We start from the raw sequence: 56,770 nt of genomic DNA, 5'->3' as shown, positions 1-56,770 counted from the left end.
GAAATGTAAAGTTTCTTGGGGTCAATTTTTCCAATGGCTCGATTGTGCGTGTTATTATTATTTTTTTGAATCCAAAACAAATCAAAGCTTTCATTAATTTAAATTAAAGTCATTACAATCTTGAGCTAAAAATTACAAATAAAGAAAGGAGCATCATAGATATCACATGAACTAGCATAAGAATTGGTCACTGCAACCACATTCGCTTGTAGTCTAATGAAACGAAGTTTGTAGTTTATTTCTTTGGAGAGATCCAACCTATCCGAGTGAATGACATCAACAACAGATTTGGAATCTGTTTCGAATGCGCGTGTTCTTTTTTAAATGACATTCTCCTCTGCATTTCATGATTTCAATATACTAATGCACAGTTGGTCTATTTGGGATAATTTTCTCGTTTTTAGTGTATGTTACTGGGCGTATCACATTCACAAGAAATACTCCTTGAATAAATAATACGATATTTATGGAGTGTTTGCAATAGATTGTGCTTTTGTAGGAGTGATTAATTTATATATTATAAAAAAAGTTAAGAAAAGTTAAAAGTTGGTAGTGTTTGGAAATAAATGTGAAAATCTAGAAATCAAAGTTTGGTAGTGTTTGATAAATAAGTGATTAGAGTGATTTTAATAATAACTTTCTTATTAGAATCACTTTTGAAGAATTATAATCACCACATGACTAGCTTTTGGATTTCAATTAAGTTAAGCATAAGCTAACACATAATCTAGGTTTAAGAAACACACAAAAATGATTTTTTAAGTCAAAAGCTAACAATCACTTTTTTTAGTGATTGCAAACACTCCCTTAGATATATGTGAGTGTACCACGAACCAAAAACTCCATCATTGTCACCGTTTATAAGCTTCTAAACCAGCTTATAATTTATATTAGTTTATAAGTTATTTTTAATAAGTTTAGTCAAATAGCATCTATATAACATATATAATTATAGTATTAATTCATTTTTTTTACATCCTTTATGGTAACAAAAGACGAAGAGATTACAGTGGTGTACTTAGGATTTTAATTTCAATCGGTCGGATGAATCTTATGAATTTAAAAAATTAATATAACACAAAATATACAATAAAAGTCATATATTAATTTTATATGTTTTTACAATAACACCCTTCGAGATTTCATGCAGTAAAAATGATGATTAACAGCTTCATTGTCAACTGTATCAAACATATTTCGTTCAATATATCATATCAAACAATCATTTAACATATGATTAATATTTATTCGATTGCACCATCTTTTTATAGTTAGCTTGCCATCCCCGCAATCTTAGAGAGCTGATTGCTACTTAACATGTAAAAAATAAAAGTTATCAGGTATGTTCTCAAGCTTCATTAACTAGATCAATATAGAAAAATCGGATGGATAAAACTGAATAAATGAAATAATTTTAAAAAACCGAGTGACACAAAATGTAAATGTAAAAGTGATGCGGCCCTCGGAACTATGTACACTCGGCCAGTGAGAGATCATGTTTTATGGTTAACTATGTTTCAAGTAAATGTGTCATTATCAAATCCACAAAAATATAATAAAATGGATCTGTTTGTGAAAAGTTAAATACCTATGGGGGCAAATGTAAATATGAAATATTTAGGGGGCGAAAATGTAGTAATTCGCTCGAGTTTTCTGCCAAAGACGACGCCTTCGATACAAGCAAATATCGTGTCAAGGATTTAGGTGAATTCGAGTTTTAGATCTGCCGGCATTTGTTAGTGAGAAGGAGAAGAATTACTCGCAAGAATAAATTTTGGAGGCTTGAGATTCGCCAATTCGCCCAAAAATTTGTTAAAAAGTGTTGAAAATATGGAGAAGATGAACCAGGCATTTGAGAAGATGAAAATGCTAGTCGGTATGGATGTTGAAGATGAAGAACAGCAGCAACAGGACTCATCCTTCATTGATGATTTCAATCGCAACTGCACTTTATCCACCAAACAGGTAAGAGTGCATGTAGTAAATTTCGTCTGCTTTATTGCTTACATTAAGCATCGTCTTGCTCACGCAATTTGACGGCATTTGATTGAGCTATTCGTTTGCTATGTTAGGGCTTAAGATGCGATGAAAGATAGGTAGCTGACTGTAGCTAAGAATGATGTTATTTTCAGCGGGCTGGAGTTCCTGTTTTATTTTTCTTGACACCTGCTCTTTTTTCCACAGAGGCTGTATGGATTTGCAATTTGCTTGGCTGCTGGTATAACTTGCACGATCTTGGTACATTTTTGTCATATACCTTAAAATTTGACAATATTCTGTTGATTTTTTTCCTAATCTGGAAAGAACTTGTTATCTTGTAAGCGATTCATATTTAAGATCTTCACCTGGGTAATGGTGCTTATTCAAGAATTAGGTTTACTGATAATATGTGCGTCTACTTTCCGTTTTACAGTCCATGCTTGTTTTTTTCAAGCCCATCAAGTTTGGAATAACATTCTCCTTTGGCAATTTGCTTGCTCTTGGAAGGTTCGTAACTGAATTATATGTGCTATTATTATTGTTCTCACAATTTTATAATATAGTGTAGGAAAATAACAGTGTACAAGGATTCATGTGTTGAATGTGAGCCTACAATGCATTGAGTTTGGTTGTATTTATTAAAGCATGCTTCACTTATTCAAGTAAACATCCCTTGCACTTTGCAGAATACTTTTATCTTCCTCAGTTCCTCTATTGAATGATGGACTTCAATTTTGTTTCTGTATTTGATGGTGGAATTATTGAAGTTCTAGTTTTGTCTAGAAATAAATGGTCTTCAGTTATGAAGTTTTATGTTTTTTTATGTTTGTTGTATGCTGTCTATCGGTCACAATGCCTTGAGAATATTTCATGTTAATGACTTAATAGTGCTTTTTCTATCTCTGCTTTGGTTTCTTTCGTATGATCCGATTCATCCTCGTTTGTCAATCACTTCATGGCCTTTTGAATTATTGTTAAACCAGTGACTGCATCGATGTAATAACTTCATTTGGCATTTGCAAAACTTTTTAAGACGATCTACACTGAACTCACAATCTGAGCTTGCTTGATAAAGCTGTTGCATATGCCTTATTTTTTTAACTTTCGCTATCTGCTTCCATTTCTAATATTTTCCTATGATCTTTCTCTTTCTTCTCTTTCTTTTTTACCTGAAAATCCCATTAATCTAGAATATTTGAAATAGAAACGCATAAAGGGAAACTTCACATCTTCTAACTCGGGTGGTCTCTTTGTGGCAGCACAGCATTTCTTATTGGCCCCAAACGCCAAGTGACAATGATGCTTGACCCAGTCCGAATATATGCTACAGCAATATATATTGCCAGCATTATAATTGCTCTTTTCTGTGCTTTATATGTGAGTGATTTTTTTGATGCTTTGATATTTGATTTTCCTCGCTGTATGTTTTCTAGTATCAAAATTTCCTATCATGGGTTAGGTTCGGAACAAGCTGTTGACATTTCTTGGAATTGTGTTGGAGTTTGGAGCTCTTATCTGGTATGCGTTTCTTGATTATATACCAATTCAGCTAGAGAATTTTCATTGCATCATTTATGATGGCATCTTTCTTTTGAATTCCAGCTTTCATGAAATAATCAAATTGTGGTTGTATTTGTTTTATGTATACTATGTCACCACAACTTCTGTCATAAGAATTTGGATTACTTGATAGACTTGGAAAGCATCAATAATTTATATCTGTAAATATATGAACTATCTTACTGGAGGTTGAGGCAAATAAGTTGTCACAATGGGAAGTAAAACTGCTCAACATCCAGATTATCGTAGGGTAGAAGATAATAGACATAGATATCAATGTATTTAATAATTTCTCCCCTGCAGGATAGTATGGCAAAGTTCCTGTTTATGTTGCTTGAATTTGTTAATGTCTTCTTGTATAATTCTATTTGTTGCACTTTTTCTTTACTCTACACCTCTTAGTATTTTTGCTGGTTAACCTACCTGAACATTTAGTTCTGGCAAGTACTATCTAGACAACGTCTCTTCTGTCCTTCGCAGGTATAGCTTAAGTTACATCCCGTTTGCAAGATCTATGGTGTCAAAGATCATGGTCCAATGCTTAGACACAGAATTTTAGTGGTGTTCAATGCTCTGACAGAATGCTCTCACAGTTAGCAGCTATTTTATAGTTGGAGAGCCTGTGAATGAAAATGAATGTCTTGAGTTGCAATCTGGGTGAGACGAGTAATTCTGGTTACATTGAGGACTCTTGGCAAGAATGGTAAATATGATTCGTGACTACCGATCCTTTTCTGTTTTGAGCTGATTTTCTGCTTCTTAGCATTTTGCTTGAAATAGAATTTGTTGTCTTTTCCCTCCGTGAACTTGTGTAAGGACTTGCGAGGAATGCTGTTGTATTTTTGCTGGTCCCTGGATGGGATGAGGATGTTTGCTTAATCGTATGTGATTGTTCGCCTGCCTTTTGATTTTTTGAGCATATTTCTTTTTTGACAAAAATTTTGGGGCCTGACCACTTGTGGTATTATGTCAGTGTTTGTGATTGTTTCTAGGAAGATAAAACAATCCCAAACACTGCCTAAAAGTTGTAAAGATAAAACTCAAATCTTTTAATCCCGCGAAACAATCGTCCTATTGTCTGGTTTCATAGTTGCATACTTGCATAGTTGATTCAATTTTTGGGCCAAGTGTCTGTTTATGACCGCTGTTAATTAGCAGTTCAATTTTACACGAGTTAACTGTTTGAAACACCACTATACTACCGGGCATTTTCAGATACTAGATAATCGTAAACAAATACAAATGAGTTTGTTGTCAAAAATCAAATCAAATTTATCCACGTGAATAACTTTAGCTAAATCGATCAGGAGGGACTACTTTTTTACTCATTTATAGTGCTCTGATTTCACTAAGCAAAAAATGTAATAGAAACTTGTATCCGCGGACCCTCTCCATGTTTATGCAGGTGATACAGCATGTTACATTTCATGAAATAGACTCGGAATATAAATTTTGAGAGAACTACAATAGAGTCAATTTTGAGTTGGTACATAGTAGATTATTCAAGATTTGTACGTCTTGTAACCTTTTCTAGGAATTTGGATTCAATAAACTTAGCCCTCCCCGCCATTCGCTTCCAGCTTCCAATATTATTGGTTCAAGAAGAGCAGAATTGCCTACGCAGACATATGAATACTTGCTGTATAATTCGTGCCCTGAACCTGGGCTAAAAACATAAACTTCCTTAAACCCTTCTCTTTCCAACATCACTGAATTCCTTCTACCCTGTTCAAAACATACATACCGTGTCAAATATAGTATAATCATTAGTAAATCCGAGTATATTTTATGAAGTCTGCAGAAGGGTAAGCAATTTTCACTTACCCTATCGATAATGGTGAAATTTCGAGGTGCATTGGTGTAAATCCGGCTTATTTTCATGGCCAAATGCTTGTAGTCATCTTCTTCTTCTTGTACCGAGTCATCCAACTCGTCTTGCGAGTTCTTCATCAGGCTTTCGACATCACCAGCCTGATTCTTGGCAACCCAATTGGGGAATAGCCTACGTAATCCCGAGTAGTTGCTGGTATCTTTACTCCCGTCTCTTTTTATAAAATCTGGAGGGATTAGGCTGAAACCAGACAACACTGGAGGCCTAATGACAAAATCTGATCTTTGTAGTCCTATTGCATAAGTTGCTTCCGGGGTGCTCAGTGCTAGATGGCTCATGATCGAGCCCTTCAACCGGAGGGACGAAGAATTGCTCGAGTTCGAGACGAGGATTTCTGAGGTTAAAAATTCTTCTCCAAGAGTTATGAGAAGCTTTACTTCAACTTCACTGCCTTCTCCTGAAGTGTTTTTGCTTACTAATTCCACCTGCATTCACTTTTCAGTTAAATAATCAACCACTTGTTCCGAGAATTCGAGTTTTATTACCTCCATGAATGTTTTAACGCAAACCTGAATTGAATCTCTAGGAGTCCCTCTTACTTGACTCAAATTCCATGCATTTGGAGTCCAAGAAACGCCTGCATCATCCTCACAGCTGAAGTCCAATGATAATCCTCCTCGAACGGACACCCCGTCGTCGTCTCCGCCATCATCTGAGGCGGAGACGGAGGTGTGCAGCAACTCCAATGAACCGCCATGCCACATGGCAGCCTTGAATGAAGTGATTAAACCACTCGGCAGCATCAAGCTGGCGGAGCTTCCGTTCACAAGACCCATCTTCACCACGCAACCCTCGTCGTCGCCGATGCTCGAAAAGCTGATCCCTTCTTGCGAACCAAATTTAGTTTCCAAGTAGCCCACATCTGCCTGTTGGCAACCAGTACTGATTGCCACGGCTGGCAATGCAAAATCCCGTTTGTTGTCATTGTGAGAGACCAATGAAACGCTCTTGATTGCGGGTTTTGTGACGGGAATTGAAACGGAGTTTAGAGAGGGGAGGCAATTCCTGTAACTAATGGCCATGAATTTGGTGTTTTTTTGGTAAAGGGTGATTGATGTATTTGCAAGAATGAAGAAAATGAAAAGAATTTATGACTTCAGAGTAGCCATTTTATGAAGCCATGTTGGATCACTAGATGGATATTAGATAAGGTGGATACATTTTCTGGTCGATCCTGAATACAAACCAAGAGATATTTTTGCACTTTTTGTCATCTGTCTTGTTGCAAAGGCTTTCAAGAAATTTTATATGCCCATACCTTTTTTTTTCAACTCATTGAGTAGAATTAAATTTGTTTATATTTTTTTTATAGTCGTGAAATTGATTGATTTGACTCATATTTTTAATAAAAAATAAAAAATAATACAATTAACATAAAAAATAATATTTTTTCATGGATCGAATTATTTAGAAATTAACGCCATCCTTATGTATCGTCGAGCTAATGATCTGAAAAACAATCTTGACAACTTATTTTTTTTTCAAACTAAGAAATAATCTGCACGTGGCTGTTTTCCTGATGGAAAACCCACCCATTTTGATTTATTTGAAAAAGTAAAGAAAGAAAAATCCTAAATGCCCCTTTGTAAGAATAAAAATCATCACTATAATTGGAATGGTCATGACTCATGTCCATAGTGACCCACCACTTGTAAAATATTTCCAATATAATAAATATTTCACAACAAACATTTCAGACCGGAAACCAGACCCATTTTTTATTTTCTGATTTGTTTATTTTATTTTTTCTATTGTACGGTTCGTGTAAATTAAATAAAAATCAAGCTAAATAAATATCTGGCTCTTGTGATCTATACATAGGCAGGCACCAATATATAGTTGGTGGATCTCAAATCAATTTTCAAAATTTCTTGGCCCAAGTTCTGTTCCATTTCGGTAGGCCTAAACCTTTGTAAAATAGTGTATGTAAATCCATTCTATAATTTTTCAAACAAAAAAAACTTTAAAATCCAAAAATTAAGTTTTCTGTTACTAAAAGCCCCTTAAATTATCTCAAAAAAGCCCCTTAAATTACTAAGCAACCAACATGTTTTTTTTTAATTATAAAAAAATACAAAAAATTCTATAAACTCATCTCATAAGTCAATTTTGTGAGACATGTACTATCTAAAAAAAATTTGTTAAAATGTAAAGTAAATCTGTGCATTCTTTTTCACGACTTGTAAATCAAATTGACAAAGGACAATTGCGAAACCAAAATTGACCATTTACATATTGGGTCCTTGTGTTCAATTAATATCGTAATTGAATTCTGGAAACAAAATAAAAAAATATTTTTTTTTCTTTTTTTGAATAAATATCTATAAAATTTAATCTCAAAAGCAAATTCATATAGGGACACACACAAACATACTCAATGAATTATGAATCCATTCCCACCCACTTTGTTTGTTTGATTTATTAAATAATGATTATGAGTAGGCAGCTGTTGCCAGCCTGAGCCCACTCACTCCTCCTTCGTATTGGACCACTCCATCCACATATCACCAAATTCCCAGCCTACATTGATAGCCACTCCATAATTCCGGGCACAACCCCCTGCCCAGCCCCTTGACAAATCCAAATTACATTTTTCCAAAAAATAATAATAATTAGATTATTATTATATATATATATATATAGTTTGTAAAAAAAATTTAATTTTAGATTATGAAAACCTATATAAAAAATATGCATGACCCCTTTGTGATGATTTGTAAAAAATGATGATAACCCAAGCGAGGCCAAGCATGCTTTTGAGCCCACTCCTCCATTTTCCATTTAAATATGTTTGGTGCCCACAGGGGCATAGGCGAATTGGTAAGGCCTAAGGTGACGTGGGAAGAAATTTCTCAGCGTTGCGGGTTCGATCCTCGTGTGGAGCATATTTCTCATTGAAATATTTGGGGGTATGCTCTGGGGGTTGGATCATGTTGTTCCCTCCCTCAGGTCCCTGCCTGCTCGTGCACATTCCTCGATTTAACCCCGCATGAGCCAATGGGCCTCTAACTCATGTGGAATGAGGTCTCTTTCGAGGTCAACCCTTTTTTTAAAAAAAATTTAAATATGTTTGGTGGCATTTTTTAACAATTAAGCTTCCACTTCTTCTACACCTCACTCACAGTACAAAGTACACACGTGTATGCGATTCAATTTACCTATATATATTTAATTTGAGCTTTGATGCCTCACCACCGCTTGGGACCATCATTCTTGTTATTCATCTTAAATGTTTTTTTTATTTTAAATATATATGTATTTGGATATTTTGGATTAGGGATTGTTTGGAAACTTTTAAAGAAGTTAATAAATTTGTAGCTCATGACCTACCATCATGAAAGAAGTGAGAAAAACTTAGGTAGTATTTGAAAGAATTTCTACGAAATATTTTCCAATTTTTCTGCCACAAAATTTTCTATGTTAATTAGTATTTCGAAAACAAAAGCATAGTAATGTCTTGTAAATAATTTAGTGTAATATTAAATAATAATAATTCATGCTGAAGTATGATTTATTGGAGAATAATCATATACAAACCCCGAATCATCATGTCAGAATCGTCAATAATATAACTGTAAAGTGTAGCGGAAGTATATCTGAAGCCATAATTTTTATTCATTTGAGAACAAGACGTTGATTTTCCAGATCGACGTGTTCTTACATGCGAGGCCTATGGTTTTCTCTCTGGTTCTCTAATAATTAGGGGTGATCACGGTGCGGTTTGGCGGTTTTTCGTAAGAAATTCAAACCGAATTGTCAATTGCGGTTCGGTTATATTTTATTTTTTTAGTTGCGGTTTTGTATTTAAAATCGTTTTCGCGGTTTTAAGCGGTTGCGGTCGGTTTGCGGTTTATTTTAATGATAAGTAAAATGAAAAAATAAAACTATTCAAATTATTAGAATAGTGAATGAAAAATATAATAAACAAAATAAAAATAAATAAAATAACAATCAAGCAACAAAATAAAGTTAATCAACTATAATATGTTTAGACAAGGTTGAAGATTAACATTTGTATAGAAAAGTAGTAAATAGATTAACAAGAGAGAAAGATGGAAAAATTGTTTGAAGAAGAGTTGGGAGAGAAAAGATGTTTAGACGAGGTTGAAAATTAACATTTGTATAGAAAAGTAGTAAATAGATTAACTAGAGAGAAAGATGGGAAAATTGTTTGAAGAAGAGTTGGGAGAGAAAAGAGTGGAGACGACATAGGAATCTATTGTGTATAATGTATATACAATGTGCAATAAATATAACTCTAGCTAATACAACAATACACGGCGGTGCGGTTTGAGCAAAAAATTATAACCGAACAATGGCGGCGGGGCGGTTCCCTTCTTTTTTTAAACCCCTGTTATTTTAAAAAATGAGATACGGCGGTGCAGGGCGGTGCGGAGCGGTTGGTTCGGGCGGGTTTTTAAAAAATTGATCACCCCTACTAATAATAATGACATTTAGATATAGTTGAACGTGATACACGAGATTCAGGGACCATAACCACGATTATCACCGATATTTTCATTTCAGACCATCATAAATAACATAAATTACACTTTAATCTTTACACATCAAAAGTCCACATTCTATATGATACATTAAAGCCCGATGGCAGAAAACTTTGATAACTTTAATTTGGATAACCACAATACATAACTATTCACATATAAGCCTATGTAACTTTAATTGATATAACATGTTCAGCATCTCGCTAACTTTTGGAATTCAACTGAATTAAAACACAAGTTAAATCAAAATCTATATCTAAGGAACGTACAAGAACAATCGCAAGCATTGCCTAAATTTCAAAACTATGGATTATTGTTCTTGATTTAAAGAAGTTATTTTCATTAAAAAAAAATGGACTTATTTTTCAAAAATCACTCATATTCTCACTTTTTCATGAACTACAAATCTAATAACTTCTTTAAAAATTGTAGAAGCATGATCAGCATCTCTTTAACTTTTAAATTTTAATTAAATTAAACATAAGTTAAATCAAAATATAGATTTAAGAAACGCGCAACAACGCTAACAAGAATTGCCGAAATTTCAAAATTACGAATTATTGTTCTTGATTTATGTGAAAGATGGATCTTTCATTTGGTGTTCGTTATGTGAACATTATTCTTCTATCATATATTTTCCAAAACCTTTCACTTTTTACTCCGATGAATTTTACCAAAAACAACCCTTGTATCACATCTGGGACCCTACCAGGGCAAAAATATCTCTTTCAGAAAAAAGAAGAAAAAAAACATATGCAATATTTCAAATAAATAACTCAGAAAATATTGATAATTAATATTAATAATATATATTACTTTTTTAAGTGGTTGGATTTTCGTGGCAGCTCAATTTAGATACACAAAATGACAGCTCATTCATCTTTTGTCGTCTTTTCCCTTTTGTCTTCTATCATTTTAACTAACCATCAAGCTCAATGTTGCCTCTTCAATTTAACTATTCGTGTTCCACTTCATCTCATACCAAAACAAAATTTTGTGACATATTCCCAAAGCTTTTTTGGCGAATTGATGCTTACTATTATAATATCATCAAACCATCATTTTACACCCCCCAAAACTTTTAAAATCTCATGTGTTCACTCATAAATTATAGTTTTTAGTTTATTCATAATTTCGGTCATCTAAGTTATTTAATTTCAATCACAGTCTAAATCTTATCGAAAATGTTATTGTGACATTGCACACATAAGTATGATATAGACAAATTGGTAAGGCCTGAAGTGACGTGAAAAAAAATTTTCAGCGTTTCGGGTTCGATCATCGTGTGAAGTATATTTCTGCTGAAATATTGTGGGATATGTTTTGGGGGTTGGTTATGTTGCTCCCTCCCTCAAATTCTTACCGCTCGTGCATATTCTTCGATTTAACCTCGCATGAGTTAATATACCTTTAACTCATGTGACCTTCGGGTCAAATTTTTTTAAAAATTTGAAAAAAAATATATGATTTTTTGAATTGTGTATCTGACGTATTATGAGTGCTATTGGGCGAAAGCGAAGAGTAGCTAAAAGGCAAAGGCAAGAGCAGCTGTTTACAGCCCATTTCCCTCTTCGGCCCACACTCACTCTCACTCAGCTCCTCTCTTTATATTCAACCGCCCCATTTCCACACAAACCAAACTTCACTCCGCCACCACTTCCTCCGCCGCGCCATGGCCGCCGCACTTCAAACAACCGTCATTCTTGCATTCTTCGGTTTCTCTCTGTTCTTCTTCCCTTTAACAGTTCAATCGGCCCACCATAAGAAGCGAACCACTACTGACTACAAGGTGACTTTCAATCCTCAGCTTCCTCCCAGATCCTTCGCGGCGTCGAAGAGATACGAGGGCTCGTCGGATCTCGTCAATCTGCGCTACCACATGGGTCCGGTTCTGTCTTCTCCGATCAACATCTACCTCATTTGGTACGGGAAGTGGGCCGCGTCCCAGCAGCTCATTATCAAGGATTTTCTGCTCTCGATATCCACATTTAACCACCGCGCCGCCCCTTCCCCCTCCGTATCGGAGTGGTGGCGCACGGTGTCCCTTTACACGGACCAGACGGGGGCCAACATTTCGCGATCTGTTCTGATTGCGGGTGAGTATTCGGATACGAAATACTCTCTCGGGACCCATCTGACCCGTCTCTCCATCCAGCAAGTTATCGCCTCCGCCGTCAGGTCCAAACCCTTCCCCGTCGACCACAAGAACGGCATCTATCTGGTCCTCACCTCCGTGGATGTGACCGTGCAAGATTTCTGCCGTGCCGTCTGTGGGTTCCACTACTTCACATTCCCGTCGATGGTGGGTTACACGTTGCCGTACGCTTGGGTGGGTAACTCCGGGAAGCAATGCCCGGAGGTCTGTGCTTACCCTTTCGCTATCCCGTCGTACATGTCAGGTGGAGGTGCGACGCCATTGATTCCTCCGAACGGAGACGCGGGAGTTGATGGGATGATCAGTGTCATCGGACACGAGCTGGCGGAGCTTTCGTCGAACCCGCTGGTGAACGCGTGGTACGCGGGTGAGGATCCGACGGCTCCGACGGAAATTGGAGATCTATGCGAAGGGTTGTACGGAACCGGTGGCGGCGGTGGGTACATAGGGCAGGTGATGAGGGATGGAGGAGGGAGGAGCTACAATATGAATGGGCGGCGGAGGAGGAAATTCTTGGTGCAGTGGATTTGGAGTCCCATTCTCAAGGCTTGTGCTGGTCCCAATTCCCTCGATTGATTTGTTTCCTCGATTGCTTGGAGCATCGGCCGGAGCCGGAGGAGGAGGCGGAGGAGCGGCGGGGCTGTGGAAGATCCAATTTTTCGATTAGTGCGTCACACGGTGATAGATGCATGGTTTTTACTTGTTTTGGTATGCTATCATAAAATTTGTTGTACAATAATTAGATTATAAATTAGATTATAGAGTTGGTTACAATTATTTTATTTATAATATTTGTTGGACTACTATTATATTATATAATTATTTTTTTGCTTTGAAGAGGGTTTTTTTTTTAATATTCTTAAAATATTTTGTTCACATTCATAAATCGACATTATGGACCTATAAAGACCACCTAATCATGCAAGTAACACTAATGTTTTCAAGAATCTGGAAAACTATTACATGGTCAAAAGTCAAAACTCTGTTTAAGAAAAATCAGAAATTGATGATTGATGCCAATAGTCGATCCATCTTAAGGAAAAAAAAAACCCATCAATTATTATATAGATTCATATAAAAATTTAATAATTGATATTTATAAATTATATTAAATAAAGCGTGGGATACATCTACATCTACTTGTTAGCGTTGACTAGAGATTGATGCACAGTGTACCCGTACCATGCTTCAATTTTCAATTTCAAACAAAAAAATTATTACCTAATTTAATAATATAAAGAAATATGAAAAGCCCAAGGCCCGAGTCTAGTTGTGCACTTGCAGACTTTCGGTCTATGGCGGTGGTGACGGTGGTGGTGGGACCTTCTCTCCATCGGGTCAAAGCTCAACACCATCAAATTCAACTCGGTTCCCTCAAAGTCAAACATAATAAATGGGAGATAAGATTAAAATATATATATATAATATAAAGTTTTTTTTTAGGACGATGAAATCAAGGCTTCAGTTTATGCTACTCCATTCGACAGTGTCCAGATGGAAATCCAACAGATTTGGATCGTTGATGTTGGCAAATCGGACAGTGCTCGTTTGCCAGCATAGATTGAGCCGAAATCAAGAGTGTTTTTTGTGCACATAATAAATCAAACACAGACATTGTAACATAATAAATGGTAAATTCCCGGACGTTGTAGTTTGGGGACATGATAGTCGCATAAACCTCAATAACAAACTCTGTGTGATAAGTTCCGGCTAGGGGTTCAAACGAACCAAACCTGTTCGTGAGCTTTACGAGCCCGCTCGATAAATATTTGATTCGTATTCGAGCTTATCGAACTTGAGCCGAATTCGAACATGTTCGAACTTTTTTTCGAGCCGAACTCGAGCCAAAATTACTCTATTCGATAGTTCGCGAATAGTTCGCGAGCCTTAATATTTAATTAATATAATATAATTATATAATAAATATATATACATTTCGAATTTTTTCGAATATTTCGAGTTTTTCGAACCATAATATCCGAATAGTTCACGAATAGGTTCGAATATTTCAAACCGAACTCGAACTTCATTTCGAGCCGAGCCCGAGCCAAAATATTTGAAATTATCGAGCTTCGAATCGAGCTCGAACTCGAATATACTCTTATCGAACCGAATTCGAGCCTTAAAATTTTACCATTATTCGACTCGATTCGGTTCGTTTGCACCCCCAGTTCCGGCAAACAAGTATTGATAAAGGAAGATTAACAAGAAGAAACCAATTTTCGAGCTTTACAACAGCAATACGAAATCTCAAGCTCAATGATAAAAATGACTCATTTACAAATGGACTCGACTCATTTTACACGGCCATGTTATCCCAACAGAGAAATTAAATCCTAAAATAACACAGAGAAAGGAATCATGTCACTATTACTACTTATCTAACTATATTGTCATTTTGGCACAGAATCAGATTAGTCGAGGAGATTAATTAGCTCAAGCTTCACCAATGATAATTGATGGTTCACTCTTTCAATGGAAACAGCATCCTTCGTCACAGCTAGTATACTCCACTATTTCATACTACCAAATTAAATTTCAAGAGATCGATAATAAGCTCTTATTGATGACGGAAATTTTAATCGTGCGGATCTTAGAGGACCTATGTATATCCAAGCATTCATCAAGATCAGCATCGCATGTCAAAAGCACCCACTCTGCATCATCATCCAGGTACTTGATGTCAACTTTACTGATATTATCGACATCAAAACGCCTCAAAACTTCTTGTTTCAAGTCTTGGAAACTCGACAGATGATGCAGGCTGAATCGGATGTTTTCTTCTCCGAAAGAGGCTTTCACTTTGTAATTAACCACCTCATTTTCTTTGTTGAGGTTCTGCGGCATGAGTGGAGCCTCAGCAGTAGCATGATTGTTGATGAAAATGTTTTGGCTATTCGAACGAGCAAGAAGCTTGGTTTTCTCTTGGCCCAAGTCAAGTAATTTTGCATCACTGGTTGCTCTCTTTAGAAACAAAAGTTGACTTGAACTGGAGTTGTGACTGCCCGGAGAAGAAGCTGGCATTGAGTCGGTGGTTGCAGGGATTAAGAGGCAGCCTTCTGGTTGCGTGTTCACCTGTTGCAAATGAGAGCTCACATTTGGCATTGTAAGTGGCCTCTTTGCGGGTGTATTTGGAGAAGCAATGAATTCTGGGAAATTGTTGTAGAACGAAGTGAGTTTCATCGAACCCTCGGCCCCTTGTACAGAATCCATAACAAGCTGAAGCTTCCTCAATGAATGGCCTACTTTTTTTATCTTTCTTGAAGGCCACCGAGTGATCCCATGCTGTCTGCATATCCGTTTCAAAGTAGTTGGGCAAACTGCAATATGCAAATAAATGAAACACATAAAAAATTTCTTGTGAGCTGGAAAGAATCAGATATACAAGAAAAACAAAGAAATACAAATATGCACTTAAATTAGCAGGAAACGAGAAAAAAGAGTTTTTATCATACCCCCAATGTCTTTGGCAGCATCTTTTAGACTCCCAGCAAAATATTGCCTAAGTACTTCCAAACTAACAGTCTTCTCAGTCTTGATATGCCTTTTTTCAATTGTTTTAGCACTAATGGGGAGATTTCCACTAAAAGGGACCAAATTTTTGCTACCCCTGGAACTCTCATCGGGTACAGAAAGACCCTTCTGTAATCTACCTGCTGAAGCGCTACCTATTTCTTTACTCAAAGTTTCTTGGACCAAATCTTGATCCCAGAGAATCCGCAAGCTCTGGCATGTTTGTTGTACAACAGACAACACTGACTCAAGCATAACCTGCTGATCTTCCCCAGCTTTGCAATTTATAGGGAAGAAGAACTCCAGAACAAAATCAACAGTTCCCAAGTGTGTACTTCTAACTCGTATTGCAACAGCAGCAGATAAGTTAAACACCCTCGCATAATGTGAGAGAGGATAATCTGCCTTGCTGAAAGCTGTTACATCCTCAGAAAAACATGGCTCATTTGTCAAGAATGCTTTCCCAGAAACACCTTCACCTTTGAGTAAATGATGTTCAGAACACGCCTCATGGAATCCAGATACTTGCGGATCAGCAACATAGCAGGCAGAATCTATGGTTGAGACACAATGCGCATAATTCTCTTCAGAAAGGCAGCACCCTTGTCTACCTTGTTGAGTACAGTGCGCCCATGTCTGTGCCAAAGGCAGGTTATGCATTGTGCACACGTGCTTTAAAACATTACGGATTTCTATCAGTGTAGATTGATAAGATTCATTGCGACCCTGTGATGAATATTAGATTTCTAATTATTGAACTACATTACCAATTCAAATGATAAAAGGTTTGAAGAGTCGAGTCGAAAAAGTTTCATTCATACTGTAATATTTGGAGAAGGACTTGGAATATCGGAGCTCTTCAAGTCAACGGCCTGCCACAGAAAATTCAGTTCAAGAGGAGTTTCTGGTTCAAAATCGTTAAAATGGTCCACAAAAACTTGTTCTGAAAATAGGGAACCATATATTTGAGCAACACTAACATGGAAAACTTCAGAAAATGCAAGCACTGTAGTGAAGAACAAGATGAGACCTGTAGAGCTTTGCAGATGTTTTCAAGTTCAGGACGATAATTCACTTTCTGAGTCATTGTAACAATTTCAACCACCCCCAAGCAACGACCACTTCCTGGTTCAAAAACAGGAAGTGCAAGTGATCCTCTGACATCATGATGGTATGCATGATTAACACGTGGATACTCCTCCCGCTTGAAGAACCGAACATCTGGAGTCCATTCCGGTAACTTCTTCAAGAAAACCCGACCAGGCAACCCAAAAAATCCTCCTGATTCCATATCTGCTGAAAATTGATACTTTTCTGACACATCCCTGTATTCTGCAAGATTTTTGCAGCTTGGATCCAGTGAAAAGGGTTGATTATTAGTTATAAGCACTTGCTTCCCTTCTTTCTTTATGGGGATCCATATCTGAATTAACACAGCTCTCTCTCTTACACAGTCTTTCAGATGTTCAATAGCCTGGTCAAATCTCTTCTTCACAGAGTTATTTCTTTCTGGCCCAACCAAGAGATTAGAATGGTGATTTAAAGCAGTGGATACATGGTTTCGAGCTTGACCACTAGCAGAAATATCATCTACCATTTGAGTGGGATGATTAAAAGAAGACTCGCCCAAGAAGTTTGATTTTTTTCCCATACTTTCTTTCAAGAAATCTTTATCCTGATGTGGACTATTTGTATTCAAACCATCCAATGGAGGAGAAGTTAAGTGATGATTTGAAATAGGCTGCCAAAGGTTTGATCCATCACAAGTCTCAGTCTCTAACCAGAATCCATCGTACAAGATTTGATCCATCAGGTCGAAATCAACGGTGGAATCATCACCATCTTCCATGATTAGTATATAAAATAATGCGCACTCTGTCCTCCAAATTAACCTAGACCATCCAATTAAAATTCAAAAAAAATCTGATCCAATACACAGAAGCATCCGCAGATTCAACATCTACCTCCACCCAAAAGGATAAATTGTTGATTCAAAAAAAAAAAGAATAAACTGTAAATTCTTACTCTTAAAGCACTAAACATAAACGCAAAGCAAGACACCCAACAAGGACAGGAAAAACAGAAGGCGTCGTCCCTTGATAGTTATCAGAGCATGTAAAAAAGGAAAAATGTATAATTATTTGGATTCATATTGTTCTTATCTCTAATCAAAATCCAGAACCCAGTACTCAGACCCGACATTTTATCATACAACTGACAAGCAAGAAAAGAGATGCAACAATCCCCTCGATTATGTAAATGGGTTTGTGGATAACTAAGCCAGAAATCAAGAAAACAGAAACGGAATGCATTTATGAAAACCAAATTGAAAAACAAACTCACGTCAAGCAAGGAAACTTCTATGAAGCCGCCAATTCGTACGTATTATCGTCATCCAAAACAGTAAAAAGAATTCAGCTTCAATATATTCTTCTCCCTACGCCTTCTCCGTCTCCTCAAAGCATCTGTTCCAGGTCCGTTTCAGCAGAGCTACACAGTAAGAAGAATCTCCCACTTCTCTTCTGCAATTCTATGAATCTTTGTGTCGCGTTCGTACAAAAAGTTTCGGATAATTATTTAATTAGCAATGACATCAGTTGCTGAAGATTCTCAGCAAACTAAACCCCCCACATACATGCTGACTCCTTAACTCTGGTTGCTTTAATCTCAATCCAAGTTAAATGTCTTTTTTTATTATTATTTTTAAAATAAGATCCATCATTATTAGATAATTAGAAAAACATAATTGTCAGTAATTATAGATTTTGGGCTGAGATTACAATGCCACATAATTTAATTAGAAAACATGTGTGTGTGTGTGTATTTTTTTTTTTAAGAATAGTGTTTGGTTTTAGAATTTGAAATTTCCCAAAAATTGTCCAATAATTTGTTATCAGTAGTATTCTAGTCGTTTAATTAGTTAAAATTAAAATGTGATTTTCTCTCTAACTATGATCATTTTAAATTAAATAAAAAAACCACAAAATTATCAAATTGAAAAAAAAAATCCACATTAAAATCAAATTCATTAAAAATAAATATTATATTACATACACACAAAACATAATTTTTTATATATAACATTACACACGACGGCAATATATCGAAAATCAGCCTAGTATGTTTTTAAAAACAAACTAAACAAAACAAAAAAAACATTTTCATGATTACTTTTGAATTTTTTTTTTTTTGCTTTGTTATATGAAAAAAAATAATATTAAAATACTCTATTTGGAAGTTTTTTATGAATGGAACAAGCTAAAATTAGATATTTTATTCATTTTTTTTAAAAGAAGATATTTAATGATTATACGAGAAGACAAATTATTGATGCGACAGAAAAATGGCCCTCCGAGAAGCGGAGGGGGCATGGCAAATATTCAAAGTCATCTTCGAGACGCCGCATCCCATGTAAAAGCTGCCCCTCTGTCCGAACAAAACCTAAAATTCATTAAGTATTTTATTTAATTAACAATTGCTAAATTTTATTAACTCAGTGATCACGATTACTTCTGACAAATGATTCCCATTTTACTAATTAATAACCCGTGTTCCTGCAAAAGCAGCAGCCCCATGCTAGAGTTTCTTTTTAGGAAACATTAATTAATGCTCTTAATTTGTTTGATGATGCTAATCCAATCCTTGTTTGTTATTAATCTTTAGTTTGTTCGGGGTTTGGTTAAGATTTATGCTATTTAATTATTCAAAATTGTAGGATATATTTCGTTTTTTTTTAAGGAGCAAGAGGGTATCATTGATTTGATTGAGCATTTTGTTGATCAGGTGAAGGAACAAAATAATCATCTTAAAATTTCATGTGTATGTTGAAGTCTAAGAATTTTGCGATTTTAACGGGAGAACTGATGGTTTATTGATTATTCAAGTTCATTAGTCTTTTGTTATAATTTATTGAGGTTAATATCATCGCATCATGTTGAATATTAACTTAAGGCATCACAATTTTAAGTGTTTTTCCATTATTTTTTTTAAGAAAGATCGTAAATATTATTAAATTGAGAATTTACAAAGTAGTATCTTTCAACCAACAAAAAAAGTTACATGTTCCCACATAAACGTGTTAGGAACTTAGGGAGATAAGAAGCAAAATAAACTAAGACATAAGCAGTCAATGCGCAATTATTAGGATTTATGTAGATTCAATGTGACGTTATAATTACAAGTACTGAGGGTCACGAGCCAATGGGATATACCAAATAAGGAATCTGATCGATTTCGTATATACGTTGAGGATTCTGCTTCAATAAATTAGTCTTAAATATGCCAGATGTATTTTAATTTTTAACTAAATATGGACCAAGTTCAATAATAATAATAATAATAATAATAAATCAAATTTGGTTGATATACGCATAGAAGTTGCTAGATCTGAAAATAAGAGTATTGTAATATTTTTTTAAAAAAACTTCGATCACGCAAAGGTTTTTAAAAAATAATATTACTGACAACTGGCAAGTTTGGTGTGGTACTGGTAAAAATGGGGAAAGTTGGGCTTCTCTTTGTTTTTTTGACACGAAGTTGGGCTTCTCTTTGTTTGGGCTTCTGTGTGTTTTTTTAAGGCATTAATTGGGCTTTAGTACCCCATGAATGTGGATTTAATGACTATTAAAGCTTCAAATTCAGCATGTGAATTTCGATTCTATTTCAATAATTTATTTATACACTTGATATTTGGCGCAATTTTACTCACATTCTCTCTAAAATTTGTTGCCTATTTTCTCTGCTCCGATCCTGATTTGCTAGTCTTAGCCCAGATTTTTAGGCTGTGTCAATGCACCAAATTTTTTGGCTAAAGGTGTCCATAAATTAAGTAATAAATTTGAAATTTTCCCACCAAAATTGTATAAAAACTATATAAAAATTTATGTATAACTTCTTTTTTATTAAAAAAATAATATCCTACAAGAAGTTGTCGTGAAATAATTAGCTAAATACAGTCCATATTAAAAATTTTAATATATTTTAATCAAAGTCCTTGTTTCCACCGTATGATTTTCATCTTACGTACATGAAATTTAACAAAGAAGACATGGTTTTACTTAGTGTCACCATGCGAGCGGGTCAAAAGTAACATTTTGTTGTACAACAAGCATCTACGCTGCCGCCTCCTTCGCACCAAGACTTCGTTACGATTTTACCAATAAATAAATTATTAAAAGAATACCTTCCTAACATTTAATTCCCAATTTATTTATGATATTAATATATAATTAAATTTTAATTTACGCTTGATATTAGGGGAATCCATCACCACCCAGATTCTAACATGCCCAAAATATGCTTTCCCAACTCCTATTGATCGGCTTGTAAGTTGTTATATCTCATTGTTCTCATCAATTAACGTTGGTAGAAAAGGACACACAAATCATACTTATTTAAGCCCCCAATAACTCAAACACATTGTCATTACAAACTTGCCACTAAACTACATATTCAAACGCAGGCTGATATATTTTCTTTTTTTCATGGCTAATATTATACACAATATCCCTGCACTTGTTTGCCTATTCATCTCAATAATATCAGGCACTTATGCCACCTTCTATTCAACATCTCCTGTGGGGACGCCGCCACCGATTTTCATCCTAGGCGATTCAACGGCGGATGTCGGAACCAATTCTCACTTGCCTCTTAGTCTGGCCAGAGCAGACTTCCCACACAATGGTATCGACTTTCCACATTCAAGGCCAACCGGACGCTTCAGCAACGGTTACAACAGCGCTGATTTTATCGGTCAGTACATATATTATATAGTTTTTACATGCTAATTAATCACTACACCACACGCATATATGTATATATACATGAATTTCATGCAAAGTTTGGCCCATAAGTCAGGCAGGAAATTCGGGCTGAAGAGAAGCCCGCCGCCGTTTTTGTCTCTTCTCACACTGGGATCCCGTTTCAAGAAGCATATTTTAAAAGGCGCAAACTTTGCCTCAGGTGGTGCAGGCCTTCTTGATGTCACGGGCTCAAATTTTGTAAGAGCATTAATTAATTAATTCTTCACTAAATAACACAACCATGGACTATATATACATATTTATTCATTTTGCCTTAATTACTATCAATGTCAAACAGATAGTTGTTCCACTATCAGACCAGATATCTCAATTCTCCACAGTACGAGATAATCTCACAGCTCTAATAGGCTCCGACGCAACCGATACATTGCTCTCCAAATCCTTGTTCTTCATCAGCATAGGAAGCAACGACGTTTTCGGCTATTTCAAGACCAATTCAACTATGCCACCAGACCAGTTCATTAGCATCCTCGTCTCATCTTATTCAGATCACATAACAGTACTAATCACATGCATGATCATATTTACATATATATTTTTTTCTCTGTTCAAGTAGTACTTATAATAATTAATTATGACTTATATATATACCAGACATTATACAACCTGGGAGCACGAAAATTCGGGATCATAAGCATCCCACCAGTGGGTTGCTGTCCATCCATAAGAGTAATCCAGAAAGTAATCAACGGAGTCGACGGCTGTTTCGACCCCATGAACGACCTGGCCCTGGCTTTCCACTCTGCCCTGGACACCCTTCTGGCCGGAAACTTAAGCACGGGGCTTCCGGGATTCAAGTACTCGCTGGGAAACGCGTACAGAATGACCATTGATGTCATATCTAATCCACGAGCTTTTGGTATTAATTAATATATATATTAATCCATGGTTGCAACATCAACATGTACATGATGATTGTTATATTATATATATAATTTGCAGGATTTGACAATGTGGATTCGGCGTGCTGCGGATGGGGATATTTGAATGCGCAAGGCAACTGTAACCAGACGGCTTCGGTTTGCCCGGATCGGCGCAAGTACTTGTTCTGGGATATGTTCCACCCCACCAAGAAAGCTTCTAGTCTCGCGGCTGAAACGCTCTACAGCGGCCCTCCCTATTACGTGTCCCCCATTAATTTTGCTCAATTGGCTAACAACAATTAGAGTTAGAACCCCCCATTGTCGAGTCTCACATGGAAAAAATTACAAGCCCCATTTTTCATACCTTTAGCTAGCTAGCTAGCGATATCCCCTGCATGTCTCTTATTTACTGTATCCCTTTTGTAACAGCCCATGATCATAAAAAATAAGGACACGATCGATCACATGTTTTCATGTTTTTGTGATCATTTAATTGTCGGTAAGGTTTGGACAATCTGAAATCACAGAAATATCAGAAATAAATATTCGAGTTTGTGTTATCTTTCAGTGTTGTCAACACTTCATGATAATACTATGCAGCAAAATAATTAACTAACAGTAAAAGTAAATAACACAAAAATAATTATGCACAAATACTAAGTACTTGTACGATGCCTCATGGCGAAATAATCACTAGAAAATCAAATCAGTTTACAAAAAACCAATTAACGATTGTTTTATGAAAAACTACTTTTCTCAACAAATTGAGAAAATAAAAGACTTCCTAAAAACTAGTAAGAACTAGAATAATAACCCAATAGGAAGTTCTAAACCGAAAAACGAAAAACCAAAAAAACACTTTCTGAACAACATTTCACTCGTGTGTTCTTCAGTGTTTCCAACACTACTCGGCAACACAACGTAGCAGTAGTATCTCTTCAGAAATTCTTCAATGATCGAACTTCAATACTCTAGAATTTCTGGAGTACTTTTTTCTATGTATTTTGCTCTCTACGTTTCACTCTCTTCTCTCTTGATTGTCGTCTTATCAGATCGGTCCAAGCACTCTTATAAATAGATTTTCAATATGTTTTCATAAATAAGAACCTACAAAGCATGGAAACAATATATCATCAGAAATCACATATTTCGAATCAAGATATATCTGATATTACCAATTTTAAAACATGTTCTAAGAAAGGCAAAACTATAAATATGGAAATTGAATGCAATAAGGAAATAATTTAAAAGACATGTGCACAACATGTTCTTTCATTGTCATTCATAATGTTTTTTTTTTTTGCAAAATTTACACGTATAGTTGACTGTGTGATGTCATAGCTAGGGTTATTAAATCCAACCCATCCAACAAATATATTACGGATATTATTCTAATTATTAATTTAATGATTCAATTATTCGTGACGGCAGCTCTTTGATATTAATTATGTGTTAAAATATAGATCATTAGACCTATGATTTGGGCAATATTCTAAAACACCGCTTAATTTATAAATTGAACAATGATTGATAAATAATATAATAATTAATCAATTAATGTATTATTCTTCACAAGCGTGTTTTAAGGTAGGATTTCAATAACCCAAACCAAATATAACCTAACAGTTGGACTCAAAAATTGAATGTGTTATCTTCCACGAACAAAAAATTCATGTGACACGCTCTCAATCACTTACCTGACTCGATTAAAGAAAATATATTATTTTTTTATGTCAAAATGTTTTTTTTATTGTAGATATAGAGTCATTCGATGTGTCTCACGAATATAAAGGTGTAGGACTGTTTTTTTTAAATGATAAATGACTTTGTTTTGGAAATATAAGCGAGTATCGATATATATAATAAATTTTGTGCTACATTATCTTGAAATATGCTTCATTGTTGTCGTTTATAAAATATGATTCCTCAGTCCTTAAAATGCCTGTTTACAAGGTTTATATACTATATTCGTAAAAAGATTCAATTCTATCGGTTGCATTTGTCCTTCGGAGAAGAAACTGTTTTTCGCAATAGATTACTAAAAATAGTATTTGGTTGCCATGTTGTCTTCATATAAATATAAATTAAAGGGCTTCGTCCATTTGTCATCCTGTAGATAGTGAGACTCATCCGAGTCACACGTGTGTTCTTCTTCTTATTCTGTGGAAAAATCCAGACTCGAATAAAGTATTTAAAATATTAATAAAAAATATTATATCTTTTAGAAGGCACAAATGTGTTGTTCTGCCACCGCAAATGAAATTATAATATTTTTTTAACCATAGATCCACATCCGCAATCTTTTTTATTCGTATGAAGTAACTTTTTTTTTTTTGACAGCATCTTTAGTAAAGTTTTCGATTAACACAATAGTTTACAAGTAAAAAAAAATATAATATTTTATATCCAAGGAAATGAGCTTATTATTATTATTATTATTTTGATAAAAGGAAATGAGTTTATTAAAATGTAAAGATTATTACAAAATTAAAGATTTTGGCTGTCAAAAAAAATTTTAAAGATTTTGCAATATAATTTATTTTATTATTTTCCTCCACGGCTACGACGCGGCTCGTGTACTTCCCTGCAACCAGACAGCTTCATCCTTTATTCAGCCGACATGCACGCCGCAATCTTTTTATTCCTTACGCCTTAAGATTACTTGTACTTTGAACACGAAATCCCAATTCCTCCATCTGATTCTTCTGGTATATATATATATATCTTGAATTTTGTGTTTGTACCAATATATAAAGGCAAAATTTGTTCTTTGATTGATTAATTCAGTCGTCCAATATATCTGGATTTCAGCCAGCTGATCAAAGAATCGAAATTTCGTTACTCAAAAATCATCACCATGTCTTCAAAAAGTTCAAAAAAACAGAGTTCTTCTCTGTACCCGGAAGTGATCCAGAGCAATCCAGATTCAAATTCCCCATTCGGTTCAAAGGGCAAGAGCAAAAACAGTTCTTCATCGTTATACCCTTCTGTTCAGATGGAGGAAATGTCGGAAAATCTTTTTATCGAAGATGAAGGAGAAGAGACCAGATACGAAGAGGTGAAGAAAGCTTCGTCGGAGTCTTCTGAGGAGGTACTGATCAGAATCCCAGGTGCTATTGTTCATTTGATCGACAAAGAAAGGAGCGTGGAGCTTGCCAGTGGAGAATTCACCATCGTTCAGCTGAGACAGGGCGGTAACTATGTGGCCGCTTTAGCTCGCATGGGGGAGGATGTCCAGTGGCCGCTGGCCAAAGACGAGGCGGCGGTGAAGCTGGATGAATCCCACTACTTCTTCACTCTCAGGATCCCTAATGAAAACTACGAAACCGGTGGCGACAATATCTTGAATTATGGGCTGACGATAGCTGCCAAAGGGCAAGAGCCTTTGTTGAAGAAATTGGACTCCGTGCTCGAGAAATTCAGCGCGTTCAAGGTGGAGAAGGCCTCGGAAGCGGTGGAGAAAGGGTGGTTGGCGACGGCGAAAGATTTGTCCCCGGCGGAGGTGGAGGGGAAGAAGGATGAAATGGAGAGAAGCGCCTCCGCGTACTGGACGACTTTGGCTCCGAACGTGGAGGACTACGGTGGGAGCGTGGCCAGGATGATTGCGGCGGGCTCTGGGCAGGTTGTGCGTGGGATTTTGTGGTGTGGTGATGTGACTTCGGACAGGCTCACGTGGGGGAATGAGTTCTTGAAGAAGAGGGTGGCAAAGGGATCGGGTTCGGAAATTAGTCCTCAGGCATTGAGCAGGATGAAAAGGTATAATTTTTCTTCATAAAACTTATGTTTTTGGCATGTTTGAGTTGTCTACGTCGTTTAGATTAAGTTTTTGACAGTTGTATATATGAATTTGGTCAATTATCTCCCTCTTGAACGGGTATATCCAAGTCCATCATCTTATATCATAGTCTTGTAAACTTTAGGTTCACAATAGTTAAAACCATTTTTGTGTCCAATCTTTGAAAATTTGGAATTACCAGGGTTAAGCAGATGACAAGGATGTCTGAGAATGTTGCTCTCGGAATACTATCTGGGGTTGTGAAGGTGTCTGGATTCATCACAAGTCCAGTCGCTAATTCGAAAGTGGGGCAGAAATTCTTCAGCATTCTTCCTGGAGAGATCATTCTTGCTTCCTTGGATGGATTCAGTAAGTACACATGTTCTTGATCTAATTCTGGCTGATGTTATAAAAATTGTGGGACTTTTGTTGTTGGTTCGACTTTTTGATCTCGAATTGTTTGTGTATCGACAGACAAGGTTTGTGATGCCGTTGAAGTCGCTGGAAAAAATGTGATGTCGACTACTTCAGTCGTGACCACTGGCCTCGTCTCTCACAAGTAATTTCCGACCTCAAGTGAAATTTTCCTCTTGTACATTTTCGCTTGAAAATCTTGTTTTGTTTACGTTGTAATTGCTTGATGTTAGGTACGGAGAACAAGCAGCAGAAGTGACTCGTGACGGGATGGGCGCTGCTGCGCACGTTTTCGGGACAGCTTGGGCTGTGTTCAAGATTAGGAACGCTTTAAATCCCAAAAGTGTGCTGAAGCCGTCGAAGTTTATGAAGGCTACTGCTAAAGCTACTTCTGCTAAGTTGAAGGCGAACCCGAAGAATCCAGCCATTTCCGATTCGTGAAATCGCCTAATAATTTGTGCTTTGTACTGTTATCTCGAGTTCTCAATAGACATTTTCCAGTTTGTTCTGATCTGAAATTTCTATATTAGTAACGTTTTAGTTGTGTGTGTATAATATTCTACCTGAAGGGAGTTTGGATAATCCAATGATCAATGCGAACTTATGAAATGATCGGTTTTTCGAAACAATGTTGGTTGTTTTTAATGAACAGAAACTGTGTTGTTTAAGGATATTGGATATATGATCTATGGGAATGGATCCCCTGCTGTGGGGCTGCCCACAGCACAATATTTATTTTTTGTTTTTTTTGTTTTTTGTTTTTTTAAATATATATTTAATTCTTTATTTTTATGTATGTTTTTGGTTTTTTTTGTTAAAATATTTTGTGCTTTTGTGTTTTTTTCTCTTCTGGGCTTTTTTTAAAATTATACATTTTAATATTTTTAAATAAATTTCATTTTTTTAAATCTTTTTAAACACATTATGCTTAGAAAAAATAAGAAAAATTAAGTATAATAGTATACATATAAACATTTAAAAATATCATAAATTATATGTAAATTTTAAAAAAACCAAATTATCCAATTTGTATTTTTAAACGATAAAAAATAAAAATTATAAAATACATAATTTAATATGAGATCTTTATTATAATAAAACACATTATACTTGACAAATTAAAATTAAGAAAAAATAAGTAAAATATTAAACGTATAAACATCTAAAAATCAAAATCAGAATTAAAATATAATTATTTATAATTTTTTTAATTAGGTTAAACCAAATTTTTTTATGGAAACCAAAAATTAAATTGAATTAATTGAAATTTTATAGAACTAAACCGAATTTTTTAAATAATGAACACCCCTAATTTTCTTAAAATCAATAATTTCAATAGAAGTGCACTAGTATTGAAATGTAAATTATAAGTCTCCTAAAAAAAGAAATATAAATTATAAGACAAAAAAAGTGATACCATAAATTGACAAGATTAAAAAAAATGATGTTTTTTTATTAAGAAAATTAAAATGTACTTCATAAAAAAAAGGCCACAATAGAGAACAAAGCCCCAAAAAATTTAGGGAAAAAAAACCCAAAAATGTTTTAAAAAATAAAGAATTAAATATATTAACAAATGCAAAACAAAAATAATATTGTGCTGTGGTTGTATAAAAAATTTGAATTTAAAAATGAATTTAAAATATATAAAAAACAAAAAAATTAAAAAAAAAAAAGAACAAATGTGTTGTGGCGGTGAACATCCTTTGTTGTGGGCCACAATAGAGGATCCTTTCCCATGATCTATAGAGTTTGTTAAAATACGTTCTATTAATGAATACGCAACCACATTCATTTATTAAGGCTCATTTTGGTGCGAATGATGAGATAAATAATATATAGATAAGTAATGTAATGTAATAAAAAATAAATAAAAAAAATAGTGGATATTTGATTTGATTTTATTGATATATTATAGTTTATTTGATTTGATTGATTAAATTTTATATTAAAATGGTAAATTACCATATTATCCTTTTAGTAATAATAAAAATATATACATAATATTATTTATAAGGAGTAATATAGTAATTTCAATTCAATGATTTGATTGATGTAAGATAAATAATTAATGATTTGATTGATGTAAAATTATAATTAATAGATGAATAAATAATATGATGAGAAGAACGTGTGATTAGACACGATAATTTTATACATAGACTATTAATAACGGTATCAAACAGAGCCTAAGATGATGACGCATTGAAGCTTTACATGATTCAAGATTTTAGACAAGTCAATGATTTTGTATTTTATAGAAATAAAATTTTAAGGGTAATGCTACATGTACACGGTGCGTTACACATTGGGTTATACAATGCATTTGAAATTACATGATTATCCTACATGCATTTTTTTTAAAAAAAATTCATATAAAGTGCAAGGATAATCATGTAATTTTAAATGTATTGTGTAAACCAACGTGTAAGAATCAATACATGTAGCATTACCCAAATTTTAAATCTTATGTAGAGGTCTAGATTTTTTGTATAGTACATACTTCAACTAATTTTTTATTCGTCTAAAATGTATTTGACCAAATAAATTTGAGTAATGCTACATGTTCAACGATTTTTGTACAACAAATCTTACAACACAATGCAAAACTTAAATATATCAAAATCTCACGATAAATTGAATACAAAATCTCGCGATAAAATAACAAATATCATAATATAATTATTATAAATATCGTTGTACACGATATTTGTTGTACATTTAGCATCATCCAATAAATTTACGCGTTATTACTCGATGCATGGTTGATCAAGTAACACAAATGAAACTATAAAAGGCTAACTATAAAAGGCTTGAAAAATAAAAATAAATTTATTTTATCGGAAAAAAGTGAAAATAATAAAATATCGAGATTTATAAGTTTTATTATTTTTCTTAAATTAAAAAAAAGGATTTATTATTGTTGAGTTTCAAACTTCAAATTTTGAATTATAAATTTCATTCTGGTATCAAATTAATTATAAATCATGATCACATTTATTTTTTTCAGAAGAATAAATGTTCATTCTAAAAAACATCACAAAAACTCTTATGAGAGTCAATTTTTTAAGTTTTTATTCAATCCTATCATAAAAAAAACATTATTTTTTGTTATAATATATATAAATTTTTTTAAATATCGGAATTTACATATTTTTTTTTGGTTAGAAACAATATCATAATTATTTTCTCAATTTTGGTTGAATTTGCAGCAGCTTGTCGTATCGTCCAAGTTCTGTTGTGTGTCTTTATTTTTTGTGATTTTCCATTTTCCTCACATCGACCGATCGGTGCTAACAAAGATATATACAAGACTGAGTGTATTTGCAGATTTGGAAATGGCGCGATATGACAGAGCAATCACTGTGTTCTCGCCGGACGGCCACCTTTTCCAGGTGGAGTACGCCCTCGAGGCCGTGCGCAAAGGGAACGCCGTCGTCGGTGTTCGTGGTGCCGACACCATTGTCTTGGCCGTCGAAAAGAAGTCCACCCCTAAGCTTCAGGATTCCAGGTCACTCTCTCGCACCCCTAGTGGATCGTTCTGTGGGAATTTATGGTTTTTGGACTTATCTTGTTGCTTGGACTTGTGTAGTTTTCGTTTGATTTTGTTTTCGTGTGATGTTTAGGGTTTGATCGTTTATTTTGTAAGATCTGGTTTATGTTTCTAAAATGCCAGCAAGTACCAATGGAGTTGAAGGATTTGTTTTGGGTTGGAATTTTGATTGGTTTGTGACGAGTAGCAGAGGCTTGGATGTTAATCTGGCAGTTGTGTGAATTGGATAATAGCCTTATCTCCTGACAAATATATTTTAGGGCACAATTGTTTAAAGAGAGAAAAGACACTGATTTTTATCATTTTCGAAATGTTGGATTGTGTTATTCAGATTTCAGATGGTAAGCCTTCTATATGTATGACTCAATTGTGCTCAGCTTGCACGATCTTGCAATCGATGTATGATTTGTAATTGTTCATGGTTAGTTTTACTGTAGTTTGCAGTTTAAGCTCCTTTGTAACGTGTCTCCATTTCTGGTAACTTCAGATCAGTGAGAAAGATTGTCAATTTGGACGATCACATTGCGTTGGCCTGTGCAGGGCTAAAAGCAGATGCTCGTGTGCTTATAAACCGGGCGCGTATTGAGTGCCAGAGTCATAAGCTTACAATTGAGGACCCTGTAACAGTTGAATACATAACTCGGTACATTGCTGGTCTTCAGCAAAAGTACACACAAAGTGGTGGTGTCAGGCCTTTTGGACTTTCAACTCTGATTATTGGTTTTGACCCACACACTGATACTCCATCGCTCTATCAAACCGATCCATCCGGGACTTTTTCAGCTTGGAAAGCAAATGCCACTGGTAGAAACTCAAACTCTATCCGGGAGTTTTTGGAGAAGAATTACAAGGAAACTTCTGGCCAAGAAACTGTTAAGTTAGCCATTCGTGCATTGCTTGAGGTAAATTATCCGTGTAGATGCAACTTGATGCTTTGTGTTTTACAATCTTTTGTTTGATGCTGTTATCAGTGCGACGTATCTGTACCTGATCTCTCTCAGCTTTTGATGGAAGTGACCGTTGCAATTTACTGTTTGTTTTTCTTCAAGCATTATCATATTTTTGCCTATTAGTGCATTATGTGGCTTATTATCTGTCTTTCATTCCATGGGAAATTTTTAGGTCGCTGTACCACTGCAATAAAGGATGCAAAATTACTTCATCCTTTATCGATTGCATCCTGCAGAGGAAATCGGTTCTTATTGATGTTATCTTTTCCCTGACTGGTGATTGTGTGGTGTTTTGTATGTTTTAGGACTATGCGGTTTGTGAGACTTAGATGCTAAATCTCGGAGATGCCACTACTTGTTTGTGTTTGCATTTTCTTTATTTGTATAATGGCATGAAAGTAAAGTATAAAGATTTCAGGCCATGCATCATTTTCTGCCATGGCAGAAGTAGCTGTCTGTGACATCCACTAGAATTGATGGTCAATAAAATCTGAGCACCTCCCATCTCATCCCTTCCCGCTTTCTAAAGCACATGGTTTTCCAAATAAGTTGATGAATTTATTACGTTCTAAATCAGATGGTCTTTCTGTGATACCTCTAGGTTGTTGAGGGTGGTGGAAAAAACATTGAAGTTGCGGTGATGACTAAAGAACATGGACTTAAGCAGCTTGAAGAGGCTGAAATTGATGCCATTGTTGCTGATATAGAAGCAGAGAAAGCTGCTGCTGAGGCTGCCAAGAAAACCCCTTCAACAAAAGAAAGTTAATGCCGTGGTTTCTGAATCTGAAGGTGAAACTGAAACTTTTGTTCCAGATTACGGCCCTTTGCCGCTTGTGAGGAGTTATATTTGTCAGATTTTTTGATCCATATTTTCAGTTAGTTTACAGATCGTCGTCATTCTCTTCTCCCCTTTTACCTTTGGTCAGTTTACACCGATGCTATGCATGATCTGTTTTGGATTCTCCATGTTAGAACCCTTTTCTTTTAGCAATAGAAAGGCGTTCTGAGTTTCTTCGCATATTTTAGATAATAGTTTAAGGTACAAAATTACGCAACTCACTTCAATTTTTTGTGATAGAAATCTCCACATTCATGAAATCTAGTATTTCTCTGCACGCATTGTGTGCTCGTACATTTCTTTTTTTAACGAAGGTAATAAATAATAAATTTTAAAATTAAAAAATAATAAAAATATAATGTTTTGCTAAACAAATATTCAAAAAAAATATAATCTTATAAAGTGAGTGTCATTTTTGTAAATAAAATAATATTAAAGGGCACGAAGTGAGCTTTTAATGGTTAGAAAAGAGGAAACCGTATAAAATGACTATTTTGCCCAATAATTTAGGTTTTATTGAAAATTAAGTTAGGAGATGATAATTTTAAATCAAGATTCACCAATTAATTGAAAGTTTGTTAATTAGAGGGTCTTTACTTTAATAATATAGTAAAATATATTATTTTTTATGTCAAAAATATTAATTTTTATAATAGATATGGACATGTTTGACTCGAACGAGACCGTCTTGAATCGTATCTATCCATAGAATTAACGGGACTGTAAGACTTGGTTAATGGTTATATCAACTTTGGTCCTTTGTTAACTCAAAAAAAAAAAAAACTTTGGTCCTTTGCGGCATAGAATTTATGTTGCAACTTTGTGAGCATGTCATCCCTCGTATCCAATTGGTTGATATCGGTCCAGGCCCAAAGCCACATTTTAGCCTTATTACCTACCCACTAAAATCCGACCTGGTTGTATTTTACAATATTTTTCGTATATAACTTATATAATTCTTTAAACTAAATTAACAATATGACGGAAAACATGCCCATAAAAAATTAATCTAAAGTTATTTTTACATATAGTAAAAAAAAATTAATAATTTTAAAATATCATCTGATAATTGGGCCAACGCAGGTTTATTTCCCTTATATGCACCGATTGAGAATATCATTGAAAAAACTCCTTGTTTAATAGGTGTTTCATAATCCCTCCAACCCAAATTAATTATAACAATGCAAATTAAACATGAGTAATAAATTATTGAAAGAACAGAATAAATATTATTCAATTTAAATACTTGACTATATATTTTGGAACAAGTGAAAAAATAAATACATCTATATGGTAATGGGATAAAGTAAGTATTTATCAACTTGATGGGGCCCTCTAAAGTCTAAATGTTCTATAAGTGCAAATAAACTTTTTTAAAACGATGTTCTCCGAGTATGTTCATGATGTATGAACTTATGTATATTTTAAATTTAAAAATTATGTATATTTTAAATAATATTTATTTTAATAATTGAATATAACTATACATATATATCTCAAATGTTGCCAACATTTTGTTGGTGCATTTACTGAAGGGTATGCTTTCTCTCGATTAAAAAAAACTTGAAAATTATAGATTAATTTATTTATTTCACCAATTCAAAAGTATATATTATATATAGGTCCATGCTTTTGAGTAAGTGATGGGGTTCCAATGGGGTCATCTTCATTCAATACCAAATTAATGTTTGTTCAATCGGTTGGGAGTCACTAGGCCCCGCAGGCAAAGTGGTAGCTCTAACTAAGTGTCCCCATTTTCCATGCATATTCATTAATTCCATTTCCATTTAGCTTTTCCCATCTCATCTCATCCCCTCTTTTTACTATCAATGGTAAATATCTTTTGGCTTTTATGATTAACTTTAATTATATTCATTGTCTATTATAAAAATAAATTTTTATATCTTATTTTTGCATGCACTTCAAATATTAACTGTAAATAGCTCGTGCGTCAAGATCTTAAGTTTAAAATGAGGTATCGGGCCCACAAGGGCATAGGCGAGTTGGTAAGGTCTGAAGTGACGTGAAAAGAGATTTCCTAACGTTGTGAGTTCGATCTTCGTGTGGAGCATATTTCCTGCTGAAATATTGTAGGGGTATGCTCTGGAGTTGGCCATGTTGCTCCCTCCTTCAGGTCACTGCCGCTCGTGCAAATCCCTCGATTTAACCTCCACATGAGCCAATGAGCCTCTGACTCATGAGGAATGGAATTCCCTTCGGAGTCAACCTTTTTCTTAAAATGAAGTATCGGATTCGAGACTCGATTCTAATAATCATAGAGCGACCTTCGATCTTCAATGTCCTACTAACATTTTAAATGAGATATCTTTTATCGATTCTCATCAAACAACTTCCACAAAAAAATTTTGTTCCCTCCATCTCCATGATGCATATCCATTGACCAATACTTTCTTACTCTCTGAACCAATGCATTTTTTTTGTATAATTTATTTTATTTATACATTTTAGTATTAAATAAATTAAAATGGTGTGTAAGATAAATTCATCCAATTTTGATTCGTCGAAAATTCCAATTAACGAACATTATTTGTGGTTAGATTCTTGATTGGTCGGACCTAATCCCCTTAATTTGGGAATTATAGTGATTAACAAGAGCAAGAAAACAAAAAAGAAAAGGAGATGAAAATACTAGAATAGAACAAGTTATGCAAAAATACAAACAAGGATGCTTTTTCAAAGCCAAATGTTAGGTCATAAAAGTTTCGAAAATATTATATTCTATATGCTCTTTATATGATACTTTTTCAAATTTTATACATTATAGTTTATAATATTTTTAAGAAAGGACAAGAGAAATTGAAGGATGATACAGCACTGACAAAGTGAGAGAACTGCACACCACCGATTTCTTCTTACTTTTCTGCCTTCACCAAAATTTTAAAGACTGGTTCTAATTGAATATTTCACTCACTTATTTAAGTTAGTAGGTGAATTTATTAATGAATTTAGAAACTTGGTCCTCAGTAGGGCTGTAAAAGAGCTGAACCGGCTCGAAAAAATATTCGATTTGTATTCGAATTTTTCGAACTCTAGCCGAACTCGAGCCGAACTTGAACTATTATACAAATCAAACTCGAGCCTAAAATATTTTGTTCGAAAGTTCGCGAGCCGGCTCGCGAACCTTTATATAATATACATATATAATATTTTATATAATATATTTGAATCGAACTCGAACTCTCTATCGAATCGAACTCGAGCCGAAAAAAAAAAATTTCGAGCTTCGAGCCGAACTTTGAATATCTCAATTCAAACTCGATCTCGATCTCGAACTCGAACACTAAAATTTTGCTATAGTTCGGCTCGGTTCGGCTCATTTACAGCCCTAGTCATGAGTCCATTATAAAATTATATATCATATATTCAAATAAGATCCCCATGACCCACATATGACATTAATTTAATTTAAGTCCGTATTATTTGAACTCAATTCAATGGTATACGAGAAAAGTATTAAAAAAAAATTTGAACGTGCTAACCTCACGTATAATAGTTGATGTGTAACGCATGTTGGAGTTGGTTTCTTGTGAGACGGGTTAAACTTACTCATATTTACAATAAAAAAATTATAATTTTAGTATAAAAAGTAATATATTATCATGGTAACACAATTAGGAGATATGTCTCACAAAATTTACTCATGAGATCGTTTCACATAAGTTTTGTGTACATGTTAGATTATACGATTGATATATTATATCGGCGACATCGCTTACTAGAGATGCGAGAGGATAATTTAAATTTAAAATAAAAGAGATAAATGTAATACATGGCTTATATATTATGTCACATATTTGAATAATAATCTTAAAAAATATAGGACTTGGGCGAAAAGGATACAAAATTGACAATAAATATTTTATATAAATTTATAGTGATGTGGTAAGTGATGGGCGGAGACAACCATCAAATGATGGCCGTGAGCGGCGGGCGATGGTGGCGCCACCACCACACGCTTTATGGGCTTTGGGCCCATACATTTATCTAGTTACGATTCTTATCCGAAATGGGCCTAGAGGGCCCACCTAATTCTAATCATATCTCACCAACCTTTGTTTACTCCATTCACCTGCAATGCATTTGCTATCTTACGCCGGAGGCCCACGATATTAACAAACCCCGATTAAATATAATATCAAGGGAACAAATCATCATTGGGGTTTAATTGGATTTAACCGTTTAATATATCTTTTTTACCGATAAACTTTATTTTTTTTAAAAAAAAAAGTCTATCTTACGTCGGGATTTTTATCTTCTATCTATTTCTATATAAGATGATCATATGATGGACCCGATATATTTGTTTAGAATTCAAATTATCACTCAGTACAAAAATATATAAGGATTAACACTCGATGTAGAGTAGTATGATTCTTTTTTTTTTTTTTTTTTCTGTTGTCATTTTGTTTTCCCAATATATTCCTTGTATATTAGTGTGTGCTTGTTAATAATATGAACTCGAGTCTAACTCAACCCAAAATTTTAGTTCAAAAAAAAAATTATCCGAATCTATTTACGCAACTCTCATAAATTTTATTCAATCGGTGCGAGACAATTAACATTTCTTTATCATGATCCAAAATTTACGAAAGTAACATGACGTGCATTGAATTTTCTTCAATTATTGATTTGATAGCTTGTATCAATATCAATAATAATCCAAATCAAGTAATTTTAACATGTTAAAAATAACCAACATTTTACGTACAAAATGTGTGCTTACGATAATGGATTTGTGTCTAACTCAACTCCAAAAACCAGCTCAAAGAAAAGGAATTTCCAAGTTCATGTATACAAAATTATAAAATTTTATACATTCCATCTTCATCGAGATCCAAAATTTACGTACGTAACATAACTTGAATTGAATTTTCTTCAATTATTGACTTGCTTGCCTGTATCAATATCAATAATAGTAATAATTCCAGACCAAATAATTTTAACATGTTAAAAATAAACAACATTTTATTTTACATACAAAATGTGTGGTTCACGACACTTAAATTTGAAAAAAACGAGCAAATTATCTAAAGATGCATGGATTTTCACTCAAGTAAAGAAAAATCAAACACAATCTCCCACTTATTACCTACTAATCGCGATAAATTCCAAACAACTTTGATATTATTTGCATTTTAAATCCATTACACAATGTAAATAAGTACGAGATAAATCTAAATTTCTTCATTTAAACTACCAATACCATGAAAGAAGTGTCTTATAAAACTTTCCCCCCCTTTAGCGTAAGATTTCAAGTGGGGGGAGAATTAAATGAATAAGTTAAGTGAAGTCAAAGTTTAAGTTTAAGGGCATGCACTAGTGACTAGACTAGTGTATAGGGAGTTTACTTCCATTTTGTATTATTAAGAAACTATTCTCTTCCACCGCACTTTGTCAACTTGATAGTTTTGGACCCAAATAACATGACCCCACCCCATTATTAATTTGCAGTTTAAAAAGTTAGTCATGAATTTGACCCTTTCTCTGCCAAATTTTAGGTTCTTGAAGTAACTGAATAAATAGCCAAACTCATTATCCATACTAGTTATCGATGTACATGATAAAAAAAAAAAAAAAAAACCCCACGTACATAAAAAAAAATCAAGTAATGTTAGAAATAAAAAAATATATCGAGTGAAAAGAATCTACGAAGTGATAACTAGTTTTTTTTTTAATTTTTAATGGAACAGGATAATGAATTCCATCAAATAATAGATTTTTTTTTTTGATATCGGTCATTTTGCCCTTAATTAATCTATAGATCAAATGAATGATTATTTCTTTAGGCTAGATGTATAGTTTGACTTTGATGTCATGTGGATTAATCAAATCGATTAGTATAAAGTTTCTCAAGCTTCATATATAGTATATATAGATACATTGCTAAAGTTAGAGTTTCAAACGAAATTAAAATGTTTTATATGGTTTTGTTTGGTTAAATGATTCCGATCAAACTTTACGCTTAAAGTAACTAAAAAAGAGACATATTTCGATAAAAATCATAAACGATCATCGAAAATATTCAAACAAAAAAGTAGAATCGCCCCATCCTAAGCTATAGATTGCATGAAATTTAAAGTGTTTCGAAATGTTAACGTTTTTGGTGAATCGTGTAATATAAAAGAATCAGTTCGATTAACTACCAAAAATCCATAAACACTTGCCAGTTAATTAACAATGGAAAGAAAAAAAAAAAAAAAGAAAAGAAAAAGGAGTAGAGTGGGCCCAAGACTGTGAAAGCGTTGAGTTTTGGGCTGGGCCAGGTGGGGCCAGAGCAGCAACAAATTCAATTAGGCCCACAATCAAAGGCACTGCATGTGATGGTAGTTGGAGTTGGACTTCTAAGTATGTAGAAAATATCATGGCGAGGTACAACCACATTGATTAACCAATTAATGACGAGATTAGTATGATTAAACGTCATAATCTAGCGAAATAATCCACGATTATACTAGTGTTAGCAGGAAAATATCTTTGGAAGCTTCTAATTTTTGTACCTAACCCCCCAAATAATTGAAAAAGCACAATCTTTTTCTATATTCAAAGAGCCACTGTTTGTGGCTTTATCACTTGCTTCTGTCTTTTTTGCTTGCCACTGTTTGTGTACCCTTTTTTTAAAAAAAAACTAAATTATTAGGATATGATTTTGATTTTTGGTGATTGGATTTTAGGGTCTTGAATATGATCAAATGGCTAAGAATTTAACTTAAGGTAATTTTGGTTTAGTTCATGCTTCAAAAAGAAACTGAAGATATCTTTTCTGTAGTATGAGATAGGGGCGGAGCTTGAAATATATATATATATATAGCAATGATCACCTGCATTCTAGTGTGCAGATTTTTTCGTGTGCGACCACAAAAATCCGATAACGGGTTTTAGTAATTTTTGTTTACACTAAAATCCGGGGTCGCATACGAAAAATCCTGCACCTTAGGGTGCAAGTGATCAAAATTATATATATATATTAAAAAGTTGAGTCGAATAGAAACTAAACAATCTGATTTATAGAATCTCTAAAATACCCCCAAAATGCTCAATTATTTGTCCAACATAAATAAAAGATCATAATAATTAATTTATATATATATTTTAAACCATGTATTAAAAATAATAGATTAAGCATACAAGGACTCAAGGAGTATTAGCTATTATTACACTTGAGGCTAATAAGTAGTGACGTGGATTTTTCCCCAATATTTATATATGATACGTAATTTTTATTATGTGCATTTATTAATAATTTCGGCATATTTTTGTCGTTTTACAACTTTTCTTGTGAACTATCTCTTATAGATAGAGATAAACAACTTTTCACTTGATTTAATAGTAATTTTAGATGTAAAAAATCATGAATAAAATAAATATTTAAAATAAAAAATTATTATTATAAAAAAGTCATAATATTAATGTATTATATTATATATATTATATTAAACACACGTGATGCGTGTGAAAAAATTATAATAAAACTGTTGAAAATTTTGAAAAGAAACGCAAAATCATGTGTTGTCAGCATAGTTTTTATTTGGAAATCTACCAACTAATATAAAAAAAGAAAAGCCAAACAAAGCCTAAATTTTATAACCAAAAAGGGCATAGATTGATCGATGCCAATTGGTCTATTTGCCGGATTGTATCATTAAATTATTTTTTAGGTTGAGGTGACGATTTTTCAAATTTTACTAGAAATTAAATTCCAAAATTACAATCAGAAAAGACTTTTTTATATTCTTTTGCTTTTTTATAAATTTAATTTGATTAATAACTAAATTTCACATTCAGCAAAACTTACTTTAAATATATTAATTGACTTTATAAAAATTATTTAATGCATTAAATGTTGGATAAGTAGTCACGTTTAGGCTAGTGTACCAAACACTTCATGGAGCCTCTGAACGTAGTAATGAATGGCTACATGCATTTTAGGTACATTATTTTAAGAAATTTTAGGCTGTGGGGTTTTAAAGCCTCATCAACATGGACAAATTTCACATCATTATTTAAGAAATTTGAAATTTATCTACATAATTTTTTTAAAACCGAATTTATCTACCCAATAATACTAATGATAATAATTCATTTAATTATGTAATACGGCGATTGCACCATGCTAAGGACGTTGCTATAAAATGTTTAACACACAAAACTCTATGAAAATATTAGTCAGTTAATATATATTTTTTAAAAAAATGCACGCAAATTTTACACGTGTTGAGTTTTTCGTTCTCTTGAATTTTTATTGGTGGTCTTGATGTAATTTTCCCATTATAAGACATCTAAGATTACAAAAAATTTTGTGAGACTGTTTTATAAGTTAATTATGTGTGATGGATTGTGTCACATATGAAAAAATATTATTTTTTAGGCTAAAAGTATTACTTTTTATAACAAATATGGGTACAATTATCGTTTCACTAATAAAAATCTTTGACACTGTCACAAAAAACCTACCCATCCCACAGATATAAAAAAATGCTTGCATCATATTTTGTTTCAACTATCCAGTTAACTAAATATGTCTCAATTATTTTACTATTGGCATATTTATGATTCTTTAATTTTCACTAACTTTCAACGCAATCACCTAGGGTTTTGCTAAGGATACTTTTAAAAAAAACAAAATAAAATAAAATTTTCTAAATAGAGTTTTCAGTGCTTTCTCGCGGTTTGCTTGTTGATTGTAGCTATCCATTAAAGTAGCTCGAATTAACAAAAATATTTAGCAATGCAATCAATAAAAATTTGAAAAGTAGTGCCTAAAATGACTAGCTAATGGCTATATGTACACGTTAGACATTTACCACGACTTTTATTGTGATAGTTGAATTGAAGGCTTAAAATCAAACAAAATGTGCGTTGAATGCTTGAAAGTGATAGATTCAAAGTGATAGATTCATCGAGTTTGTTCAAGGTCGTTTTTTTTTTTTTTTTTATCGATCATTGTTATTTTCACTCTATTTTTTATTATTTACTAGCGAGCTTGTGAATAACTTGTATACATAGATAATAAAGTGGAGTGCAAAAGTATCCGTTATTTTTTTTTTTACTTTAAGTTATAAACTTAATTATTTTATAATACACTTAATTGCTACCATTAATATTTTGATACTTGTAAATCATCAACCCCGATAAACATGGCATTTAATTATTCCAAATGGAAAGATAAAAACGCAAACCAACCCGGATTCAGTTTTAATTCCATGCCAATTGTCTCCATTTAATTAATTACGTGTAGCAAAGTTTTCACAAATGTGTGGGTTATATGTGTTGATTAAGAAGACAGGGGTAATTATCAGAAAAGCTAAATATTGTTTGGATTGGACGAAAGTGGATTTTATGGAATCGCCTTTTGACCTAATCCCATGACCAACTTGCATGCGTTCCACATCTCAAAATCATAGGTTGAATAAAAATAAAATTCAAGGAATAGATTATGAATAAAATCACATGTGTGACCAATTCACATTTACGAAACAACTTAATTAGTTTCTGCGAGACCGAAATCCAATTTCATTTATGAAAAAATATTGTTTTCTCTGTTGTAAATATCATTTTTCGTTACATTGATCGAATTTATCCATCACATAATAAACCTCCTCAAACTTTATCAATTATAAAAGGACTTTTGCAAATTGGTATATTGATCTATAATTATTCATCTAATCAAACCGTAATAACAACATTATTCATTTTTACGCAACGATCATCTTCTGAATTTTTCCACTCACTTGTCAATATTCGATATTCGTCGCGAGTCGTTGTTTGAACGAAAAAAAACTAGTTATAGAAATTTGATCGAAGCGACTTAGCGATTATTTATGAAATTAAATTTTGATAATTTTGAAAATAATATAAATTTAATTGTTATAAGGGGGGAAAATAATACTAGATTGAAAATCTTGGTAGGTTTGGTGGGTCATGGCTAAAAAGAGGTAACCGCCTAATCTAGTTGGTAGATGGCTGTTTGGTTTAGAATGGACTGTTTGCTAATTTAATTTCTCCACTCATTTAATATCTCCCTCCAACCTAATTTAAAAAGGAATTATTTAATTTCTTTGTTATACATCACCCAAAAACCAAAAATTAATTAATTAAATTCCCCTGAATATTTCAAATACGAAACATGACGTTTGATCTAACATAATGGAGGAAAAAAAATTAATTTCAAAGAGACATTATTGATCAGTATATGTGTAGAAAATAATAAAAAATAACTTTTTGATGGGACGCAATAATTAATTTGTATCATAAAATATAGTTTTTGCATTGATTTATTTAAATTTGAAGTGATGGGGTTGGTTACCTGTATATTAAGTTGGCATTTCTTTATTTTTTTTTTCTCAATTCTCATCCTCTCACAGCTTATCTTCATGTAAAGAAGAAGAAGACAAGCCACGAAAGGAATCTAAAATTAGAAAAAGAAAAAGTAATGAACAGAAAATAATTTCAAGTGTCTCAAATTCTCCATGTCACATGATTCATCATCTAAAGTTATCACAGATAAGGATGAACAATTTACATGTGTTTTTTTTATTTGTTATTTCCTTTTTTCCCCTCTAAAAAAAATAAAATAAAAGTCAAGAAAAGCAAACAAGAATCGTTGTCAATTATATATGTATCTCCAAAATAGCCGAAAGATCAAATTTTTACAACAAATTCAGCGAATTATTGACACCCTTTTCACCTAAATCAAAGCAATGTTTTGTCTCTTCCAAGAAAAATTCAGATTAATTCCTTAATGAAATCTAAACATTTTTTTTAAAAAAAAAAGCGGATAAAATGGATTAATGAGAAACATTTTGTCAGGTCCTACTGTATATACTTGATTTGGTGATATTTATGAAATTGCACCAACTCTCTGCACAGACAATGGGGCATGCAAAATATATTAGTAACAGGGAAAGTGAGGCACGAAATAAAGCCATTCCCAGACATGAATTTGAAACATTCACCAAATCTCTGCAAAACTTGTAGTAAATGCTCCCAGGCTCCATAAATATACATAGATACAATCAAGATTAATCTCAGAAAGACTTCAAAATCAATTATCAATTTGATTTACATTTTCCCTTTTATATATATCAACTTAATTTTAATTTATATATTGAATTAATGCTTAATTTATCATGATTACACACTAAAATGGGAGAAAAAAGAAGAGAAATTACATGAACCCCAGATCAAATATTTTCCATTTTTTTTATTTTCATTTCATCTCCAAGCTTCTGTAATCCAAAACTCCAGTCTTCAATCCAAGAAAGTCATACCTCCCAGAATTCCCACTGCTACTGCCACTAATTATACTGCTTGCCACACAACTGCAATCTTTGGTCTTCTGCAATCCCATGCTGCAATCAAAGCACAGGGAACTGTTGCTCTTGAATGGATCTTGCTGATATGGGAGGCTGATTCGGAGCTCCAGATTCAAATCCGGAACCGGTTCTTTCACATGGGTCTTTTCTTCTACTTCAGTAGTACTCGAAATCCCACATGCGGTACTAGCACTACTGCTGCTGATTTTGTTTTCTTTCAAGTTGTGATCTTTTGCGGCGGAATTGAAAGAAATGGTTTTGATTTCTTGAGCCGGAGGTGCTGCGGGTTCGTTGATCGATCTGTGGGTCGTGGGATCGATTCCTCTGCTTATGAGTTTCCTTCTTATATGAGTGTTCCAATAGTTCTTTATCTCGTTATCCGTTCTCCCCGGTAATCTTCCGGCGATTACAGACCATCTGAGCATAAATCAAGGAGACCCCATTTAATTTTTTCACTCATTAAGATCAATTATATTATGCCTGTGAATCATCTTGTGAAACTTAGAAATGGACCCAAAAAAGAACTGCAGCAAGAACAGGAACAAAAACAGGGTAAAACTTGCGGGATTTTTTGTATAAGAACATGCATTCGTGCCTGCCATCCAATATGTAATTTAGGGATGGAATTAGATTGTACATGAACTTTCACCGGATCCGCCCATGCAATATTGATAATGATTTGGACAGAAAAAAAAAAGGGTAACATACTTGTTACCAAGAAGGCTATGGAGCTTGATGATGAGTTCATCTTCATCTTCTGTGAAGTTGCCACGCTTGAGATCGGGCCTCAAGTAATTGATCCAGCGGAGGCGGCAGCTCTTCCCGCAGCGGAGGAGGCCGGCGGCTTTGGGAAGCGACCGCCAGCAGCCTTCACCGTGAGCCCTTATGTAAGCAATAAGGCGATCGTCTTCTTCTTTGGTCCATGCCCCTTTGTTTGTGTGAGCTTTCTCACAGCAAGGAGACCTTCCCATTATTAAAAACTTCTCAGCACTGCTTCTATATTAAAACCCAAAAAGATTTGAGCTGAATTTCAATTGGCTGCTGCTGTTTTTTTTTTTTTTTTTGCCTTAAAAAGTTCTTTCCTTTCTTTTCCCTCTTTTCGTGGTTTCTTTATTTGGGATCGTTCTGGGTTGGTACTGTTTATAGTGGATGGATTTGTATATTCACCACATACATACATACACATATATATTAGATACATACGTGTGTGTATGTATGTGTGAGTATGTGTGTGCGTGTCGAAAGTGTAAGCCGGCCTTTTCGGGGCTCTATGGGGTATATATATACACACACACACACAACACAAAGCCTTTGGACTCCTTAAACGAGAAGGGAAATGTGTGCGCTATAGAGAGAAGAGCCAATTGCTTCTAGACGCATGTGAGTTGGTGAGAGAGGTAATTAGGGAGAGGGCCGATGACATGACATTCCTAGTGGTACACGAGTTTATGCTTACCGAAAGAAATACTCGATGTTTCGTTTTTGTATAAGATGTTCGTGCAAATATATATTTTTCTTGTACACACGCATCGTGAACAGAATTTTAAGCGTAACATAGACTAACATGTGGTATATAGTAGGCACATCGCGTTTATGCACCAAGAAAGAAGAATTCTATTCATAAATTTCTTACAAAGTCTACTTTTGTGAAGGTTTAACACAACAAAAAAACTAGCACAAAAAAGGCCCCTTCCACTCATGGGGGACAGTATATCTCCAAGCATAGAATAGATGGAGGAGAAACGTAACTTGAACAAGTGAAAAATCACATGCCAACAAGCATGGCCTAATTAATGTTACCCAAACAACCTTTGGATTAATTGTTTTCCTAACCATGTCAAAAATCTTGCACAACCGGCCCATGCCGGGAAATCATTTCGGGGCCCCCCATTTTGTGTCATCATATCGTTGGAGGCTAATCAGCGCCCTTCATATTTATGGTAAAAGTCGATCCAAAGCATCAAAATAGCCTGTAAAAATTATTTGCAATCCCCGAATATTTTCTTTGAAAAATCTTGTGCTGATTACTATAAACAAGTATGCTAATACAAAATAACAAAGTTAGATGAAATAACACCCTTTAATTATTCCGATTTGATGAACTCTGAAGGTAGATATTGTGCACTTTAAATTCATATTGAATAATATTTTTTAGCCGAATCCGATAAAATAAACATGCGCATAGAAAATTATCGGTTTCAGGTAGGATCCAAACAGTGTAAACAAAGCTAGACTCTATTGTTTGTCTGATAAGAAACAAATCGTCAATTTAAATATGGACTAAGTTAGTTGTGGGTAATTTGGCAGATCATTATTTACAAATTTTTTTAATATAATTGAGATGGTAGTTGATGATGATACTTTATTATATTAGCAATACAAACAAGCACCATGTAACAAGCTTCTAGAAGAGTTGTAGGTGCAAGAAAATTAAAGGGTCACTAAAAGAAAGATCCAAGAAAATGAGTGTGGTTGTTGTTGTGTGTGGGCTTCGGTTCACCTTCCCCATTTCGTTTTCTATTCCCCCACAATCCTTGTGGTGTAAGTTTAGGCACCAAAGTAGGGCTAGGGTAGGGAATATTGATTTACTCATCCTTTTGTTCTTCATAATTAATATCCAAAAATATTTTTTTTTCCGTTTTTTTGTTGTTGCTATCATCCGAGATTAATAGTAGGGTGAACAGAAATCTCAATCGTCATTGATCGAAGAAAATGCATGTGCGAGGGGAGTGACATGAATTATTCTAAAACATAACATAGCAATGTTTCTTTGTTTCTCTTACCTTTCATAATTCTTTTTTAAGATTATTACGGTACGGTATTCGGCATAAATTTGCATGGCTCTAGGTCACCGTACCATCAATCACCACACAGTTATTTCTTCCTCTACCACATTAAAGAAAGAATATGACATTTGGAAAACAAGGGCAAACAGAGGATGACCCTTTGAGTCAGCCACATCAATTTGGTATGGATGATTTGGGACTTGAGAGAGAAAGAGCAAGGAAAGATATCCACTCGGGTGTGAGTTCATGTGTGTATTTTACCTACTTTTCCCCTTTTACTATATGTCGTGATCCATAAATGGCTCCACTATAGATGTTGATTAATGCCCTAGTTTGTGGTTCTCCGCTCATAGAAACATTATCTGCCATTCAACCCAAAATCAAGGATAAATTTAATTAAAAGGTTGTTTGTGAGATTGTTTTACGGATATTGATCAAACTCGTATTTACAATAAAAAACAGTATTTTTGGCATATAAATGATATTTTTCATCGGTCAAATTAGGAGTGTTCATTCGGGCGGTTTGGCCCGAACCGAACCAAAATTTCGGTTTTTCGAAAAGCCAAACCGAAAACGGAACCGAATTGGGCGGTTCGATTCGGTTTTTAACCGAAATTATTTCAGTTTTTCAGTTCGATTTTTTAGTTTTTTTTTTAAAAAAAATTTGAAATATTTTTTTCCTCTAAAAATCGGTTTTTTTGAAAAAAAAAATTAAACTAAAACTTTTTTTAAAAAAATAAATATTTTTAGTTATTCGAATAATTTTTTGCAAAAAATTAATGGTTAAATCAAATATTTGTGATTTAATGCTTCAAAAAATATATTTGAAAATAACTGCACTTAAAACAAAGAAATTACTAATGTTTTTAATTTCAATAATAATAATTTATGAATTTATAAAAATAATATAATATATAATGCAAATATGTGTATATATAATATAATAAAATAACTTCATTAATTTTTAATTATTTCTATTTCAAAAATCAATATTTTTTAAAATCACTAAATCAATACATTTTCTAAATTGAATCCACAATTCAAGTCATGTATGTTTGACGAATTAGATAAGTAATTAAACCAATTATGTTTTTTTTTAAAAAAAATGAATGATGACTTTTGTTTTTTCAGTTTTTCAATGAAATTAATTTTATGAGCACACAATATTGATGTACATACTAATTGATTGGAAAATGAATTCAAATTCAAATACCAAAAAAAAAAAACAAAAAAAAAAACGGTTTTTCTGTTCGGTTCGGTTCGGTTCGGTACGGTTAACCGCGGGAAAAAATCGAACCGAACCGAAAATCCGAAAATCAAACCGAATTTTCGGTTCGGTTTTTGGTTCAAACCGAATTTTTTGTTTCGGTTCGGATCGGGCGGTTATCCGAACCGTGAACATCCCTAGGTCAAATTAAGTAGAATATTTGTCTCATAAAATGACACGTGAGACCATCTTTGTATTAATAAAAAAAGAGAATTGTGATATTAAAACTAAGACCCTCTCTTGATAGGGAATCAAAACTTCAGCATAGAAAGCTGAAAGGTCAAACATTGTTTTTTTTCCCCTCTAAAAATAGAAATTCCTTTTCATGGATGAGTTTGGGCTAATCCCTTGGTAAACTTCAGATTTTTAAGAAATTAGTAAATAGAAAATTATTATTATTTTCTACTTTTAATCAATGATTGCTATATCTCCGATCCGGCTCTTTTCAGCCAAGTACACCAAACTCTTGCCCTCAACTCTTATCCATATGTAATGCTTTCAAGCATTTAATGCAACAACACCAAATATTCAAAGCTATCCCCACCTCCCCCAATCACTCACACAACACCACCAGCTCCTAGCCTTCATTTCTTGTGATCCATCGGTTTCCTCCATTAAAATATCGAAAAGAGGAGGAAGTAATTAAATTTAATGGGCCAAACTCATTTTATATATATATATTTTTGACACAGTGAACACTAACGGTGTATACTCTCGTGAACATCGTTGAAATGACTTCTTCTTCTTCTTATATATTTAACATTCTTTTTCGAAAATCCGAATATACATGGATTTGTTTTTTAAGAAACATGAGAACATGTCCAAAAGAGTTGGCAACGGTAAAGCGACAGCCAACACATCGGCTCGCACACATCATGTGCTATGGTATAATTAAAAAATACTTGTGGGGGTGTCCTAAAAGAACAATTATGTTTTACCTACCTCTTTTGGCATTTCGTCTCCCATGTGACTTCCTTCAAGTATTAAGGTATATGTCAATTGTCACACCTTCGGATGGATCAAGCTTAGGCTGATCACGTACATATGGTAAGAAGAAATCGAACTTATCGCACGTGAATCGATCGAAGAGGGTAACACATAATGATGATTCGATTGATTTTTGCATGATCTACGTATGTTCTTGAACAAGGGATGGTGCATATTTAGATCAATCAATCTTGACCGATACCCTACTTGGTTATGTGCAAAAATAACACCAAGCAAAACTTGTCAATCATTGAAGTAAAGATTAATGGGAATGGATCAGATGTAATATTGTAAGGTGTGATGCTACGGACCTTCGAGTATTATTTCAATGTATATCTAAGGGTAAATATTTATTAATATACGTGGGTTTCGAAAGAATCAATGGATCTCACATTTATTGACAAATGTCTACTCTTAAATACACTTTTAGGATATTATCTTTTAAGTGTAGCTTCTCATTAACGTTTATATGATTTCAATATATGTACCTTGCAATATTTCATGAGGCTTGTTGCAAACATCCAAAATATGTATCTTATTGCCAGGACACCCAGCTTATGTTTTTCAAATTATCTGAAATGGATAATCCTATTTAATTATGAATATGATCTAAGAAATATCAACCATAAGTTTCAGTAACTTCCAGCAGAGCAATATACATACTTGTATTTTACTCAAAGATGGGAAAACAAATGTTTTCGATTATTTTCTATCAATTTGCATGGTTGGCACCAATAGCTTCAGCACATGCATGGTATACAGTTTTGAATATGAATACATTAACTCATCTGAGGGAGGACTACTTCTATCTACGGTTGGCGTCGAATCAGATTAATATGAAACAATACCGATTTATTTCCACCTTAATTTCTTCTGATCACACAAAATTAACTCATGATATATCGCTACCATGACATTGTCACAACAGTGGAAACTCCGACAACACGTACAGTTTGTCTTTGAACTGGTGGTAGGGGTAAAACCCGGTTCACATGCATAATGGATGCAGCAAATATTTAAGTACAGAATCCTCATCCTGCAAGCGTGATCATTAAGCATCATATAGAATAGAACAAACATTTCTTGAATTCCAGAAAAATATAAATTTGGAGATAGTTAAAGAGAGAGAGAATAAAGAGTCCAAAATTACAAGAAGCCCGGAGAAATTAAGAGGAGGAGAGGAACAAGCCCAATGACAAAGCCCACGTAATAAGTAAATGATTCAGATGTGAAGCCCATAAAAGGGATTATCGTTTCTGAGAATTTGGCTCTCGTTAACAGAAGAATATATTTTTGTTTTGGTTGCAACAAGACATGCTAGGCCTAGGTGTCAAGAGATTACTGCGATATATATTATATTATATAATAATAAATGTCATGATCCTTCTTTTACTATATCTGTATGTTTGGAATAAAATATTTGAAACCTTGGATATTAAATCCAACCTCAAATTCATTTCACTTGTTTGGATGATTTTCACATAAGAAAATCCCAGATTCACTCCTCTCAATTAATTTATACTCAAATCATGATTGTGTGAGGCCCCAAGACCTGATTACATTAATTATGTAGTTCTAATCAATTCATAAATTGAGGAGTACAGGAGTATATATATATATATATATGTATATATATATATATATATATTTGAGAAGAAGCGAATGAATTAATGAAAATGCAAATAATTTCGTTCAATACAAGTTATACAACATTAATGGAAGTGCGTACTCTTGTAAAAATAGTTAAATAAAATTTAAAATAGTTTATTAAATTTTAATATAGTTCATTAAATTTTAATTAAAATAGTCAATTAAAATTTGATGGCAAATTATATTGGTGATTAGAAAAGGAAGAACTAGTGGATGCATGCAAATTGCTTTTAACTCTAGATGGGATATTGGAATATATCTTTACATATATTGTGTATATCTTCGTATATTTGTTTATATTTGTTTCCTTTTATCATTATCTCTTTAGGTTGTATATAAATATATGATGTATCATTCATTGGTGAAATATATCAGAATATATTTTCTCATACGCTTCTACATGGTATCAAAGCCTAAGGCTTACGCCACTAAACCTAGCTTCTAACCGCCGCCGCCGACCTTTGCCGTTTTTTTTTTCCTTCGCCGGCCACCTCTATGGCTACAACCACCAATACGGCCGCTGCCCTCAACACTCCCGTCTCCTTCAATGTTGCTGCTCATGCGCCCTTGAAGCTGACCTCTTTTAATTACCTCTCCTGGCGTCTCCAGTTCATGACTCTACTAACTGGTCATGATCTGATCGGTTTCATTGATGGCTCCCACCCATGTCCTGATCGCCTTATTACAGTCTCCGATGCTCAGGTCGCCAATCCTGCCTATCATGACTGGATACGACAAGACCAACTTATTCTGAACATCGTCATTGTATCGTTGTCTCCATCTCTGATCCCGTTCATCGCCACCGCACGCACCGCCTTTGATGCCTGAACCACGCTTGCTAACACATATGGGAAACCATCCCGTGGTCGCATCACTCAACTGAAAACCCAACTTCGCAATCCGGTGAAAGGTTCCCAATCTATCACTGATTTCATCCAGTTTATCAAAACAAAGGCTGATGAACTGGCACTCATGAACTCACCTCTTGATATTGAGGATCTCACTATCAAGGTTCTGCATGGCCTTGATGATGATTACAAAGAATTGGCTCATGCAATTCAAGCCCGGGACTCTGTCATCTCCTTTGAGGAACTTTATGAAAAGCTTCTTAATCATGAGGCTCATCTCCTTGCCCGCACCGCCTCTCAGATCACTCTTTCGGCCACTGCTAATGTTGTGAATTGTTCGGGCCCCAACAACCGCCGGCCCCAGGCTGGTCATACGCCGACCGGTTCCCATCCTGGCGATTCCTGGTGAAACGCCTAATACTAATAAAATGCGGAAAAACTTTTTTTTTTTTAAATAATACTATACATATACGCCCATACATATATGTATATAAAAATAACATATATTTCTTAAATAACCTGAAAAATATTAAATAAATAAATAAATCCTTAAAATGTTTCTTGCATCAATTTAAAATGATAAACAATGCTGCTGAAAAATCTCATATGCGGAACAATAATAAAATAAAACATGTTTCAGAATTTCATCATAATAGACTAAATAACTGCGACGGTCACGGGGCCACTGCCATGCTCGCTCATACGTCCTCGCCACCGGTAGGAGCTACATCATACTCACCTGCACCATATAAGCGTAGTGAGCCTAGAGGCTCAACATGTCTAATCCTTTATAACAAGGGTTAAAATAATGCATCACGTAAATACTAATACATATACATGTATATGAGCATGCATGGAAACATTTTTCATAACATAAATGCTGAATCATAAATCTTATACATAACATAATTTTCTTCATCATACATAACATAATTGAGCATGTCATAAACATAAAAACTGTGTATGGTCATATCCATGAATGTGACTAATAACTGTGCCGACTGATCAGTCTAAAGAATCATCGTACGTGGCGGTGGATAAATCCACCTCTATGCTGGTAGTAAACTACCTCTGTGCCAGTGGTAAAACCACTTCTATGCCGGTAGTAGAACTACCTCTGTGTCAGTGGTAAAACCACTTCTATGCTGTCACATCACTTCAATTTCCATAAAATATTTTTCATGCTCAAATCTTAATCATAAACACATCATAAAATATTTCATGTATGCATGCACTTAAAATGTGTCCGTAATATATATTTAATTAATTTTAATAATAAATATACTTTTACTTAAAATAGACTTCATGCATAAAAATAATTAAATATATATTCCGGACTTAGTTTATTTTTATGGGTTGGTCCAGACTGCTGGTCACTCACTCTAAGCCCATTAAACTTAAATAAAATCCAATAATCATATTTTAGCTCAAATAACTTAATTAAACTTAACTTGACCTAATAAAATATTTAAGCCTAATTACTTAACTTAAGCCCAATAAAACTCTAGACTGGCCCAAAATCCACTGACTGGCCCAAAAATTCCTGTGGGCCTACGAGCCCATAAAAATCATTGGGCTAACTTAAAAATAATTTTGAAAGCCCAAATAAAATTATTTGGAAGCCCAAATAATTTTATTTCTAATTAAATGACCCAAAAACCCATTAAAACATTAAACATTTTAAAATTAAAATACTCGAGCCCGGCCCACCTAGCCCGGACCCGGACCTACCTGACCCGACCCTAGACCCTACTGACCCGACCCACTACCCTGACCCGACCCGGAACCACCCAGAACCCCCAACCCGATCCCCCCTCCTCTCCTTACCTTCGGCCGTGCGAGCAGCAGCTTTCCGGGGCTGCTGCCGCCGTGCTCCGGCCGTCCCCTGGCCGGAGCACCACCACCTACCCCTAGCTCTCTTCAAGAGGTTTCCAACAAGCTAAAAACCAGCCCAAACCGATCCCTAACGAAGGAGAACGAAGCAAAACCATCTATCCCTTAATCTGCTCGCGTCCTGCGCGCGATGCCGGACTTCCGACCGTTCGGCCGCCCAGCTCCGGCCACCACTGGCCGGAGCACAACTTGGATTACCTTCCCCTATGTCTTGTGGTTCTAACCCAACTGGAATCAGTCTAAAAAACGCCTTATGGACCGAGAACGACCCAATCTCCCAACATCGCTCAACCTGCGCACCCTAGGACCTGTTCTGAACCAGCTCCTCTCCTGGCCATGCATGGCTCGAACCACTGGACCCAGCTCGACCCTAGGCACCCTAGGACACCCCCTTGACCGAGCCACAACCTCTGGACCGAACCATGCAACAGAAACGTGAACCATGACATGAAACAATCAACAAACATGCATTAAAATCATACCTTCTTGCATAAATCAAAAAGCTCCTGATTAAAATCCGAAATAAAACAATCATTCATGATTAATAGCTTATATGGTGTTCAAACGAAAGAATAGACATGCCTTTGATTTTTAAAACGAAGCTAGACCGCGTGAACGACTCCGGGACGACGGACCTACGAAGAACTCGAATTTTTTCTTGAATAAATCGGCTATGGAGGCTGAAATCTGCTGTGGGGCGTGAAGAAGATGATGGAGAAAGGTTGGAGGCAGCTAAGGGAGTTGTCGGCTGATAAGGATTTGTGTAGGGTAGAAATTGATTTGTTTTGGTTTAAATAGAATAGATAATGATTTAAATAAATAATAAAAATCAACATAAAGATAATATACCAACAAAACTTTATTTAAAAGTCCTAATAATAATAATAATCTGATGTAAAAGCATAAATCCCGAAATTAAAATTAAGGGAATTTTTAAAAGTGATTAAAAGTCATTATCTTGGCTAATTTTGGATAAAAAGGACTCCTAAAATTATATAAAATCAAATACTAAAAATTTTGAGATAATAAGACTCAAAATAATATTTTAGGGCTCTAAAAAGGCTCATAAAATCATTTGGGTGGAAAGTTGTCATCTCGTCCGTCCACGGTTTCGTCTACGCGATCAAATATTAAAAATACTAAAAATCATAAAAATCACTAATTATGGGTTAAATGCTTAAAAAAATAAATTAAATCATGCATATAAATCACATAATAACACATAAATTCATTTAACCCTTATTTTAAAAATTAATTTCTCCTAATTATGCATGCGAATTTACGTATTAAAATTCCGGGTCTTACAATTCTCCCCCCCTTAAATTGAATTTCGTCCTCGAAATTCGACGGAATCTGTCTGGGAGGCATTCTGTACCACCACATATTTCTTTACGTAAATCGCAATGCATAACTAAGGGTTTCAAAAGTCTTACTGAACATGAAATACTTAAAATTAATACATATGCTCCTTCTAAATCTTATTAAAACATTTAAAACTTACAGACCAGTAGCAGGATTTCTGAGCTTCACGTGGCAGATGGACACCCTCCGAGGACCGTGCTCTGATACCAATTGAAACGCCTAATACTAATAAAATGCGGAAAAACTTTTTTTTTTAAATAATACTATACATATACGCCCATACATATATGTATATAAAAATAACATATATTTCTTAAATAACCTGAAAAATATTAAATAAATAAATAAATCCTTAAAATGTTTCTTGCATCAATTTAAAATGATAAACAATGCTGCTGAAAAATCTCATATGCGGAACAATAATAAAATAAAACATGTTTCAGAATTTCATCATAATAGACTAAATAACTGCGACGGTCACGGGGCCACTGCCATGCTCGCTCATACGTCCTCGCCACCGGTAGGAGCTACATCATACTCACCTGCACCATATAAGCGTAGTGAGCCTAGAGGCTCAACATGTCTAATCCTTTATAACAAGGGTTAAAATAATGCATCACGTAAATACTAATACATATACATGTATATGAGCATGCATGGAAACATTTTTCATAACATAAATGCTGAATCATAAATCTTATACATAACATAATTTTCTTCATCATACATAACATAATTGAGCATGTCATAAACATAAAAACTGTGTATGGTCATATCCATGAATGTGACTAATAACTGTGCCGACTGATCAGTCTAAAGAACCATCGTACGTGGCGGTGGATAAATCCACCTCTATGCTGGTAGTAAACTACCTCTGTGCCAGTGGTAAAACCACTTCTATGCCGGTAGTAGAACTACCTCTGTGTCAGTGGTAAAACCACTTCTATGCCGGTAGTAGAACTACCTCTGTGTCAGTGGTAAAACCACTTCTATGCTGTCACATCACTTCAATTTCCATAAAATATTTTTCATGCTCAAATCTTAATCATAAACACATCATAAAATATTTCATGTATGCATGCACTTAAAATGTGTCCGTAATATATATTTAATTAATTTTAATAATAAATATACTTTTACTTAAAATAGACTTCATGCATAAAAATAATTAAATATATATTCCGGACTTAGTTTATTTTTATGGGTTGGTCCAGACTGCTGGTCACTCACTCTAAGCCCATTAAACTTAAATAAAATCCAATAATCATATTTTAGCTCAAATAACTTAATTAAACTTAACTTGACCTAATAAAATATTTAAGCCTAATTACTTAACTTAAGCCCAATAAAACTCTAGACTGGCCCAAAATCCACTGACTGGCCCAAAAATTCCTGTGGGCCTACGAGCCCATAAAAATCATTGGGCTAACTTAAAAATAATTTTGAAAGCCCAAATAAAATTATTTGGAAGCCCAAATAATTTTATTTCTAATTAAATGACCCAAAAACCCATTAAAACATTAAACATTTTAAAATTAAAATACTCGAGCCCGGCCCACCTAGCCCGGACCCGGACCTACCTGACCCGACCCTAGACCCTACTGACCCGACCCACTACCCTGACCCGACCCGGAACCACCCAGAACCCCCAACCCGATCCCCCCTCCTCTCCTTACCTTCGGCCGTGCGAGCAGCAGCTTTCCGGGGCTGCTGCCGCCGTGCTCCGGCCGTCCCCTGGCCGGAGCACCACCACCTACCCCTAGCTCTCTTCAAGAGGTTTCCAACAAGCTAAAAACCAGCCCAAACCGATCCCTAACGAAGGAGAACGAAGCAAAACCATCTATCCCTTAATCTGCTCGCGTCCTGCGCGCGATGCCGGACTTCCGACCGTTCGGCCGCCCATCTCCGGCCACCACTGGCCGGAGCACAACTTGGATTACCTTCCCCTATGTCTTGTGGTTCTAACCCAACTGGAATCAGTCTAAAAAACGCCTTATGGACCGAGAACGACCCAATCTCCCAACATCGCTCAACCTGCGCACCCTAGGACCTGTTCTGAACCAGCTCCTCTCCTGGCCATGCATGGCTCGAACCACTGGACCCAGCTCGACCCTAGGCACCCTAGGACACCCCCTTGACCGAGCCACAACCTCTGGACCGAACCATGCAACAGAAACGTGAACCATGACATGAAACAATCAACAAACATGCATTAAAATCATACCTTCTTGCATAAATCAAAAAGCTCCTGATTAAAATCCGAAATAAAACAATCATTCATGATTAATAGCTTATATGGTGTTCAAACGAAAGAATAGACATGCCTTTGATTTTTAAAACGAAGCTAGACCGCGTGAACGACTCCGGGACGACGGACCTACGAAGAACTCGAATTTTTTCTTGAATAAATCGGCTATGGAGGCTGAAATCTGCTGTGGGGCATGAAGAAGATGATGGAGAAAGGTTGGAGGCAGCTAAGGGAGTTGTCGGCTGATAAGGATTTGTGTAGGGTAGAAATTGATTTGTTTTGGTTTAAATAGAATAGATAATGATTTAAATAAATAATAAAAATCAACATAAAGATAATATACCAACAAAACTTTATTTAAAAGTCCTAATAATAATAATAATCTGATGTAAAAGCATAAATCCCGAAATTAAAATTAAGGGAATTTTTAAAAGTGATTAAAAGTCATTATCTTGGCTAATTTTGGATAAAAAGGACTCCTAAAATTATATAAAATCAAATACTAAAAATTTTGAGATAATAAGACTCAAAATAATATTTTAGGGCTCTAAAAAGGCTCATAAAATCATTTGGGTGG

General features: G+C 34.4%; 8 protein-coding genes across 10 annotated transcripts; 5 read left to right on the top strand and 3 right to left on the bottom strand.

The window, feature by feature from the left end:
• Window positions 1-1,656: 1,656 nt before the first annotated feature.
• LOC140881049 (uncharacterized) lies at window positions 1,657-4,459 on the top strand. Its single transcript, XM_073286035.1, has 6 exons — window positions 1,657-1,965; window positions 2,185-2,238; window positions 2,414-2,487; window positions 3,240-3,357; window positions 3,440-3,498; window positions 4,021-4,459. Exons 1-6 carry the CDS (start codon window positions 1,831-1,833, stop codon window positions 4,097-4,099), a joined length of 519 nt encoding a protein of 172 aa, XP_073142136.1. The 5' UTR covers window positions 1,657-1,830; the 3' UTR covers window positions 4,100-4,459.
• Window positions 4,460-4,911: 452 nt separating this feature from the next.
• Window positions 4,912-6,605, bottom strand: LOC140881048 (protein NDH-DEPENDENT CYCLIC ELECTRON FLOW 5). Its single transcript, XM_073286034.1, has 3 exons — window positions 5,941-6,605; window positions 5,365-5,856; window positions 4,912-5,265 (listed from the first exon to the last, which is right to left on the bottom strand). Exons 1-3 carry the CDS (start codon window positions 6,451-6,453, stop codon window positions 5,071-5,073), a joined length of 1,200 nt encoding a protein of 399 aa, XP_073142135.1. The 5' UTR covers window positions 6,454-6,605; the 3' UTR covers window positions 4,912-5,070.
• A 4,894-nt stretch (window positions 6,606-11,499) lies between these two features.
• LOC140882340 (protein EXORDIUM-like 5) lies at window positions 11,500-12,894 on the top strand. The gene has a single exon (XM_073288288.1). It carries the CDS (start codon window positions 11,609-11,611, stop codon window positions 12,665-12,667), a length of 1,059 nt encoding a protein of 352 aa, XP_073144389.1. The 5' UTR covers window positions 11,500-11,608; the 3' UTR covers window positions 12,668-12,894.
• A 1,424-nt stretch (window positions 12,895-14,318) lies between these two features.
• Window positions 14,319-18,241, bottom strand: LOC140880131 (protein NLP5-like). Of its 2 annotated transcripts, none has more exons than XM_073284272.1 (5): window positions 17,630-18,241; window positions 16,635-17,496; window positions 16,426-16,476; window positions 15,547-16,330; window positions 14,319-15,411 (listed from the first exon to the last, which is right to left on the bottom strand). In XM_073284272.1, the coding sequence occupies exons 2-5, from the start codon at window positions 17,451-17,453 to the stop codon at window positions 14,630-14,632; spliced, it is 2,436 nt and encodes an 811-aa protein (XP_073140373.1). In that variant the 5' UTR covers window positions 17,454-17,496; window positions 17,630-18,241; the 3' UTR covers window positions 14,319-14,629. The 2 variants fall into 2 exon arrangements, with proteins under 2 accessions (XP_073140373.1, XP_073140372.1); XM_073284271.1 differs by having other exon boundaries at window positions 17,948-18,241.
• Window positions 18,242-21,087: 2,846 nt separating this feature from the next.
• On the top strand, window positions 21,088-22,592 carry LOC140884128 (GDSL esterase/lipase At5g55050-like). Its single transcript, XM_073290803.1, has 5 exons — window positions 21,088-21,355; window positions 21,461-21,603; window positions 21,704-21,925; window positions 22,021-22,285; window positions 22,369-22,592. Exons 1-5 carry the CDS (start codon window positions 21,088-21,090, stop codon window positions 22,590-22,592), a joined length of 1,122 nt encoding a protein of 373 aa, XP_073146904.1.
• Window positions 22,593-24,975: 2,383 nt separating this feature from the next.
• On the top strand, window positions 24,976-27,218 carry LOC140880674 (protein EARLY-RESPONSIVE TO DEHYDRATION 7, chloroplastic-like). The gene is made up of 4 exons (XM_073285311.1): window positions 24,976-26,045; window positions 26,267-26,433; window positions 26,539-26,623; window positions 26,712-27,218. Exons 1-4 carry the CDS (start codon window positions 25,147-25,149, stop codon window positions 26,917-26,919), a joined length of 1,359 nt encoding a protein of 452 aa, XP_073141412.1. The 5' UTR covers window positions 24,976-25,146; the 3' UTR covers window positions 26,920-27,218.
• Window positions 27,219-29,672: 2,454 nt separating this feature from the next.
• Window positions 29,673-32,005, top strand: LOC140883269 (proteasome subunit alpha type-7). 2 transcript variants are annotated; one of them, XM_073289671.1, is made up of 3 exons: window positions 29,673-29,989; window positions 30,519-30,933; window positions 31,583-32,001. In XM_073289671.1, exons 1-3 carry the CDS (start codon window positions 29,817-29,819, stop codon window positions 31,745-31,747), a joined length of 753 nt encoding a protein of 250 aa, XP_073145772.1. In that variant the 5' UTR covers window positions 29,673-29,816; the 3' UTR covers window positions 31,748-32,001. The 2 variants fall into 2 exon arrangements, with proteins under 2 accessions (XP_073145772.1, XP_073145773.1); XM_073289672.1 differs by having other exon boundaries at window positions 29,689-29,989; window positions 30,572-30,933; window positions 31,583-32,005.
• Window positions 32,006-42,885: 10,880 nt separating this feature from the next.
• LOC140879511 (myb-related protein 308) lies at window positions 42,886-44,442 on the bottom strand. The gene is made up of 2 exons (XM_073283254.1): window positions 43,861-44,442; window positions 42,886-43,569 (listed from the first exon to the last, which is right to left on the bottom strand). Exons 1-2 carry the CDS (start codon window positions 44,121-44,123, stop codon window positions 43,047-43,049), a joined length of 786 nt encoding a protein of 261 aa, XP_073139355.1. The 5' UTR covers window positions 44,124-44,442; the 3' UTR covers window positions 42,886-43,046.
• Window positions 44,443-56,770: the final 12,328 nt, after the last annotated feature.

Source organism: Henckelia pumila, chromosome 2, assembly GCF_033568475.1.
Source record: "Henckelia pumila isolate YLH828 chromosome 2, ASM3356847v2, whole genome shotgun sequence".
Lineage (NCBI taxonomy): Eukaryota > Viridiplantae > Streptophyta > Magnoliopsida > Lamiales > Gesneriaceae > Henckelia > Henckelia pumila.
Note: the sequence above shows the minus strand (reverse complement) of the source record. Positions and strands in the feature narration are given on the sequence as shown.

Bases quoted from the DNA above. Each gene is read 5' to 3' on its own strand.
- LOC140880674 (XM_073285311.1), top strand. From the start codon at position 25,147: ATGTCTTCAAAAAGTTCAAAAAAACAGAGTTCTTCTCTGTACCCGGAA. The intron at 26,046-26,266 runs GTATAATTTTTC...TGGAATTACCAG, and splicing joins GCATTGAGCAGGATGAAAAG to GGTTAAGCAGATGACAAGGA. The intron at 26,434-26,538 runs GTAAGTACACAT...GTGTATCGACAG, and splicing joins TGCTTCCTTGGATGGATTCA to ACAAGGTTTGTGATGCCGTT.
- LOC140881049 (XM_073286035.1), top strand. From the start codon at position 1,831: ATGGAGAAGATGAACCAGGCATTTGAGAAGATGAAAATGCTAGTCGGT. The intron at 2,239-2,413 runs GTACATTTTTGT...TCCGTTTTACAG, and splicing joins GTATAACTTGCACGATCTTG to TCCATGCTTGTTTTTTTCAA. The intron at 3,358-3,439 runs GTGAGTGATTTT...ATCATGGGTTAG, and splicing joins CTCTTTTCTGTGCTTTATAT to GTTCGGAACAAGCTGTTGAC.
- LOC140881048 (XM_073286034.1), bottom strand. From the start codon at position 6,453: ATGGCCATTAGTTACAGGAATTGCCTCCCCTCTCTAAACTCCGTTTCA. The intron at 5,857-5,940 runs GTTTGCGTTAAA...AAGTGAATGCAG, and splicing joins CTCCTAGAGATTCAATTCAG to GTGGAATTAGTAAGCAAAAA. The intron at 5,266-5,364 runs GTAAGTGAAAAT...TGTTTTGAACAG, and splicing joins ATTTCACCATTATCGATAGG to GGTAGAAGGAATTCAGTGAT.
- LOC140883269 (XM_073289671.1), top strand. From the start codon at position 29,817: ATGGCGCGATATGACAGAGCAATCACTGTGTTCTCGCCGGACGGCCAC. The intron at 29,990-30,518 runs GTCACTCTCTCG...TGGTAACTTCAG, and splicing joins CCTAAGCTTCAGGATTCCAG to ATCAGTGAGAAAGATTGTCA. The intron at 30,934-31,582 runs GTAAATTATCCG...TGATACCTCTAG, and splicing joins CCATTCGTGCATTGCTTGAG to GTTGTTGAGGGTGGTGGAAA.
- LOC140879511 (XM_073283254.1), bottom strand. From the start codon at position 44,123: ATGGGAAGGTCTCCTTGCTGTGAGAAAGCTCACACAAACAAAGGGGCA. The intron at 43,570-43,860 runs GTATGTTACCCT...ATTTATGCTCAG, and splicing joins CATAGCCTTCTTGGTAACAA to ATGGTCTGTAATCGCCGGAA.
- LOC140880131 (XM_073284272.1), bottom strand. From the start codon at position 17,453: ATGGAAGATGGTGATGATTCCACCGTTGATTTCGACCTGATGGATCAA. The intron at 16,477-16,634 runs GTCTCATCTTGT...TTTCTGTGGCAG, and splicing joins ACATCTGCAAAGCTCTACAG to GCCGTTGACTTGAAGAGCTC. The intron at 15,412-15,546 runs GTATGATAAAAA...TGCATATTGCAG, and splicing joins TGCTGCCAAAGACATTGGGG to TTTGCCCAACTACTTTGAAA.
- LOC140884128 (XM_073290803.1), top strand. From the start codon at position 21,088: ATGGCTAATATTATACACAATATCCCTGCACTTGTTTGCCTATTCATC. The intron at 21,356-21,460 runs GTCAGTACATAT...CCCATAAGTCAG, and splicing joins CAACAGCGCTGATTTTATCG to GCAGGAAATTCGGGCTGAAG. The intron at 22,286-22,368 runs GTATTAATTAAT...TATAATTTGCAG, and splicing joins ATCTAATCCACGAGCTTTTG to GATTTGACAATGTGGATTCG.
- LOC140882340 (XM_073288288.1), top strand. From the start codon at position 11,609: ATGGCCGCCGCACTTCAAACAACCGTCATTCTTGCATTCTTCGGTTTC.